General features: G+C 39.7%; 7 protein-coding genes, 1 long non-coding RNA gene and 1 pseudogene across 13 annotated transcripts in view; 4 read left to right on the top strand and 5 right to left on the bottom strand.

The window, feature by feature from the left end:
* LOC113681574 (SCO-spondin) overlaps window positions 1–2,656 on the top strand; it is a 13,659-nt gene extending 11,003 nt beyond the window's left edge. For 2 of the 4 annotated variants that reach the window (XM_089203364.1, XM_089203363.1), the window contains 4 exons: window positions 110–283; window positions 1,114–1,287; window positions 1,977–2,174; window positions 2,369–2,656. In XM_089203364.1, coding sequence (XP_089059490.1) covers window positions 110–283; window positions 1,114–1,287; window positions 1,977–2,174; window positions 2,369–2,373 — 551 coding nt within the window. In that variant the 3' untranslated portion in view covers window positions 2,374–2,656. The remainder of the gene's footprint in view (window positions 1–109; window positions 284–1,113; window positions 1,288–1,976; window positions 2,175–2,368) is intronic. The other 2 variants (XM_089203366.1, XM_089203365.1) reach the window with 1 other exon arrangement.
* An 88-nt stretch (window positions 2,657–2,744) lies between these two features.
* Window positions 2,745–5,588, top strand: LOC113681579 (spondin-1). Its single transcript, XM_027198678.2, has 3 exons — window positions 2,745–3,928; window positions 4,910–5,092; window positions 5,193–5,588. Exons 1-3 carry the CDS (start codon window positions 3,562–3,564, stop codon window positions 5,474–5,476), a joined length of 834 nt encoding a protein of 277 aa, XP_027054479.2. The 5' UTR covers window positions 2,745–3,561; the 3' UTR covers window positions 5,477–5,588.
* Window positions 4,034–5,053, bottom strand: LOC149046593 (uncharacterized). The gene is made up of 2 exons (XR_016185733.1): window positions 4,915–5,053; window positions 4,034–4,470 (listed from the first exon to the last, which is right to left on the bottom strand). It is a non-coding gene; the product is annotated as an uncharacterized LOC149046593 (long non-coding RNA).
* Window positions 5,589–6,626: 1,038 nt separating the features above from the next.
* Window positions 6,627–28,444, bottom strand: LOC113681577 (chloride channel protein C). 2 transcript variants are annotated; one of them, XM_089203368.1, is made up of 25 exons: window positions 28,120–28,442; window positions 26,730–26,851; window positions 25,632–25,665; window positions 25,316–25,396; window positions 24,852–25,027; window positions 23,858–23,950; window positions 23,185–23,344; window positions 22,837–22,920; window positions 21,801–21,905; window positions 21,159–21,248; window positions 20,521–20,606; window positions 20,284–20,411; window positions 19,270–19,351; window positions 18,802–18,891; window positions 18,227–18,297; window positions 17,690–17,790; window positions 17,337–17,506; window positions 16,425–16,476; window positions 15,806–15,930; window positions 9,708–9,813; window positions 9,041–9,136; window positions 8,493–8,581; window positions 8,244–8,273; window positions 7,639–7,802; window positions 7,040–7,178 (listed from the first exon to the last, which is right to left on the bottom strand). In XM_089203368.1, the coding sequence occupies exons 1-24, from the start codon at window positions 28,330–28,332 to the stop codon at window positions 7,658–7,660; spliced, it is 2,529 nt and encodes an 842-aa protein (XP_089059494.1). In that variant the 5' UTR covers window positions 28,333–28,442; the 3' UTR covers window positions 7,040–7,178; window positions 7,639–7,657. The 2 variants fall into 2 exon arrangements, with proteins under 2 accessions (XP_089059493.1, XP_089059494.1); XM_089203367.1 differs by having other exon boundaries at window positions 6,627–7,802; window positions 28,120–28,444.
* LOC113681578 (lysosome membrane protein 2-like) lies at window positions 11,152–14,242 on the bottom strand. The gene has a single exon (XM_027198676.2). The coding sequence runs from the start codon at window positions 12,926–12,928 to the stop codon at window positions 11,384–11,386; it is 1,545 nt and encodes a 514-aa protein (XP_027054477.2). The 5' UTR covers window positions 12,929–14,242; the 3' UTR covers window positions 11,152–11,383.
* Window positions 28,445–40,432: 11,988 nt separating the features above from the next.
* On the top strand, window positions 40,433–43,723 carry LOC149046592 (tetratricopeptide repeat protein 28-like). The gene has a single exon (XM_089202434.1). The coding sequence runs from the start codon at window positions 40,650–40,652 to the stop codon at window positions 42,615–42,617; it is 1,968 nt and encodes a 655-aa protein (XP_089058560.1). The 5' UTR covers window positions 40,433–40,649; the 3' UTR covers window positions 42,618–43,723.
* A 1,205-nt stretch (window positions 43,724–44,928) lies between these two features.
* LOC149046591 (inactive tyrosine-protein kinase RYK-like) lies at window positions 44,929–50,331 on the bottom strand (annotated as a pseudogene). Its single transcript, XR_016185509.1, has 9 exons — window positions 50,259–50,331; window positions 50,057–50,131; window positions 49,770–49,894; window positions 49,394–49,486; window positions 48,679–48,878; window positions 48,386–48,495; window positions 47,873–48,035; window positions 47,142–47,278; window positions 44,929–46,960 (listed from the first exon to the last, which is right to left on the bottom strand). The product of XR_016185509.1 is annotated as an inactive tyrosine-protein kinase RYK-like (transcript).
* Window positions 50,332–50,437: 106 nt separating this feature from the next.
* LOC149046590 (uncharacterized) lies at window positions 50,438–60,223 on the bottom strand. The gene is made up of 7 exons (XM_089202603.1): window positions 60,139–60,223; window positions 58,672–58,886; window positions 52,904–52,991; window positions 51,589–51,622; window positions 51,271–51,351; window positions 51,062–51,132; window positions 50,438–50,565 (listed from the first exon to the last, which is right to left on the bottom strand). The coding sequence occupies exons 1-4, from the start codon at window positions 60,221–60,223 to the stop codon at window positions 51,618–51,620; spliced, it is 393 nt and encodes a 130-aa protein (XP_089058729.1). The 3' UTR covers window positions 50,438–50,565; window positions 51,062–51,132; window positions 51,271–51,351; window positions 51,589–51,617.
* Window positions 60,224–65,712: 5,489 nt separating this feature from the next.
* On the top strand, window positions 65,713–68,928 carry LOC149046589 (tetratricopeptide repeat protein 28-like). Its single transcript, XM_089203362.1, has one exon. It carries the CDS (start codon window positions 65,951–65,953, stop codon window positions 67,916–67,918), a length of 1,968 nt encoding a protein of 655 aa, XP_089059488.1. The 5' UTR covers window positions 65,713–65,950; the 3' UTR covers window positions 67,919–68,928.
* The last annotated feature ends 1,239 nt before the right edge of the window (window positions 68,929–70,167 follow it).

Raw genomic sequence — 70,167 nt, 5'->3', positions numbered from 1 at the left:
AATTGTGCTCGGATTGGATAAAAGTATCATTTTCCAAAACTCAGTCTTTCCTTAAGCGATGTACATTTTAAATTGAGAGTAATAACAATTCCACCTCTCCCAATTATAGTTGACGGCGGCTGGGGAGACTGGAGCGCTTGGAGCGCATGCAGTGTAACTTGTGGGCCCGGCACTAGCATTAGAAACAGGAAGTGTGATAACCCAGCCCCAAGCAATGGCGGCCAGCCATGTGCAGGACTTCCCTTTGCGAACAAGCCTTGCAACGAAGGATCGTGTCCAAGCAGTACGTAACAAACTAACTCGCTTGTTTGTATTTGAACAGCCTTTTTTAAAAAATCCAAGCTTCATTCTCATCCCAAAAAGTGTCACTTATTGCCGCCGAATGCATAAAATATTTTTAAAACGAGGGAAGCAAGAGGTAAAAAGTTGGTTTGCTGCAGTTAAACTGTGTGAAAAACGTATTCCCTTTGGTCCAGAAGGAAACTCACAGTTACTCGATATTGAGTCGTCTCCTTGTTCAAAGGAGTTTTTTCTTTTTTACAACCCTTGGGATGAAGAGAAACTACGGTGTTTGCTTATAGCAATTAGAAATGATGGGCAGTGTGACAAATATGAAATCATAGATCATTGATGGAACCAGTGCGGCCGAGTGGTTAGGACGCTTGTCTTGTAATCTGATGGTGCCAGGTTCAGGCTCTCCACCCCGCTACTTAATGGTTTTGTTCTCGATTGTCCTGTGTTTAATTCCTTGGCTGCCCTTTTTTATAGAGCAAACAAATGAATGCCTTGCCAGTTGAGCTTTCAAAAACTAAAAATAATAAAAAAACCAAACCAATGAGGTAGTATAGAATGGTTTTGAATTTATTTTGACGAGCAGTACTTCCTTGCTTGGATTTGGGAACGGACTGCATGTCGTTTTCAGAGTGTCATGGTCAATGGTGAAGCAATTTTCTTTCAAGCCAGGAGCACATATCTCTCCTTGCTATGACTGGAATCAAAGGAAAATGATTGCTCGGATTGGATAAAAGCATCATTTTCTAAATCTCAGTCTTTTCTTGAGCGAAGTACGTTTTAAATTGAGAAAGATAACAACTTCTCTTCTCTCAATTGCAGTTGACGGTGGCTGGGGAGACTGGAGCGCTTGGAGCGCATGCAGTGTAACTTGTGGGCCTGGCACTAGTATTAGAAGCAGGAAATGTGATAACCCAGCCCCAAGCCCCGGCGGCCAGCCATGTGTAGGACTTCCCTTTGCGAACAGGCCTTGTAACGAAGGATCATGTCCAAACAGTACGTAACGAACTAACGATCGCTTGCTTATTTAAGAACAGTCTTTTTTCAACAATTGGCCAGGCTTGATTCTCATCACAAAAAGTGTCACTTATTTCCTTAAAAACGAGGGAAGCAAGAGGTAAAAGTTGGTTTGCTGCAGTTATGTTATGTGAAAAACGTATTCACTTTCGTCCAGAAGGAAACTCACAATTACTCGATATTCTGTGGTCTCCTTGTTCAAAGGAGTGTTTTTTTTCTTTTTCACAACCCTTGGGATGAAGAGAAACTACGGTGTTTGCTTATGGCGATTGGAAATTATTCTGATGATGGGCGGTGTGAAAGTATAAAATCATAGATCACTTGATGGAGGCAGTGCAGCCAAGTGGTTAAGGCACTGGTCTTATGATCTGATGGCGTCAGGTTCAAGCCCTTCACCCTGATACTCAATTGATTTGTTCTAGGTTGCCCTGTGTTCAACTCCTTGGCTGCCCTTTGTATATAGCCAACAAGTGAACCTCCTGCTAGTTAGGTTTTCAAAAGCACTTGTTTCCAATTTGTTAGTATTGACCCTGTGGAACTCCATTCGGGGGAGTTGGTGAATTAAGTATATATGCATCCAAACACACGTGTTATATGACCTCGCTAGAACTCAGTCACTGACACACTCCCCAGCACTGGTGATCGGTTACATTGGTTCTCGGTCTCAGGTGACGACTGTTGGAGCGAATGGAGTGACTGGAGCAACTGCAGTAAAGTTTGCAGCTGTGGCAAGAAATACAGGGTCCGTTATTGCAAGTGCGGGCATGGGCAGGGGAATGAAAAATGTCAAGGGAAGACTGATAACTCTCAGAGTTGTAACTGCCAACCCTGCCCTAACGGACCTCCTGCTGATGACGTAACGGAAGGTAGTGTGCATTGACTTGGTTTGGCTGGGACTGCTCGCGGTCGATTACATGAGATATGAACCCACTTTGGAGCTTCAAAACATTTCTTGATTATCTGCTAGAAAAAAAGGACTCATTATTATGTCTTCTTGAAAGAGGATTCCCGATTACTGATCTTTTCTGACATTATCGCTGACACTTTTTTTCTTTTACAGGTTAAAGACACCGAGAAGCATTGGAGACGTACATTTTAGTAGTTTGCGAATAATCAAGCTCTTTCGTGACGTGTGAAATATCTTCAAAGAAATTCGACGTTAAGATGCTCATATTATCGACATAGTCTGTTCTCTTTTTCCTTTATCGGTTAACAGCACTAAAGTTCATAAGCTTTTGGAGCTTCTATTTGCCTTTTTGATATGCGGGACGTCTTTGTGTTTGTAATGTACCAATGGAAAGGACAGCCATGGCTCAAGTTCATAACTAAATAAATGGTGTTTAAAATTTTTGTGGCAGTGTTTTAGTGAGTCTCTGTTATCCGTTAAGTTTTGCTACAAGATTTCTTTTGGTCGAAGAGGAACATTGAACGACAAGCGGTATCAAGCGAATCCTGTTTCTTTTTTTTTTAGTTGGGTACACCCATGAACGAAGGATCCAACGTAACCGCTCGCGATTACCCGCTGGATTTCCGCCAAAATATTTCGCAAGGGTTCGTAGTCTTATAAAGAGCACTTCTTTGCCCACCTTCTTCGTCGGGAGGGCAGGATATTAGCCTTATTTCTATTCATTTTCGAGCTTTTAAATTTTCTCTTTTTGCATTTTGGTGGACCAAAATATTGTCTCGATTCATGCATGAAAACGCAGAAGAGAAGCTGTCTGTAATCAACTCATCTTCAACTCGCCCCTGAGTCAAAACATTAAAACATATATATGTTGAAGGGGTGTTCAAACCTTTCACTCAGTCTCCCTCCTTTTCTTCTTGCGAGTGGGGAAAAAAACTGGAAACCAGCTTGAACAAAGGTGACTTCGAGCGTCGATAAAGACATTTTGTATGAAAAACGTCAACTTCTTTCATTTTGGCTCCTACACTTATATAAACCTCTCCACGTTTTGATTTTAAAATGCATCGTTCCAAGCATCGATTGTTTCCTTATAAAAGAGGCAAATTAATTAAATTTCAGGTAATCTTCTGTTAATTGGTCAAATTTTTTGCATATGAAATTCAACGTAAAGGACACTTCTGATATAAAACGATAAGTGTTTAATCACGACAAATATAATAACTAAACATTACGACTCGATTTGAGGAAGTAATGAAAAAAGATCAAACAAATCAATTGTTGGGATCACACGTTGTGTCTAGTACCTTTCTTATTCCCAAACCAAACCATCTGAGTTTTGAAACTGAAAAATGGTTTCCCACCTTACTTTGATTATATCACTGGTTGGTCTGTTGTATCTTTGCCACTTTCATGTCGAAGCGAATTCTCGACCATTTCAAAAGAAATCATGTTGGATGTGTGATGCACCGCGATGCGACAAGTGCGTAACAAGTCAGTGGACCACATGGAACCAGTGTTCAGCTCCGTGTGGATTAAACGGCTATCAGTCAAGAAATAGGGTTGTGCATCAGCCGTCGTCATGTGGTGCTGGATCGTGTCAGAATTTAATAGCAAAGGAGTGGCGACCATGCAACCGTTGGTGTCAAAATGGCGGGACCCCCGCTCGATGGGGCTGCCAGTGTTCGCTTAACTACATCGGTGACTGTTGCGAAACAGGTCAGCTCACTATGAAATTAATTTTAGTTGCATAAAGCAAGATTCCTTTAAAACTTAAATTCCTTTTTTTCCCCTTTACAATTTAAGTAAACTTGGATTATAATCTCTAGATGATAAGTAAGTTTTTATTCCAATGTTCGAGTTGCTACATGTTCATTATCGGTGTAAAAAATTTCCATGCAGGTGCCCGCCGTACTCTCAGTAAGCTAGTGCAGACATGTTAAGAGGTGTCAAGGATAGTAAAAGATCTATTTCAATTACATCAGTCAATTCTGATAAAACTGATTGAAGAGAAAAGCTTTATTTTAAGGGGAAGTCTACTAATCCACTTCTTTCGCACTGATTTAATGAAAAAGAATTTCTCATTTTAGTTCGAAAAATTGTGAAGAACGATTTTAATCTTATTGGATTAGCAGGATGTTTCACTAAGCTACTTGTTATTTATACAATTACCCTGAAAAACAAGCCTTGGCTGAGGATCATGATTAATATTTGGACTTAACAATGGTATGCAAAATAATACTTGTCGTGGGGAACTCTACCTAATAAAATTGAGAAAAAAAATGACATCAGAAATATAATTGTTACTGTAAGCACACATCTGCTCCTCAAGACACTGTCACAATTTCTTTTTGAACAATCCACAGTCTTGAGTAGTGAACCTAGTTTCAACGTTTCGTATTATCTATGTGTAACATAAATGGTTTGAATCCAGGTCAGGAGTAAAACTTGTTCATGCGGTCTGATCTTCTTTGAGAGAGTAGTTCCAAAAAGGATTGCTGTCGGTAGCAGTGACTGACGTTTTGACAACCTTGAGAGGAAGTCATCATTAGAGTCTAGTTTAATTAAACAAACCATCTTCCCTTTACCGGTATTGATTACAATTACTTCAATTTTGACACCAATCACATTTTGCTGGGGTAAAAATAAATTATACGCTGTGCATTATTATCATTATTTACATATATTTTTATTTTTCAGCATACCTCGGATGGAGCAAGTGGGGAGACTGGTACCCATGTAGTAAGACTTGTGGTGGTCCTGGTGTCCAAAAACGCATGCGTGTGTGTGTTGGGCTCCTGCCGATCAACTCTACAACTTGTGACAGCGTGTGCCCTGGTTCAAATATTGAAACAAGAGCATGCAATACTCATGATTGTCCAGGTTTGCGAATTGAAAATTTATAAGAAGGAAGCTAATGGAGCTAAGTCACATAAGAATTACTTATCAAGAAACTTACTGATTTGGTACAATTTCCTTTCAGTTGAGTACAATTCACTTGGCTGTTTTAAAGACGGTACTCCCCACGCCCTCCCGTTGCTACTAAAAAGCTTCCGAAACAATATTGATTGGAATGACATGACGAAAATCGTTCGGGCATGCGCAGAGATCGCCAAAGAGCGTGGCCTTCCCATATTTGGAATCCAGTTTTACGGCGAATGTTGGAGTGGACTGGACGCCGAAAACACGTACAATAAGTACGGACCTTCCGAAAACTGTTGGAATGGAGTGGGAAAGAAGGGAACCTATCACGTGTACAAAATATGAGTAAAAGTTCCAATTTTTTTCGAAAATAAAGGGTTAAATATTTGACATAATGTTCCTTAGGAGCAGGTTGTGACACGTTATAAAATAAAGTACTCCTAAATTACGAACAAAACCGCATTATCGTTTTAGATTCCCTTCAAATGAAACCCGCGGCTATGAAATTTCCCTAAAAACAGACAACTTGTTGGGCATCCTAATAATTTCACTCTCTCCATAGTCACTAGTCATAGTCTTCACGTAGTCAAAAGTCATAGACTCCCCGTAGTCACTAGTCACAGTCTCCCCGTGGTCACAAGTCATAGTCTCCCAGTAGTCACTGGTCGGAGTCTCCCAGTAGTCACTAGTCAGAGTCTCCCAGTAGTCACTAGTCATGATCTCCCCGCGGTCACAAGTCAGTCTCCCAGTAGTCACTAGTCAGAGTCTACCAGTGGTCACTAGTCAGTCTCCCAGTAGTCACTAGTCATGATCTCGTATTCACTAGTCATGGTCTCCCCGTAGTCACTAGTCACAATCTCCCCATAGTAAAAAGTCGTCTTCTCTCCGCGGTAACTAGTAATAGTTTTCCCATAGTCAAAAGTCAGTCTCTCCATAGTCACTAGTCACAGTCTCCCCGTAGATACCAGTCATATTCTTTCCATAGTCACTAGTCAAAGCCTCCCTGTAGTCATTAGTCAGTCTTCCTGTAGTCACTTGTCAGTCTCTCCATAGTCACTCAGTAGTCATAGTCTCCCCGTATTCAAAAGTCAGCCTCTCCTTAATCTTTCCATAGTCACTCCCAAACTGACTGCTAACAAGGATAATTTGGTTTCGTTAACTCAATTGATAATGTAAATTCGCCACAGTTAAGAGTTTCTAGGATGACGTTTAGAGCGTTAGCCCTTTGTCAGAGCGAAGCCGTGGGTGATATGACTGCTTACATACTCTCACGCCGGTATTAGATTGAGAACCTATCACCATTTACAAGTACATTTCAAAAACAGTCAAGGGGTAAAAGCTAACTGCACAGGAAGGAATGTTCAAATCTTTTTGAACGATCTAAGTCCACAGTTTTCCCCAGAGATTGCTAACCACACCAGAATCCCCGGAGAATCTCCCGAGAAGATTTTCCGAAAACTCTCAAAAATCCTACCATCATGTCATAAGCAACTGCTTTCTAAAACTTCCAGAAATTTATTTGCTTCATTTATAACAATCCCTAATATTTGTTCTTATATGAAGCCACATAATGGCTTTTTCCCCCGATCTAAATATACAATTGATGAATACATAAAAAAATCATTAATTCCGTTCTATCTGAAAAAGAAAAAGTATGATTTCGTTTGTGTAAAACTTACAAGATAAAATAACTCTAAACATAATTCACTTTTTCAACTATTCAATTCTTATTCTTCTTTCTTTCGTAAAACAGGTATAACAGTAAATACCTGGCGATATTATAAACTTTTCTAAATCTTAAAAAAATAATTTTGCCAGTTCTTCGCGACTAATACAACATTTTTAGACCAATCTCAGAGTAAACTAATAAAAATATCAAAATATCTATCCATTACTAGATCTCAAATTACATCAATGAGTTGGCCATAGTCATTTCAAGTTTTGTCTACAAGTTAAACAACCTTACGAATAAAGAGTACATGATACTTTCCATTGCTTTTCAAAGGAAAAACACCAAGAACAACGTCCTCTCTTAATTAAAACCCTGCAATCAGAAAACACGATATATTGATTACCTACGGGTGTGTGAACTGTCATTGGACAAGCAAACTTTGCTAAAGTAAATGTAGCATCAGCTTTCTTGATTCCTTCCTCTTGTCAGCCTAATTCCTTAGGGACAGGTTTCCAAATTTGATTCCTAAACTTTCCCTTAGTTTTCGCAGTGATAAATTTGTAAGGAGAACAAGTTTGCATCATTAGCACACTTGTCGATTGGCTGCGCAGAAAAACCGAAAACGAAGTAATCGCAACAGCCAATCAAAACGAAGGAAAATATCAATAGGCGTCAATGGAAAATCTGGTTAAAAACGACCAAACTTCGTGAGGCGCAAGAAAACGTGAGTCATAAGGTCGCGATTGGTTTTAGATTTGCTTGTGACTGATCCACTGTTAAGGTGGTTCGCAAACGCGAACCAAACGCGAAATGTCTAGTCCAATCTATCTAACTGAAAATTAACAGGAGTCGCTTCAAGCCTCTACGCTCGGCCGGTGCCCTGATGACGAGCTCGGTGACTGCATTTCTTGGGCCTGGTGCGGGTTGTGAAGACACTTGTGAATTCGTTCCTCCATCTGGAATCCCATGAGGTCTTTACGCGTAATTATTCCCCGCACCCTAAGGCAAGACAAAATATTAGAGTAACTTAGATGAACTTCAACGCGGATGCACCGTAATGGAGCTATAGAGACACAAAGATAGCCGACGATGGAAACGATCAAAGCAGATTGAAGGTAACAAACTGTTAAAATTCAACTGAATTCTTTATTACGATGCACAGGAGGCGGCTATGTCTCTTACGGAAAATATTTTGGAAGGATTATACGTTCTAACCAATTTATCTGCTGGAAAAACTAAGATAACGAGGAAACAACTAAACAATAAAGGAAAAAAACGAATACATGACGAAATTCTGATGCCTTGTTTTAGGCGAAACTTCTAAAAAACTTCGAAAAACTTCTACGTCTGACAATGCAAAATTTTTAAAAAATTGTGTCGCTGATGATAGTCATACTCGGCTAAGAAGAAAAGCAATTAGTTTTATAGTTTACGACAAACCTATTCTTTTGGTCTACAACCGTCAAATGCCTGTGAAAAAAGAGAGAAGAGAATTCATACAAAGTTAATCCAAATAAGTTTTTTGTAACGAGATATCGTAAGCGCACCAATAAGTTCTCGGGGGTAGGGGGCAGGCCCGGCGGGTAGAGGAGGAGATAGCTCATTGACTTCTAAATTTTCCAAATGGTAAAGAGATGAATAGGCTTAATCATATTTGTTGAAATATTTCAATTCTAGACTACCACATACCTCAACCCTAGTGTTCGGAATATAATATACGTTCGGTGAAGAGAGAATGTCTCCTGAACAGTTGGGGCCGAGTGGTTCACATAAGGAGACTGGAGATAATTAAAACAGAGAAAATAACACTGTTAGAGTTTGTTTAGTCTCAACAACGAAACGATCGCCAATAACGGCCAGAGCATATCCCGGTTTTCGCTACATGAAGCGAGTTAGGTTACTGAACCTTTCCCTTGGTTGGATGGTCTCCATCTCACGTAATACCCAATTCTTTGCTATGTTTCCTCGACAATTTGCCAGTACCCACTGTCACTCCTGAATGGAGAAAGGTGATGTGATAGTATAGCTAAGAGCAGGAAAAACCCATCAAATGGCTTTCTAATTCCGAAAACGTTTAACTTACAAGGGAATAAAGAGAAGCCCTGGTAACAAGTGAAGATATTTGCTATGTAACCACGTGACATCTTACTGTTGCTGAGAGTAGGAAAACACGTCAATAGCCCTCTTTTTTGTAACTCTACACGGTTGACAATAATCTTGTTCAATGCGTTACATACCAGATCAATAAACATCTCTTGGAAACGCGGCTCCCCAGCGTAACGCTCCAACTGGGCATTTAGTCCTTCAGCATCACGATGATACCCCTGGTGCATCTACAACAGCATGGAGAGAAGGAATTCAGTGGAAACACTACGCTAAAAAGAAAGTTGGCCGTGCACAAACTTATCTTACAGTATTGCAAAATGTATATTCGATGGTATCTCATCAATTGATAAACGATTAACGAAAAAAACTGTCTCTAGTTTGATCACAAATGTGGAACAACAAACAAATCCAGGTCCCCCCGCAAGGAATCGAACTCAAGATAAAAAAAACAAAACAAAACAAAACAAGATAAAAAATCACATCAGCATCTTTGCTAAGAATTAACACACACTAGACTTCCACCATTGCTAATCCTAGCCGTAGACAGAACGTTTATTAAACGTGCCTGCAGGTTATGGTCTAACTCTAACTGATTTATCTGTGGCTCTGTGGAGAAGCATCCGAACACGAAAATCAATTTAACCCTTCGTGGGGGACAAAACTATCTCCTTTTTCCCTCGATAATGAACAATCCTTATGCATAATTATCTTGTTCATGGTGAAATTATTGTTTTATCGTGTAATTAACGTGTTTAATCGTTTAACTGATGCGTTTTATTTGCATTTTCTGGTGTTCACCTGGTAGTAATCCAACCTGTTCACGTCAAGCTCTTCTTCGTGCAGAGATAAATTATTGCGGGAGGAAAAGATGTCTTCACGAGACAAAAGTACCATGATTTCGTTTCTGTAGGACAAATTAGATATTTTTAACTCAATTTACCACAAAATATTCTGCAGTAAAAAGCTACCTTCGTGCCAAAGAGGTCAAGAGCTCCCCTGTAGACTTCACAGCCGAGGTTTACATACTACCTTATCGCCGATTCACTCTTTCATACCCACGATCTGATATTTTAGAGACCATACCCTTCACCCTTTCCCTCCCATGAGTGATTAAGAGAGAATTTCTCCTTACAATATCAATAAAATATCAAGCATAGAAAAGATGAGAATAAAGTAAAATATAAATTAGGGGATTATTAGTTGATCCAATGCCAAATTCTCCAAATTGACATCATAAGAACTTTGTCAGACAGTAAAGAGAATTACTCTTGAGATCTTGGGAGTTAAAGGGTTGGGTAGATATCTTTCTGCTTTCTCGTAACCTTTCTTCCTGACTGTAATAAGAAATCCCAGGAGACTTTACATGCCAATCACTTTCGGACATCCCAGGACTAGCTCCCAACTCCTCAAAAATGGGCAAAGCAACAATATTGACTCTTACAATATCAGCACCTAATTCATTTCAATTGTACATCCAAAGCTCCACCATGGTGTTTTTGTTCTTAGTGTTGTTGTAGGTGGGGTTGTTTTGTTTCGCCGTTGTGAGAGAAAACAGTAGCTAATTATTCGTAGCACAATAGGTTTAATAAATTCTACAATATTTTTTTTATTTTATTCCTAGAAATATTCATAGTCATTTCTGTATAAGAAATTTTACTAGACCCTTCGGATGTAATTAGAACCACTGTCAGTGGCTTTACAAAATCTTTCAAGCTTTCACTGCGCACATGCCGCCCCTGATTTTCAGATATGCAAAACAAATGACAATTGTGAAGAACAACTGGCAAGTGCGAGTTGCATATTCTTGGCTCGGTTTCAAGTTTCCACGCTGTCAATTCATACGCTTTATGATCGGTGAATCAGTCAACCTTATGAATCAATCAAACATTTACCCAACCAACCGCATAACCGGGCCATTTTTTTAAAGGAGCAATCTATTAGTCTCTATGGGATGTCAACGGTTTATGGGGAAGCGCTACGTGACATCGACAAGAGAGGCTACGAAGGAGACTGGCAACCGATCGGTCAAGCGCTTAATCGATAAATAGGGCAGTTAGCCAATCAATTCGGTGCGTTAGTCATCATCCCGCCCTTCCCCCCCACCCCCTTCCCTCCGGTAATGTAACATTGAAGAAATACAAAGAGCTGAAGTCTGAACAAGAAACTGTTACAGAAAATTTGGAGGGGGAGGGGAATTGAAACAAGAGGTAGCAAACGGAAGGGAAATACATCAAGACCAACATTTGGGAGTCATTTGATTTTTAATCGTCTAACAACAGAGGAGGAAGAAGGAAATCAAAGTGCAAACGAAGAAGACTAGGGTACGACCGTGAAGGAAGTTCTCTCCCCATGCACGCCCCACCCCTTTCCCCTTAAGGGTAGTTAGAAAGGTTGAAAACACGCGATTGTCGTATAGTCATACGGAGATGCGTAAAATATTAGTTACGAAAATATTCGGTATTATCCATTGAGCTTTATCTCCTTGAAGTAACAAGTGGCTCTGTTTCGCTGTTTAAGCTTGACAATCCGCGTATTGCATGTTTATTGTATTTCCATTTCTTGGATACAATGCAACAAATGGCAACAACAACTTCAATACTTCCGATGCAAATCAACGCTACAGAGACAAAAGGGACAGCTCTCATGGCAATCAATACACTCTTCATTTTGTTCGCAGACGATGCATCCACTTTCACGGTGTTGTTAAAATACATTATGGGCAAGATCACCTCCTTGACACCGGCCATTTGCACCAAGAATTTTACATGTTCAATATTCAAGTTGAGTTGAAGCCGTAAACTCAGGTGAAGAGGAAGGCCAAAATTTGGTTCAATGTCAAAGAAGGTACCATGTTCTTCTTTGACTGGGTTCAGGCCTTCAACATTTTTTACAAGAGATGGGTCGCCTTGATAAAAATGCGGTTGAGACGCCACAATGGCTGGTACGGAACCGACAGAGGGGCCTTTGCAAACACTTGCATCGAGAATGCCGCTTGGAAAACATCCATTGGGACAGAAGCCTTTGTTGGCCGGGTTCACGCTCGCGTTCTGCCACAGTTCCTCTGGGTTCGTAAATCTCAATGTCTTCACACTGTCAATATTTGTGTGAGAGTCAAAAACAAAGCTCATGGACCTGCAGAGTTGTACGTAAAACGCATAGAGAATGTCTCCTGTACTGGTTTGAGGTGGAAATTGCATGCCATCGCTTCCATTGAACATGTTTGCCCAACGAGATTTCCACAAACCTACATCAAATCTTCCCTTCCATCGAGTCCAAACTGCAGCACGGCTGATATCTGATGCTCCAGTGTAAGTGGTTGTAACGCCATCGTAAGTATTATTCTCCATCATTCGGAATATAGGATCAATATCCGGAAGGAAAGACAAACGAAATTTTCGCTTGAGGTTAGCAAAAAACTCAAACACGGGATCTTTGTATCCCCAGAGTAATTCTTCAACTGTGTTAACCCTGAAGAACTCTTCCTTAAAACGAGCAAAAATCATGCTGAATATCAAAGATGCACCGGGATATTTTTTGGAAACTTGGGAAAGAATAACAAGCGGTATGTTTGGGAGCGTGACATTATCAGTGTGAGGATTACAAGACGAACACGAGCTATCGACATCGAAGACATACTTGGTAAATTTATTATAGGATACAGTGCTATTTTTGTTCCATGTAATGTTTTCCTTCGTCTGGTATACTCTGTAACTATACGGTCCTTTCTGACTAACACAAGGACGGTTGCCCTGTTTCATTTCCATCGGATTCTCTACATTGAACACATAGAACTGCATTAGAACAGGGACAGTTGGTGATCTCCATTGCTGGTAAATAGGAGAGCTCGGTTTAATCACAAGCTTCGAGTCGATTATGGAATGTATCCATGCAACAGCTTTGCAGAGACTCACAGTGCCAAGGACGATTAATAACACACCGGATATTAAAAGGAAAATGACTTTTTTCTTCGTTTTAAAACAGCTTCCATCAGTTTTTGTCGTCGTTGTCGTGTGGAACATGCCTTGAGCCGAGTTTACTCCAACGATTAAAACAAACAAATTGGCTTTTTTTTTCTTGGCTGTCTAGACATCAAAGAACCTTTCGCGACAGAGTCAATTATTGCATATTAAACTCGGTTGAATTATTCCGCACAAAATCGATGCACTCCTTCAAATTCTCTCCAGCTTTCACACAAGGCGATAATTATTGCTCTTCTTTCCAAGTAGATCGTTTGGAATGCATAGTAAAGTGAAACCAGCGGTGATAGAGACGGATTGGGGGCGGCTGTCTCCGTGCATGCACGCCTGAACTTGTTGTCACTTGCTAAACATTGCGCCAGGCAATCCAAAGTCAGTAACTGTACGTAGTTAACAATTCAATACTTCAGACAAGACCAAGGTATGTCCCCAGAGAAACCAACAGCAACTTAAGATGGTGCAATCTTCGAGACACTAAGCACGGCATAAAATCTAAAACCCAGACCATGTAAAAATAATACCGCGACGATTTTAGAAACAATAGACAGTGTGTCAAAAGGGCGACCCCACATGCATCAAATCAGTTTGAACTGTTACACACGGCATGCAAACGACATGCTAGGTTTCCTCGCGTATTTGGTTTCACTGGTCGTGGCAAGATTGCCCTCGGTCTACGCGTATGAAATTATTTTTAAGATGAATGGTGAAATACAAGCTAAAGTGAGACCACCAAGTCACTCCAATAACCCTTTAGTTTGATAAGTATGAAGTCGAAAGATCCGAAACAACGTTTTTGCATAGGAATCGTTTTTCAAGGTCAGTAAAACGTCGGCTTGCGATTTGACCTCCAAAAAGGATCCTACACTAAGCATATTGACATTTAGAGGAGAGTAAACTTCATATCAAGTATCTTGGTTATTAATGTAAAATTCCCTTCATTTGGATTACGTAATTGTGCCTCTAAACTGTCGCAAGTTATTGGATTTTCAACTCGATGGATCTTTGTCAAAAATCCCTTACCCATAATTTGTCACTGTAGGTTTCCTTAATTAAAAGTTTACAGTGTGTGGGTCACACAGTGCGCGATTGTACGAAAGATAAGAGCTGATTAGTCGGACCTGAGGACCGCTTTTCCCTCTCACAATTAAATCAAATGAATGGCATGTTGATCTACAATGATAAAAAAACTACGTATCATATAATGATCCTCGCAGATCCTCGAGCCTCTAAACTGACCCAAGTTAGTGGATTTTCAATTCCAAGCAGCTTTGCCACAAATCCCTTACCATCGTGTTACATTCTATATTTCCCAGTTTTACAGTTTAAGGGTCATACTGTCTTACTGTGCGCGATTGAACAAAATATCTTATCTTTTAAATAAAAAGATGTTTCGGAACTGAGTATCGGTTTTCTCTTTTTTTATAAACAAAATAAATAGCATTTTCACGTGCGAATGATTAAGAAGTAACGTAATGATCCTCGCAGGTGAGTTTTAAATAAAGCAATTTCAGAGAAGTCTGGAAAAATTCAGGCTTCGACAGGATTCAAACCCGACCTACTGAGCCACAAGGCCACAACTTGGGAACGCACCAAACTGAATCCGTTCTACGTCTCTCTCTTACGGTCTTACTAAAGAACGTAGAGGGATAGCGAAGTACACACCCATACACCCCGTCTCATCACAAGCAGACTCTGTGCGTGCTAGCAGTGTAGAGGGAACATCTCTTCTTTTGGAGATGTGGATAAATCGGATAGCACATCTTTCATTGCTCGAGGAGCATCCACTGCGCGTACGTAAGACCGTGTGATTGCGAAAGTGGAGAGAACAAACGCGTCAAAGGTCAATACACGCCCCATCTCGTCCCAATCTCTTCCCGTCAAATTTTTTTTGTATTAAGGGACCGGTCATTATTTGACAGCGAGGGGCGGGGGGCGGGAGGCGTCAGGGATTTTAGCTGTCACAAGAAAATTTACCTGATCCCCCCCTATACTCTGTTAGTGACGACTGAGCCCCACTCCCTTCCCCCCTCCTCCTACCCTTCCCCGGTGATAAACAATGGTTAGTCTATACGAGTCTGATGGAAGGGAGAAATCTTTTTTTCCAGAAAAATCTCTGCCAAACTTTGGGAACGCTCTACACTGTAAACTCAGTGTAGCCTCCCCATTCCACGAATTTTACTTCACTGTAAAGAACTTGTGAACAGAGGCAATTGATGTTATACAGTTCAAAAATGAAGTCGCGAAAGTCTTCTGGGTTAAGTGAAAATGTTCAATAACTATCATATAGCACGCATAGCAGGCTCAGTAGATTTTCCAGTAGCACAAAAATAAATCCGTTTTTAGCTGTTCTCTCTTCTCTCCGCGCCCATCTCAAGATATTTCCCTTACAGAGGCTGTGCGTGTCAGGCGTGGGTTCTCACGCAGCGCCGGGATACTGCCTTTTTTAATTCGCCAATCACATTACACTGGAAAAGAGGGTCTACATGAATTCTTAATACTAATTATCCAGCGCTTTCGAGTGGTATACCACCAAAGGTCCTTCAACCACTTGTATTTTCTCGGAACAAGGAGCCTTTCTGCTCTTCCTTACCGTGAAACGGACACTCCCGCGATATCCCATATGCGTATATGTGGTAAAAAAAGCATACTTTCCGACCCCTTTTCGTCGATGTGTTTAGGTATCAAATAAGGTAAGTTTTGTTTTACCCGCAGAGTGGGGGGTAGAATGGAGCTTGATAAAAAATTTTTGCGCCGTCGCAATTCTTTCAGGTCGCAAAATAGCGAAGGGAAATCTCTTACTTTGATCTGACATAGGGCAAGGTTTTGATTAAAGAAAAATCTCACATCCCCTACTGAATTTTACATGAGTATCCCCCCTCCCCCCACGTCTAAGAAGTAAAAAAACCTGGTGATATTTACCTGGATATCAGTCCAGAGAATACCTCATAGTCTGCGTCTGTCTTAGTGACCACAGGATACCCACCATGAGGTGTGTCCAACAACAAATGAGTGAGGCGAGACACAGATTCCACTTTGTGCACAACCTTGTATACACGAGAGAAAAAAGGCGTCAGGATATGGAAGGACCGTCCGCTCAGGTTCAAGAAGATAACTGCCACGGTCCCTAAGATTAAGACCTGACAAACAAGCCGCACTCTACCCAAATTAATCATAACCATTACAATTTCCTCAAATGTGATTGGTGCTGTAGTAATTGCTTAGGGTTAGGGTGCTTTATTTTTCACTAATCATTCTGTAGAGTTGTAATCGGACAGTGTAATCGGACAGTTGGCTGTAATCGGACACCTGTATGAAGGAAAAGCGCGGAATATTTGCCTCGCTTCCAAAACGAGTCGGTCCTCGTTGCAAAGTTTTTAGAAACACCCAAAAGATGTCTGAGAGGCACCGGTTCGAACCTCACCAAAGCCTATTTATTTTTTTTATATTCTACTTTCTGTCAAAACTTTGATTACAATTAACCTGTAAAGATCACTTCGTCTTTTGCGACATTCCAAACGGTATACATCAATCTACTTACTATTGCAGGAGAGGACATGGCTTCGCCAGCTCGAAACAACTCTAAGTTAATCCTAAAAACAAGAAGCAAATGTTGATAAGGTGTATTTTATAAATAAATAAGATTGTGAACAATCTAGGAATGTCCTGGCGTGGCTCCAATACACTCTGTGATTGGCCTAGAAAACGTGCCAACAGACTCAAAACTAATCGTGCCTTGGCCAATCGCATTTTCCCGCATTTCAAGCCGGTTACATGACTTTATTTGCTAAGGCGTAATATGCTCGTTGTCATATATACCTCTGCATACGCCTACAGGATCAACCGCTTACCATAAAGTGTAAATGCATACGCAGACGTTGTACAAGAGGTCTGAACTGAGTGTTAAACAAGAACAAACTTTAAAGACACCAAAAGTAATCACGCATTGCATTGGTTTTACGTCAGTTTTCTCTCTGATTGGTCTAGAAAACTCGCACCTCTCTTTCGACCAATCAGATGCAAAGACCAAAATTAATCACGACCTTTTCTCTCACATTTTCCCGCGCTTCGGATAGTTTGCACGCTCCTAATTTGAATTTACTATGACCTCCGAGTGATATTTCCTTTGTTCGAAACACGATGCAGAGTGCTCCTCACTTGAGTGTCGTTAAACCAAAACACTCTGATCACAGCTCCAAAAGGAACAAGAGAAAGTTTCACACGAAGCCAAAGAGAAGAAGAAATAAAACAGGTAAAAGGCCGTTACTTTGGGCCTTTCCCGCGCTTTCTCGCTACTTGCCAAAGCGCGGAAACGCGCTGGTGACATTTAATTGGTTGAAAGAGTGGTAAGCGTTTTTTTGAACCAATCACAGAGCATGTTATCGCAAGACCAATGCTTTTCGGGATTACTTTCGATGCAACTGAAAATTGCGTTTAAATATTTGCCACTCACGCTTTGGATCCCTCGTGAAGAATAACAGGCTCAGAGTCAAGAAAGGGAATACACTTCAACTCCAGCAGAGCATGGTACAACGGATGAGTAGCAAAATCTCCTACCCACTTGGCTACCATGATGGCGACCATGATAGGTAACAAAAACTGAATGTCATTTGTGATCTCCATCTGGGAAAGAAGGAAAAGTAGGGAGTAAATAAGTATCACACAAATTACATATGACTACAAGGGATATGCGATATTTCACGAAACTCAACCCTAGAGAGATCTGTAATATAAACCGGTATTAACCCAGATTGATGGCTCCCCGTACGCTAGATATACTTCCTGCGACTAATATCACACACTCACCATAATCACTGTTAAGGACATGGTCAGTCTTGATACACCACCGAAAAATGACGCCGCTCCAATGAGAGCAAAAGCTCCTGGGTCCATCCAAGCCCAGTAACCTAAAATGAAATTTCCCCAAAAGTTTAAAAAATACGAACAGTGTAGCCACGAAAAGGGGCTGTGGACGCAAGCAGATGCCCTCCTTTGATAAACAGGCTTCAATAAAAAATTTTGAGAAGATATTTTTCCTTCAGTAAGTGTCAAAATACTGAAGCATTGAAGGAAGATTTAATACATTTTCTCACGAGTTTGAGTCGAAGGAAAATCCGAATCGCCAGAGAGGAATAGAATCTCAGACGTTTGTATTTGTCCGTCTGGGATTGTCTACCTCAAAAAAAAAAACAGAGAACTAGTGGGTAAGTTGAACTTTGCACTAGGCTCGTATGAACTATAGTAACCAGAGATAAATGAACACCCAAGAGGTAAGAAAAAAGCACGGACAGTTGTGCGATTCAAGATGCTAAAAGACGACTTAGGTTTCTCCTACTGACCCACCTGTAGAGTGGAAACCGAATAAATCCACCATAGCTCTTCCAATAATACGGCCGTATGTTCCACCTATGAACCTGACGGACAAGACATTCGATTTCATTTTTCTCTCTTTATTTACATTCTTTCTCTATGACTCTTTTCTGTAAATTAACATACAAGAGGGACCCACAGGGAAACTGGAGAAAAAAAATCCCAGGGAAGAGACCCTGTGCGTCTTCTAGCCCCATGTTGTCCTTTAGCGCCAAGTTTTCGTCTCCACTTTGCTGACAAAATAGTCTGGAAAACAGTACTGTTCTAGGAGCAGTTAGTTTTCTTTAATTTAAGTGATTCGAGTTTTGGTCTTGAAAAAAAGTCCAACACCCTCTCAGCCAATCAAATTAAAACCTAAGACCACGACTAAGTATCTGGCATTTTCCCGCTCTTCAGTCAATTACCTTGTTCTTTTTATTGAGCTCTCGTTGGTTTCTCAAGATATTTTCTGTTGTTTCAATTGGCCAGTATGGTCACTTTGGTTTTAGTATAACCGCACTCAATCCACATACGCTGTAGTCTCAAGTATTAATGATATGTATACTTACAACATTGGCACCACTAAACCACTTGAAATGGCACTACCAGCCGACCAACACGCCAGCAAAAAATAAATAACCAACACAGAGCAGAGAGATCTGAGGAGAGAAAAAAAAAGACAGTCGTCTCTTCGCTCTTCCAAATATCTCCCTCTTTTTTCAATGATGATTAACATTTTGCAACTAGAAGTTTCAATAAACAGAGCTTTTTGGGTCTTTTTAAACAAAGTGTTATTAAAATCCTTACTTAGAGAGGGGTATTTCTAACAGAATAAGGAATTATTAAGTATCTTGTAACTGTTTTCTGATCATATCATTCTGACAGGGTTTAGAAGGAGTGGTAAAAACGCTTTCCACCTTGATTTCAACGGTTTATCTTCCTTCTATTTCACAGGAATAAAGTGGTCTTCATTTTGATTCCCACAGTTTTCGTTAAGGGGCAGAAGGATAGGAAATCATTTATATGAAGATACGTACGCATATCCAAGTTCGTAAGCTGTGTCTCTGGAAAACAAATGATGAATGGCTTTTTCTCCCGTCACAAATAACAGCGTAGCCACTAAATTACAAAAACCAATATAGTAAGTAAAAGGGATGAAGAGAAATATTCACAGATCAACTGTTTATAGCAAACCTAGAAATGGAAGCAAATCAAACCTAATGGTGCAATTTTCAATAGTGTCGAAATTAATCCGATATTGCATTGGTTTTATATTTTACTTCGCTCTGTGATTGGAATAGAAAAAGCGCGCCACTCTCTTAACCAATCAGATACAAAACTACAACCAATCACGACTTGCTCGCGCGCGTTTTCCCGCGCTTTAGGCAGTTAGGTTGTTTTACTTTGAGCTCTCATTGGCTCTTAAAGGTTATATGTAGATTTAGCCAAGCCTAAAAGCGGAGCTCGTATTTTTTCTCCCGCACTTCTCAAGGGCACAAAGCCTTGCCCCGGCCAGGACTAGAACACGGGTCGTCCGACTCGGAGCCCGGTGCACTGACCACTGGACTACTGGACAAAGCCGTGGCGTTGGCGCGCCCGCGACACAGTTAATCACGCATGTTAAAAGTAGCACCTTGTACGGACGCCCGTACGGTCATGAGTCCAATTTTTTTTCGGCTTGATGGGTTACTACTACCATTTTGTATCATTATGGGGCTACGTTCTGCGAGCCCCGCTATTATCCTTTCTTCTAAATGGCTGTAGTGATTAATTTGGTTTTGGTTTTACGACACACTTTCGAAAAGCGCTCTCAAACCAACCGTCGTCACAAAAATAAGTTATTTTGGGAGCGAAATTCGCTTGAAAGCTTGAAGGCACCCAAGGAGCTTGTTAATACAAGATCTTTCTATGCGACAAATTTTTCACACGAATGCAGGTTTCGCCCTGTGTTCGAGCGTTGTGCAACTTTTGTGGCGACGTAAAAGCTACATCGTAAAGTCATCTGACTGAAGCGCAAAATACAAACCTCAGCTTTATCCAACGATTCTTACCTTCATTATAAGAAGAGTTGGTGAACTGAGTTCCATTAATCGTTACTGACATACCAGCAGGACATGTGTAGTTTCTTACATCTCTTTCTGTGTGTAGAGGGTGCTGGGTGTCTGTCAAACACTTTCGACTGAAGAAAATAAATAAAATGAAAACAATGGCTCTTTTATTTTGGACTGACTTTTTCTACACAAAGCTAACTGAGAGATACTACGAAGAACATAAATTGAGTGTTATACCTATATCCTTTTGATGTAAAGGAACAATGAAACGGCGTACAAGGAAATGCCGCAGGAAGAAAAACTGACGCTGTACCAGTGATTATCTGTGAAACAAAAGATCCCGGTTAGTTTTGTCAAGGAAAGTAGTTCAATAGAGAAAGACGACCCTCCTTAACCTGAATTTGGCAGGTCATGTTCCTGTTCAGGAATGACTTTTTACACTTGAAATGAGATCTATTCTCGAACAGTCTGTACAAGTTGGTTCTAAATTTAAAGCCGATTTTACAAATCTGGGAAACATACCCTGTGCGTGATCACCAAACTGTGAAACAAGTTTAAGTAATAATAAAATTATTTACCTTAATTAAGTTAATGAGAAAAAAAAAAAAAGTTGTCAGACTGCTCATCCAAAAACAACTCTGACACGTGCCGAAATATAAAGGACGGCTTTGACTGTCAGTCAGAACTGTCTGGTCTAATGATTTTGAGAATTCCATTAGTTATCAGATCCGTTTATGATGAACATCAGTTTTTAGAACTTTGGCCAGTGATGAAGTTTACAGAAACTAGGAATTAAAGATCTTACCAAATTTTGAAGTCATCTGTGATCTATTACAGAACAAACGCACAGCAACATGAACCTTATTTGAACATACCATGATTAACACTGGCTCTGACACTTTGGCAATGTTTTTCCATTGTTTAGAATTAATCTTTGCAATCCATGATCTTCTAAAGCGTGCAATCTAGAGGGAAATAAATTTACAAGAAATCATCTATTAAATGGAAGCTAAGAAATGAGACAACAAGAAATCCATTATCTCCGATTATTATACATTCAACTCACTACATTGTTTTGTGATTGGCCGAAAGCGTACAGTGGATTTTTTGAATCAGCGCCAGAGGCGTCATCTAGCTGCATATTATACAATAATCATGTGAAGGTCACTCAAGGTGACGGGTAATCATGTTATGTAGGACTGCAGTGCATGATTTCAAGGGGTAATCATGTCAAGTTCGCGCGCTTTGAGTGGCATGCTGATTTGTATATTTTTACACGTTTATAAATAAAATAATTATCAGTTCCACTTACTGTCATGACCATTTCTCTTTCCTTCAATGTACAGTAAAACAGTTATTAGATTCAGTTTTTGTGATATATAGAATAATCAAAGTCTCAGTAAGGGTTATCAGCCTCAGCCTTGGGCTTATAACCCCTTCCTCAACCTTGATTGTTCTGGATATCGCAAAAACCTCACACAATAATTGTTTATAGGCAAAACTTTAAGATGCAGTACCTTTAAATTGAGGAAAGTGAACACAGCTCCTAATAAACCCCCCATTATCCCAAGAATGACAGTTGGTATGAAAGCCAAGATGTTTAATCCAATTCCATGACTAATCTGCCAGAAATGATAGAAACAAACAAACAAGATTGATGAAACGTTCACACCAGAAACCATATACTTTGTTATCCTCATCAATTTGTGTAGGAAAATAAAATCATCTCTTGCTGAAGTGTGAGATTCTGTTAACTGAAGCAAAGTATGATACATGATGCTAAACTTCATCCTGCTTTCCATATGGCAAAGAAACTAGGGGCACTCCTTATGTCCAGGGATCCCTGTCACTTCACCAGTACCCATTAAATACTACTGGGTGGAATGGGGCAATGTACGTGTTAAGAGTCTTGCAAATGAACACACTAGTTGTTGGGTCTTGGGCCCAGACCTCTCCACCACAACTCAAATGTGCTCACAGTCAGACCACTGTATCATCCACGTGGCTGAGATTTATATTTCTAGACTATAATTCTAATCTCCTTTTCAAAATTGATGCAGGTTTACTAAATCATGTCCAGCTAAACAGATATAAGATATCACAGTCGCTTGGGAACAGTTTCAAATGTTTCAAAGTTTTAGCACAGCCCCAGAATGACCTAAGAAGGGACACATTAGGGAGGTGGCTTGGCCAAGTGGTTAGGTAGCTGGACTTGTAATCTGGTGGGCCCAGGTTCAAGTCCTCCACCCTGCCATTAACTGGATTTTTTCTCAGTTCCCTCAAGTTCAACTCCTCAGCTGTGCTATGTAAATAGGCAACTGGTCTGCCTCCTGCCACTTAGGATTTTTCAAGCATGTTATGTTTGTTTCAGTCATTGTAAAGTGCTATTGGATAGCAACAGAAATAGCACTATATAAATAAATTATTATTATCATTATTATTATTATTATTGTTATTGGGCCAAGCATTGTCCTTATGACTGGCTTATAGCTGGCTTGAGAGGGACTGGGCAAAAAGAAGCATCCTTACAGAATGACTCTGGTCTATACTCACTTGAAACAAAATGTTCTTTTCTGCTTTAAACAAGCCAAAATCTCCTTGATACTTGAAGCCTTCAAATGCTGAATTAAACAAGTCCTACAAACAGCAAGAATTCATGATTACATTATATCAATCAAGAACTAAAAAACACATTCTGAAATAAGTTGGTAATTGTATTAGCACATTGGCAATTAGATTTCCTGCACTGTAAGAGATTTGCTGAGTAAACAAAATAAAATCAGATTCGCATGTTTTATCACCTGTGCAGTTTGTGTCTTGGTGACTTAAAAAATCTCACTGGCGAGGAGGGGATCATGACATCAATTCTACAGTACACAGGTACATTAGATTATTACTCACAGTGGTGAATGTTGATACCATGCAAGCAAAGAAAGTCTGCCATGACAATTTCATGTTCCAAAAAGACGACACTTCTTCCATGGAGAACAGCAGGCCACCAACTGGAGCCCCAAAAGCTGAGGCCACACCTGCAGCAGCACCAGCTGAGATGAAGTTACGCCTGTTCAAGATAATATCAACCATCGTATTCTGTTCATGAATAAATGATTGTAAATAAACCATATTTTGATACAGGAATAATACCAATACACCCGCAGAAGGAGATTTAAGAAATTACACATAGATTGAGCCTGTAAAAAGCAGACTCCCAAGAAAAAAAAACAACCGCAGAAGTGCAGGGAACCTGACTGTGCAATTGACTGGTTTCTGGGGGAGTGAGAAGATTTCTAGATCCTTGATGCTATTACAGCTGCAATGGATGATGTTCTCTAATTAACTAAATTTGGGAAATCAACTGCAATAGGGGGAAAGTGAAGGAGGGGAACCCCCCACACAATTAACTGGTATCCCTGAGGGAGTGAGAAGATTTTTAGATGCTTGATGTGATTAATATTAGGATAGTTAGGCCTTCTGGTTGACTAACTTTGACTGAACTGATAAATAAAATCATTTATATGCCTGAAATTCCCATGGTTCCTTGGGATAAAATAAATTGACAGAAATAACTGCTTACCTATCTTCTGTGTTTCGAAACCTCTCAAAGAATGGCAGTTTAAACTTAAGAGTCTGTGATTTAAACTGACTCAGACCAGCTCCAACCAAACTCCTGTAATAAAATTGGAACCTTCTCTCAATTTCTGATCACTGGCACTTTAATTTGTCACTGCCACTTTGTTAACCCCTTAACTCTGAGAAGTGATTAACAAGTAACTTCTTCCTATAACATCCATACATTATCCAGCAAGCAGGTAATAAGAATATTCAAATTTATCAGGTTAAGTTGTTATCTTGATGTAACACCAAATTCTCATGGCCCAATTCCCAAGAAAACGAGTACCAGCTAGAGGGGAGGATCAACAATCAGATCTTGGGAGTTAAGCCTTTAAACCCTTAGAGTGACTAGCATATAATTTCTCTTCTCAGTAATACTGCTGAATCATGCACCACGGTATTAAGAATAAAGGATGAAAGAAAGGATGATCAGGTTTAAATCGTTAAGGGCCCAAAACAGAAAACAGTTGGTAGGTCTGGAGCCACCTTAATTACAAACTTGATACAGCTGCTGTTTTGGCTGCAATGGTGAGAGGTATTTAGCAGCCGTGTAGCCTGCTGTATTTTCTTTATCATCTACTAACTGTTTATGGTCTAAAGTTACAGTGAGATAAACATTTGCACACACCAAATGTTGGAAATGCTTCATTAGTATTAACATTGAACAAAGAGTGCTTTTCCATTTTTTCCTTTACTTTTTTTTCCTTTTTCGTTTTGGGCAACCACTTTATGACCTAGGAACCCTATATTATTAACTAATAGATAATTTAATATTGCCAAGTGGATGTAAAAAATATGAATCTTTTAAGCTGATTACTGTAAGAAAGAAAATATAATACAATTTACAAAACTTACAACATTACTTTCAAGTGTCCCAAGACTTTTTTCAATAATTTCAGTTACTACTTATTCTGATCCATATTGAGACATAGACAAACATCTGATGAAAACCATACCCAAGGTGGATCATTGGACCTTCTGGACCAATAGGAAGTCCTGCACCAACTGCACAAACACAGGAGAAAAACTTGACAACCATGGTCTTGAGGTTAAAGATGTGTCGCACTACTGTGCCATTTAGGAAACCGATCAGTTCAGGAATGCCAGAACCTCCAGCAGAAGGACGATAATACTGTTAGAACCAAAAATCAAACAAGTTTTATTGTTTAGAAGAAGACAAATCTTTGCTGACTTTATTTTCTCATTTTATTTCATTAGGAATCCCCATATCACTCCCATAAAGAACCAAAAAGGAATTTCTTCTCCAAAAATGAAAACAGACTTAAGCAGAAAGGTGATGAAATTTTCAAAGCTAAAATTATGGAAAAAGTACAGCAGACAGTACTGTAGAGAATTGATATCTATATCTTGGGAATAAAAGAGTCAAAGAGAAAAATTAATTTTTAAGTTGTATACCCACCACAACTGGAACAGAACTTGCTACGACAAAAAGTACACTATAACCAATGACCCATATCCAAGCTAAGCCAAACTCACGATCCTAAAGAGAAAGAACTGATTTGTTTACATGTAATTTTCACAGAAAGGAAAGGAATCACTAATTAATGAGTAATATTTCTAGGGTTTTTCAATGTTTTTGGTATTATGTTAAATCAAATAATGTGGTTTGTTTTTTAAATACGTTGCCTTTAGTTAACAATTTTGAGTTTTCTTTCGAGTGAACATTAAATGAAAGGAAACAGGAAACATAACCACAGTAACTTTTACTCACATACCTTTATAAACTCAGAGGCTTTGTCCCATTTCACTCTATTGAAAATGGAAGAAAAATACCAAATACATACATACTGTGTAAACTATATGTATTTTACACTATTCAACAATTCTTATATCAGTAATGAGATTCTTACTATTACAGGTCATAGCTCTGAAGTGTTCATTGCAGGTCACTTGCAAACCTTTACCTTGTGACTTTACCAGTGATAGACCAACATGCTTAATATCAAAATAATTATCTCTACCATAATTAAAAACAACAAAAGGAAAGGCAGTTATTGTATGGTAAACCTTTTCCATGTTCTCCCAGAAGCCATTGCCAGTTATTACATTGTTCAATAGATAAAGAGTGCAAAGACTTGCTTTAACAAAAATCAAAAAACAAAAAACAAAAAAACAGACAGCCAATGTGTACATTTAAGCTTTCAAATTAATAAATTATTATAATAATAATTATTTAGCAAATTTTAAGAAGACCTCTTCTGAAAATCCCATGCCTATCCTTGGATTAAATAAGTCTTAAAAGGCTTTCTGGCCAACATTTCTAAATAATGTAAAATGTTACCAGCAAATAAGGATGGAAAGCAGCTTAAGTTATAATTTGCATGTCAATAAAATAATAATTAGTGTTGAATCCTATCATTTATGAAAGAGCTGTATAATGAACCCTTAACTGCCAACCCCACTGAAAAGTCCTATGCAAACAGAAATCGACTGATTATTTCTCACAATTTTAACTTGATTTGATTGTTAGATGCCGGGTTATTTTGCATCTTCAGTGCCAGCGATTTGACTGTAACTCTCTTGTGATGCATGATGTACATGGTACTTCATGCAGGCAGTGAAGGGCATGTTAAGTTTGATTCATCATCAGCGACACACACAGCTACAACAGTTTACCTGCATTTGCAATCTATGCACTCAAAAGCTGTGCACACAATCTAAGAATTGTATATGCCCAGATATACATCAAACATCAAATTGAACATTTGTGTTCATCAAGTTATATTGCACACAACAAGGATAAATAAGATTTTTTTTTTTAGATAAAAAACATGACTGTATAATATTTGTAATACAACATCAGCAAGACATACTCTGATATGACATCAATAAGTTGATGCATAAGAAATCCAATAAATCCAACTGAGAATCCAATCATTCCCATCATCACCCACCGGTCCCAATCAAGACGTGATGGCTGCTGCTTTAGCCAGTTCTAGAATTAACAAATAAATCATTCAAATCAACAAACAACCTCATTCCCAGGCTCTCTCTTCCTCCCTTCCTCTCTCTTGCTTCAAAGGAAGGGATTAAGAATAGAGACCCAGGAACAGGGTTGATAAATAAAATAAAACATGACCATCCCCTCAAATCTTTTTTTTTTTTATTTCCCATCTCCTGTTCCCCTCATTAGAGTAGGTCACTTGGTCTTCCTTGTGTTTTTCCTTGTGAGTGGTTTACTATCAAACGATTTCTAATTTCATAAATCAAATGTGATTTTTGTTAAAATAAAATTTAAGTCTTGGCCACATGTATTTTACAAAATAGAGAAAGTAAAGGTGTTCATAAATTTAAATTTTGCTTGAAAGACAGTGTATGTGGAATTTTTTTCCTTATTTTCCAAAATTATGAGTTAATTGAGCTGTTGGATGTGAAACATTCTAAAATGGCCATATAAAAATTAACAGGTCGTGGGTGTGTAAATATTTTCACACATCCCATCATGACACATGAACTTACATTTGGCATTTGTGACAAAAAATTAAAAAAGGAATGATATTTGGGTCTAGTCTTAAGGTACAACCTCAGTGGAGTGGGGGTGAGGGAGGGAGACACTTACAAAGAGTTTGTGAGGGAAGTGCACAAGCCAATGAGGCCTTTTAAACCATGGACCCATTCAAAACAATGTTCATTAAGTGAGATACATAACCAAACTGAGTTATGGAGTGTATGACCCTAAAAGCAGGTAAACGTTAGGTTCAAGTGTCATTACACACGTCAAGCTTAACCCCTTCAACCTCCAGAAGTGATTAACATGCAACTTCTTCCTACAATATCCATATGTTATCCAGCAAACAGGTAATGAGAACACTCAAAACTTGTCAGCTAGAAGTTTTCATCTTGATCTAACACCAAATTCTCGTACCTTCCTTAAAAAGAAATGTGTAGAAGCTTAAGGGAGAATTAACAATCAGATCTTGAGTTGAGCCATAACATGCACCTACAAGGAAAAGATTTTGAATTCGACACCCTAGATTTAAGTAAGTCAAGCACCTCATTTCCGTAACATATGTCCACCTAAAACGGTAAATCACTCTCTTAGCAAATTTCTTGTTGGAGTGCTAACTTTGAGATCGAGAAACGTGCAAGAGCTTTGCCTTGACCTTCCCGGAAGCAACCTACGATGTACACACCCTCACCCTACCCTTGACCGCGTTTAATTGTGGCGTTCGCTGTTTACTTCTTTCAGAGTCGCTCACTGACCTTGTACACAGCACTGTGAGGAGGTAGATAGTCTACACTTTCAAATGTAGCAAGCTTCTCCTTTTCCTCTTCTGTGTAATGGTGATTTACATAGCGACTTTCGAATTCACGTCCCTTTTGGAAGAAACTGGTCTGATTTGCTGTTGGTAGAGCGTCTTCATCCACGTGAGAAGATGACACACCGTACTTGCTTGGTTTTCTTCTTATTGACATTTATTACAAAAGGGAAACAGGCCTCTCAGGATAGCACAATAACCAAGTATTTGCATGCAAATCCAGCTAAATCTGTCACAAGGTTCTGAGCGCCATTGATGCCGCTTGCCGAGGAATTCACCAAAAACTGTTCACCAGTACTCTCTCGGCTCTAGAATCGTAGGTTCCTTCGTTGGTCCTCGATGTTAAAATTCTTTCTCAGTATCGCCAGTATCGCACAAACAGACCCACTTCTTGCTAGGCCGAGTAAGAGATGAACTGACTTGTGAGTACAAAGGAAAATTCATTCGTTAAGCAATTCGTTTACGGGTTTATATCAAGCCTACATATAAGTCTGGTTAAGAACATCTAGAAGACCGCCTAAAAAAAACCGAAGAGGAAAATGTCTTTGAAGGTTTGAGTGAAATCAAGTGTGTCCAATATAAAATTCGCTTTGATTCCGAAGCAACACCGATCTTCCACATTCCACCCCCAGCAGGTCCCCAGCTGCCCTTGTAAGCTCTCTTAGCCCTCTAACTCCCAAGATCCAATCATTAATTCTCCTTACTAACTGCCATACACATCCTTGTTTCTTATGCAAGAGAATTGATTCCAAATCACGATAACACAATCTAACTGATAGTAACATATTAGCCGACCGCAGGGAGGAGTTATCTGTTCATATCTTCAAAGTGCTTAAGGATATAAGAGGAATTTTCAACTTCGTAACAGACCTCGCCGCGCCTCACCACCGTGGAGTCTCTGTAGCTCAGTGGTAGAGCATCGGAGCGCGGAATCCGAAGGTCTGAGGTTCGATTCCTCGTGAAGACTCAGAATTTTTTCGTTGTCCCACGCTCGTGTCAAGACGAAAAAAACATCATTCTTGATATAAGAGGACTTTCAAGAAGCAGGCCCTCACCATTAGCAATGCGGGATACGCATTTCTTCGCCCGCGGGAAGATTTTAGACACTCGGGGCAGTGCCGAGATTTGTCTGGCACTCATGCTATCAGTGCTACGTCCCCTTACAGACCTCGCACTGGCTCTCGTCGCTCCAGGTCTCCAACATACCCGTGGGCAATGAATCGCACGTGCCAAAGCGCTTATATTGAGGGCCTTGAGCTGAGCTCTATGTAAACTTGACGTTGATGTGCGAAACCTGTCAATGAGCCTGGAAAACAGAAGAAAAACTTCCACCAAACTATTTATAGTGACTGCCTTCTTCCTCAAGCAAAACATGTTCAAGTTTTTTTTCACTGCTCTCTTATATCAAAAGTTGAATAAGACCTAAAAGAATATGGCCATGGAGTCCCTGTGCTAACTCTGATGGAAGTTATGGAATTTTTTGTTGTTTATGTCCAGAGGAGTATTATATAAAAAATAGCTTTGTTCAATGATAAGTTTTAAGAAAAGAATAAACTGGTCATCTCATTTACAGCTCTTTTAACGCATCCTGTCTAATCAGGTGTAATCATGTGAGTTTGGTGGTTTAGTTGAAAAAAAAAATTTGATGTCTGAGTTTCCACCTGCTCAGCACAAAAGGGCCACAGGCCAAAAGAAACGGTAAGCCTGGGGACAAGAATGACTGCGAAAGTGACAGAAAGAAGCATAAGATCACGTTCTATTGGCATTTTTTGTGAGTGACAGCTGGCATGTGTTAGGAAAAAACTGAACAGAGTAGCGGAGGTGGTTAACTGTATTTTTTATGGCGAGGCATTGAAGTCTACAGGTTTTGGTAAGTACTGGTTGTATTCAAAAAATGATACAGTTTAACTTTTTTGCCACTGTCAGTGCCTTTACGTAGCTTACATACATCATTTTTGTTTGGAGCGTCAGTGTTCTATCATGCTATATTCAATGTTATGACCTATGTCTTCGATAAAAACTGAGAGTTAATGTCTATCAAATAGAAAGACAATCACAAATAGCGAGGTCGAATTAAAAAATTATAAATACCATTTGGAATATTGAAATTTTTTGCGATCGACTGAATCGCATATCACCAGCGCTGGTAAATTGATTTCTGTAGCAATATATTTGGATCCGACCTCTTCAAAGTTTTTGTCACACGTCGTACTGTCGAGCTAATCTTGCACAGGAAGGAATAGAGTAGTGAGGAAGCAAAAATGAAATTTATATTTTTTTTTCGTTCTCCAGAAGATAGGGGAAGATGTTCCCTCTTTTGTTGATGTATTTCGGTTTTTTATATCTAACTTATATAACTAATGATGGATTTGAGCATGCAAAAGTGAAACAATTTATTCTGTTTTATAGCGAACGTCAGCCTTTGGTGTTCATCTATTTTGACCGCATGGATTTTCATTACAAGATTGATCAAAGTACAACTGATCCTTCTGCTTTCAAAAGGTGAGCCATCTCCGCGATTATCCACGCTTTTCGTTTTCTATTGAGTGTGATTTTCACGATCAAGATACTAAGTAAGTTCCTAAATCAAGAAAACGGATGAACTTCATCCTGCGAGTTTCTTTACGATTATCACTTCACTAAGAGATACCTTTTTAATTGTTAATCAAGATAAGACTTCGATAAAGTAACGAGTGGGTGACAGTAGAGTTAGGATCTACATAGATCGACACTCTAAAATGTACAACCATTGATAACATTCTGGGGAGGGGAGGGAGGGGGAGTGAACCTGGACCAACTTATGTAGCAGGATCCTTGAACCTAATCTCCTAAAAGTCGCATCATTCAGTCACCCCTGCTACTCTCACAATTTTATTTCTGCTTCGCTCTGACTATGAAACCAGCAATTTGAGAGCACTTAATGGGTATTCAAAAAAATGATACAGTTCAACTTAATTCCCACTGTTAGTGCCTTTACATAGCTTACACAAATCATTTTTGTTTAGAGTGTCAGTGTTCTATCATGCTATATTAAATGTACTGATCTATGAGAGGTAAAACTGACAGGTAATGTCTATCCAATAGAAAGACAATCACAAATAGCGAGGTCGAATTAAAAATTTGAAATACCATTTTTTTTTTTAGATCACACTACACGAACTACCATTTTGGATATTGAAATTTTCTGCGAACGACTGAATCGCATATCACCAGGGCTGGTAAAATTCATTTCTGTAGAGATATATTCTGATCCGACCTCGTCAAAGTTTTTGTCACACGTCGTACTGTCGAGCTAATCTTGAGAAGGACGGAATAGAGTATTAAGGACGGATAAATGAAATTCGTATATTTTTTCGTTCTCCAGAATGAAGATAGTGGATGATGTTCCCTCTTTTTTTCATGTATTTCGGTTTTTTATAACTAACTTATATAACTAATGATGGATTTGAGCGTGCAAAAGTGAAACAATTTATTCTGTTTTACAGGGAACGTCAGCCTTTAGTGTTCATTTGTTTTGACCGCTTGAATTTTCATTACAAGATTGATCAAAGTACAAGTGAACCATCAGCCCTAGAAAGGTGAGCCATCTCCGCGTTGTTCCACTGTTCAAGACTTTTTATTTTCTAGTGGGTGTGATTTGCATGATCAAGATACTGAATAATTTACTAGATAAGGAAAACGGATGAAGTTAAGCGTGCGCGCGAGTTTCTCTAAGATGATCACTTTACTAAGAGTTACCCTTTTAAGTGTTAATCTAGATAAGACTTAGATAAAGTAACGAGTAGGTGACATTAGAGTTAGGATCTACATAGATCGAAACTCTCTAAAAAATATACAACAATTGATAACATTTTGGGGAGGGGAGGGAGGGGGCATGAACCTGGACCATACTTATGAAGCGGGATCCTTGAAGCTAATCTCCTGAAAAGTCTTATCAGCCATCCCTGCTACTCTCGCATTTTTATTTCCGCTTCGCTTTGGCTATGAAAATAGCAATTTGAGAACACTACAATGCGCCATGAAAGCGATGTTGATGATAATTTGATGTCTAGAACACCTAAAAACTTGGGCCAACTTCGAACAGGATTTTCATGTCAGAAAAATGGAAGTCGAATCATGAATAAATTCATCTACTTTTTTCCTAATTCATAAGTGGAAAATACAGAAAGACGCTGAGCAATTTACTCCGAATATTAATTGTTCCCCTTAAATTACTTGTGTCTAAAAAAATTGTACTTTTTCAGTACAGGGATCATCAGCCCATAAGTGTTCATTGCTTTTAAACATTTGGATTTTCATCAAGAGATCGATCACAGTTCAATTAAATAGTGTATTTTTCAGTGTTTGGGTGTGATGATCGACTCTTTACTGGTAAACTTTTCATTTTCTAATGGGTGTGATTTGCATTATCAATAACAAAGACACTATGTAAATTGCTATATAAGCTAAACAGATGATGTTAATAGTTTGAGTTTCTACAAGACGATTATTTTACCAAATGTTACCCTTGAAAGTATTCATCTCAGTGGAAGAAAAAAAAACGTTCATCAGTTTACTGCGAACTTCAAGTGCTCCGGTTTAGGTACTTGTATTTCGGTTTTGTTAGTCTAACTTTGATAAACGTTGATGGATATGAGCATGCAAAATGAAATAATGTACTTTGTTTTACAGGAAACGTCAGCCCCTAGTGTTCATTGCGTTTTAACGGTTGGATGTTCATCACAAGATCGATCACAGCACAACTGAAGTTTCTGTCCTTAAACGGTAGGGTATTTATAAGTTATGACTGACTGAATGTTTTACAATCATAAATTGTGGGGCAGGAAATGCAACTGATTGATCCCTTGGACTCCCCCCCCCCCCCCCCCCCCAGTATTTACCGCTTGTAGTTCCAATTTGTGGTGATTTGAAGGAAAATGAAAACTGTGAACAAGAGTATGTGACAAAGGTTTTTTCATTTTTCCGGGAAAAGTTTCATTCAGGTACCCTCACTCGTATCAAAATGAACGCGGAACATATCTAGCTTCAAACAATAAGTTTAAATATTTGTGTGACATCGTAATGAGCATCTCAATGATGTGCGTGACATTGTTATGAACACCTCAGTGGAACAAACGGTAACAAGATCTTATTGCCTAAGATCACCAAGATTCCTGACGAAAAGAAATGAAAAGAGTCGAAGAAGAATCCAATTAGATCTGTAACTACACATTGAGTGATTTGATAAAATGCGACAAACACCGAAGTGGAAACTAAACAGGTTAGGATAAGGAACCCTATGTACCATATGTTATAGGCTATAAATGGAGTAACAGAAAAAAACTTGGTTTCAACCATTTAAATTCAGTTACCCCTACTTCCTTCTAGCAAAACGTTCTAACGCGAATGGCGCAATCATTAAATAAAAGTCAGATTTTTGTGAGATGAACCAGGAAGTACAATCACACTCATGCCGGTTTCAGTCTCGTAAACGCTTCATTTCAATACAGGGTAGGACCTCCGTCGGGATGAGAAATCCAAGATTCCTGAAAAACTTCGCACCCATGAACCCTTGTACAGGAACTTTGGAGTTTCATATGCCTGACCTACGTTTTTTTCCAAACTTACAGTGATCAAGGCGATATGAAAAACACAGAAGAGGAATTTACCACGTTAGCTATCAAAATAGGTGTAACTGTCGCTGTTTTCCTTCTCAACACTGGTTGGGCTAGTAAAGCCATTGAGTTGTGCCAAGAATGCTTTATTTTACTAAACAATGGTGATTTAAGCGCGGACAGTCCAGTTGCTAAATCATTTGACGAACACATTCGCACCACAGTGAAAAGGGCGTGGCTCACTCTATGGAATTCACCAGGTGTTGAAGAATATTTCAGGAAACTTTCACTTCAGCCTAAAGAAGAAAAGAAATTTTATGAATTAGTAATAAACTTGATGAAAACGGCCGGACAAGGACAAAGAGAAGTAGAGTGTTATAGAAGACTAGGAGTGCTTCTGTGGTCCTCAGGAGAATATGACAAAGGTAAAGAATATTTTGACTCAGCACTCGCTATCTATACAGAAATTGGCGACAGACATGGAGAAGCAATAAGCTATACGAACCTCGGACAAGTGTTCCAGTCACTTAGCAAATACGACAAGGCCCGAGAATACCTGGAGAAAGCTCTCACTATCCAAAAAGAAATTGGCGACAGAAATGGAGAGGCAATAAGCTACCATAGCCTCGGAAGAGTGTTCCAGTCGCTTGACAAATACGACAAGGCCCGAGAATACCTGGAGAAAGCTCTCGCTATTCAAATAGAAATTGGCGACAGACATGGAGAGGCAATAAGCTACCATAGCCTCGGAAAAGTGTTCCAGTCGCTTGACAAATACGACAAGGCCCAAGAATACCTGGAGAAAGCTCTCGCTATCCAAATAGAAATTGGCCACAGAAATGGAGAGGCAATAGGCTACCATAGCCTCGGAAAAGTGTTCCAGTCGCTTGACAAAAACGACAAGGCCCGAGAATACCTGGAGAAAGCTCTCTCTATTCAAATAGAAATTGGCGACAGAAATGGAGAGGCAATAAGCTACCATAGCCTCGGAAAACTGTTCATGTCGCTTGACAAATACGACGGGGCGCGACAATACCTGGAGAAAGCTCTCGCTATCCAAATAGAAATTGGTGACAGACATGGAGAGGTAATAAGCTACCATAGCCTCGGAAAAGTGTTCCAGTCGCTTGACAAATACGACAAGGCCCAAGAATACCTGGAGAAAGCTCTCGCTATCCAAATAGAAATTGGCCACAGAAATGGAGAGGCAATAAGCTACCATAGCCTCGGAAAAGTGTTCCAGTCGTTTGACAAATACCACAAGGCCCGAGAATACCTGGAGAAAGCTCTCTCTATTCAAATAGAAATTGGCGACAGACATGGAGAGGCAACAAGCCACAGAATCCTCGGAACACTGTTCATATCGCTTAACAAATACGACGGGGCGCGACAATACCTGGAGAAAGCTCTCGCTATCCAAATAGAAATTGGCGACAGAAATGGAGAGGCAATAAGCTACCAGAGCCTCGGAAAAGTGTTCCAGTCGCTTGACAAATACGACAAGGCCCGAGAATACTTGGAGAAAGCTCTCGCTATCCAAATAGAAACTGGCCACAGAAATGGAGAGGCAATAAGCTACCATAGCCTCGGAACAGTGTTCCAGTCGCTTGACAAATACGACAAGGCCCGAGAATACCTGGAGAAAGCTCTCGCTATTCAAATAGAAATAGGTCACAGAAATGGAGAGGCAATAAGCTACCATACCCTCGGAACAGTGTTCCAGTCGCTTGACAAATACGACAAGGCCCAAAAATACCTGGAGAAAGCTCTCGCTATTCAAATAGAAATTGGCGACAGACATGGAGAGGCAATAAGCTACTATAGCCTCGGAAAAGTGTTCCAGTCGCTTGACAAATACGACAAGGCCCAAAAATACCTGGAGAAAGCTCTCTCTATTCAAATAGAAATTGGCGACAGACATGGAGAGGCAACAAGCCACAGAATCCTCGGAACACTGTTCATATCGCTTAACAAATACGACGGGGCGCGACAATACCTGGAGAAAGCTCTCGCTATCCAAATAGAAATTGGCGACAGAAATGGAGAGGCAATAAGCTACCATAGCCTCGGAAAAGTGTTCCAGTCGCTTGACAAATACGACAAGGCCCGAGAATACTTGGAGAAAGCTCTCGCTATCCAAATAGAAACTGGCCACAGAAAAGGAGAGGCAATAAGCTACCATAGCCTCGGAACAGTGTTCCAGTCGCTTGACAAATACGACAAGGCCCGAGAATACCTGGAGAAAGCTCTCGCTATTCAAATAGAAATTGGCCACAGAAATGGAGAGGCAATAAGCTACCATACCCTCGGAACAGTGTTCCAGTCGCTTGACAAGTACGACAAGGCCCGAGAATACCTGGAGAAAGCTCTCGCTATTCAAATAGAAATTGGCGACAGACATGGAGAGGCAATAAGCTACTATAGCCTCGGAAAAGTGTTCCAGTCGCTTGACAAATACGACAAGGCCCAAGAATACCTGGAGAAAGCTCTCGCTATCCAAATAGAAATTGGCGACAGACATGGAGAGGCAATAAGCTACCATACCCTCGGAACAGTGTTCCAGTCGCTTGACAAATACGACAAGGCCCGAGAATACCTGGAGAAAGCTCTCGCTATTCAAATAGAAATTGGCGACAGACATGGAGAGGCAATAAGCTACTATAGCCTCGGAAAAGTGTTCCAGTCGCTTGACAAATACGACAAGGCCCAAGAATACCTGGAGAAAGCTCCCGCTATTCAAATAGAAATTGGCGACAGAAATGGAGAGGCAATAAGCTATGGAATCCTCGGAACACTGTTCATATTGCTTAACAAATACGGCAGGGCGCGACAATACCTGGAGAAAGCTCTCGCTATCCAAATAGAAATTGGCGACAGAAATGGAGAGGCAATAAGCTACCAGAGCCTCGGAACAGTGTTCCAGTCGCTTGACAAATACGACAAGGCCCGAGAATACTTGGAGAAAGCTCTCGCTATCCAAATAGAAACTGGCCACAGAAATGGAGAGGCAATAAGCTACCATAGCCTCGGAACAGTGTTCCAGTCGCTTGACAAATACGACAAGGCCCGAGAATACCTGGAGAAAGCTCTCGCTATTCAAATAGAAATTGGCGACAGACATGGAGAGGCAATAAGCTACTATAGCCTCGGAAAAGTGTTCCAGTCGCTTGACAAATACGACAAGGCCCAAGAATACCTGGAGAAAGCTCTCGCTATTCAAATAGAAATTGGCGACAGAAATGGAGAGGCAATAAGCTACGGAATCCTCGGAACACTGTTCATATCGCTTAACAAATACGACGGGGCGCGACAATACCTGGAGAATGCTCTCGCTATCCAAATAGAAATTGGCGACAGAAATGGAGAGGCAAGAAGCTACCATAGCCTCGGAAAAGTGTTTCAGTCGCTTGGCAATTACGACAAAGCCCGAGAATACCTGGAGAAAGCTCTTGCTATCCAAATAGAAATTGGCGACAGACATGGAGAGGCAACAAGCTACAGAATCCTCGGAACACTGTTCATATCGCTTAACAAATACGACGGGTCGCAACAATACCTGGAGAAAGCTCTCGCTATTCAAATAGAAATTGGCGACAGAAATGGAGTGGCAATAAGTTACCATAGCCTCGGAAAAGTGTTCCAGTCGCTTGACAAATACGACAAGGCCCGAGAATACCTGGAGAAAGCTCTCGCTATCCAAATAGAAATTGGCGACAGAAATGGAGAGGCAATAAGCTACCATAGCCTCGGAAAAATGTTCCAGTCGCTTCACAAATACGACAAGGCCCGAGAATACCTGGAGAAAGCTCTCCCTATTCAAATAGAAATTGGCGACAGAAATGCAGAGGCAACAAGCTACACGAACCTCGGACCTCTGTTAATATCGCTTTGTAAATACGAAAAGGCCCGAGAATATTTGGAGAAAGCTCTCGCTATTCAAATAGAAATTGGCGACAGACATGGAGAGGCAATAAGCTACTATAGCCTCGGAAAAGTGTTCCAGTCGCTTGACAAATACGACAAGGCCCAAGAATACCTGGAGAAAGCTCACGCTATTCAAATAGAAATTGGCGACAGAAATGGAGAGGCAATAAGCTACGGAATCCTCGGAACACTGTTCATATCGCTTAACAAATACGACGGGGCGCGACAATACCTGGAGAAAGCTCTCGCTATCCAAATAGAAATTGGCGACAGACATGGAGAGGCAATAAGCTACCATAGCCTCGGAAAAGTGTTCCAGTTCCTTGACAAATACGACAAGGCCCGAGAATACCTGGAGAAAGCTCTCGCTATCCAAATAGAAATTGGCCACAGAAATGGAGAGGCACTAAGCTACCATAGCCTCGGAAAAGTGTTCCAGTTCCTTGACAAATACGACAAGGCCCGAGAATACCTAGAGAAAGCTCTCGCTATCCAAATAGAAATTGGCGACAGAAATGGAGAGGCAATAAGTTACCATAGCATCGGAAAAGTGTTCCAGTCGCTTGACAAATACGACAAGGCTCCAGAATACCTGGAGAATGCTCTCGCTATCCAAATAGAAATTGGCGACAGAAATGGAGAGGCAACAAGCTACCATAGCCTCGGAAAAGTGTTCCAGTCGCTTGGCAAATACGACAAGGCCCGAGAATACCTGGAGAAAGCTCTTGCTATCCAAATAGAAATTGGCGACAGACATGGAGAGGCAACAAGCTACAGAATCCTCGGAACACTGTTCATGTCGCTTAACAAATACGACGGGTCGCAACAATACCTGGAGAAAGCTCTCGCTATTCAAATAGAAATTGGCGACAGAAATGGAGTGGCAATAAGCTACCATAGCCTCGGAAAAGTGTTCCAGTCGCTTGACAAATACGACAAGGCCCGAGAATACCTGGAGAAAGCTCTCGCTATCCAAAGAGAAATTGGCCACAGAAATGGAGAGGCAATAAGCTACCATAGCCTCGGAAAAGTGTTCCAGTCGCTTGACAAATACGACAAGGCCCGAGAATACCTGGAGAAAGCTCTCGCTATCCAAATAGAAATTGGTGACAGAAATGGAGAGGCAATAAGTTACCATAGCCTCGGAAAAGTGTTCCAGTCGCTTCACAAATACGACAAGGCCCGAGAATACCTGGAGAAAGCTCTCGCTATTCAAATAGAAATTGGCGACAGAAATGCAGAGGCAACAAGCTACACGAACCTCGGACCTCTGTTAATATCGCTTTGTAAATACGAAAAGGCCCGAGAATATTTGGAGAAAGCTCTCGCTATTCAAATAGAATTTGGCGACAGACATGGAGAGGCAATAAGCTACTATAGCCTCGGAAAAGTGTTCCATTCGCTTGACAAATATGACAAGGCCCAAGAATACCTGGAGAAAGCTCACGCTATTCAAATAGAAATTGGCGACAGAAATGGAGAGGCAATAAGCTACGGAATCCTCGGAACACTGTTCATATCGCTTAACAAATACGACGGGGCGCGACAATACCTGGAGAAAGCTCTCGCTATCCAAATAGAAATTGGCGACAGACATGGAGAGGCAATAAGCTACCATAGCCTCGGAAAAGTGTTCCAGTTCCTTGACAAATACGACAAGGCCCGAGAATACCTGGAGAAAGCTCTCGCTATCCAAATAGAAATTGGCCACAGAAATGGAGAGGCAATAAGCTACCATAGCCTCGGAAAAGTGTTCCAGTCGCTTCACAAATACGACAAGGCCCGAGAATACCTGGAGAAAGCTCTCGCTATTCAAATAGAAATTGGCGACAGAAATGCAGAGGCAACAAGCTATACGAACCTCGGACCTCTGTTAATATCGCTTTGTAAATACGAAAAGGCCCGAGAATATTTGGAGAAAGCTCTCGCTATCAAAGTAGAAATTGGCGACAGACATGGAGAGGCAACAATCTATGGCAGCCTCGGAACAGTGTTCCAGTCGCTTGGCAAATATGACAAGGCCCGAGAATACCTGGAGAAAGCTCTCTCTATCCAAATAGAAATTGGCGACAGAGATGGAGAGGCAGCAAGCTACATAAGCCTTGGAACACTGTTCATATCGCTTGGCAAATACGACAAGGCCCGAGAATACCTGGAGAAAGCTCTCGCTATTCAAATAGAAATTGGCGACAGATTTGGAGAGGCAACAAGCTACGGAATCCTCGGAACACTGTTCATATCGCTTAACAAATACGACGGGTCGCAACAATACCTGGAGAAAGCTCTCGCTATCCAAATAGAAATTGGCGACAGAAATGGAGAGGCAATAAGCTACCATAGCCTCGGAAAAGTGTTCCAGTCGCTTGAAAAATACGAGAAAGCCCGAGAAAACCTGGAGAAATCTCTCGCTATCCAAATAGAAATTGGCGACAGAAATGGAGAGGCAATAAGCTACCATAGCCTCGGAAAAGTGTTCCAGTCGCTTCACAAATACGACAAGGCCCGAGAATACCTGGAGAAAGCTCTCGCTATTCAAATAGAAATTGGCGACAGAAATGCAGAGGCAACAAGCTACGCGAACCTCGGACCTCTGTTAATATCGCTTTGTAAATACGAAAAGGCCCGAGAATACTTGGAGAAAGCTCTCGCTATCAAAGTAGAAATTGGCGACAGACATGGAGAGGCAACAATCTATGGCAGCCTCGGAACAGTGTTCCAGTCGCTTGGCAAATATGACAAGGCCCGAGAATACCTGGAGAAAGCTCTCTCTATCCAAATAGAAATTGGCGACAGAAATGGAGAGGCAGCAAGCTACATAAGCCTTGGAACACTGTTCATATCGCTTGGCAAATACGACAAGGCCCGAGAATACCTGGAGAAAGCTCCCTCTATCCAAATAGAAATTGGCGACAGACATGGAGAGGCAACAAGCTACGCAAACCTTGGACTACTATTCATGTCGCTTGGCAAATATGACAAGGTCCGAGAATATCTGGAGAAAGCTCTACGTATTTACAGGAGAATTGGCGACAGAAAAGGAGAGGCAGGCACTTTATTAAACCTTGTACATTTGTTTCTGTCCCTCGGTAAATATTCAAAGACTGACGAATTTTTGGAGAGAGCGAACGCAATTTGGAGGGAAATCGGTGACAGACAAGGACAAACAGGAAATTTCATATGCCTTGGGATAATTTCTCATAAGCGTGGTGAGTACGACAATGCTATAGGATATTTCAAGAAAGCCCTTGAAATTCACATGGATATTGGTACGGAAGAAGGTGTTGTTGTCAGTTGGGTAAATTTAGGATTGTGTTTTCAATCGCTCGGTAAATATAACATGGCCGAGGAATACTTCAAGAAGGCTCTCTTATTAAGCAGGGATATTGGACACACCTTGCTTGAGTTTAAATGCCTTCTTGGTCTAACGGTGTTGAAGGTATCACAATTTGATCTTGAAGTAGCCCTTTCGTCTCTTTTCCAAACCATTGAAATGTTTGACACTTTGCGAGGATCTCTTAAAGACAACGATCAGTTTAAAACATCACTTTTGGAGAAGCACGGCACCTTTCCCCACGAGTTACTCAGTCGTTTGCTTTCTTCCACGGCAAAGCCACAAGACGCTCTCTATGTCGAGGAGCTGAGACGGGCGAGGGGCTTAGCCGACTTGATGGCAGCTAGGTACTCTGTTGTAGAGCAGATCTCAGGCGATCCAAAATCATGGTATGGGATTCAAAATATTGTCGCAAAGGAAACTGACTGTGCATGCCTCTACATTTCTGTTGGAGAAAAGCATATGCGCTACTGGATTCTCAAAGCAACAGGGGCTATTCTCTTTTCAGATCAGGAAGTGAGCCTGGAAAAAAACGTGGTGACCGGATTAGTCCCTGACTTGGATGAGTTTTTTACGGAAAGCTTCCGTGGCCTTGGCATTTTACCCGAACAGAATTGCGAAGATCGATCTCTAGATGACACTGAATCAATGTCACTTTACCATGAAAATCACCCGCTCCTGCGAGATTGTGATGACAAAGGTGTCAAGACGAATCTTCAATTGTGTTACAAGATAATCATCTCTCCTGTGGCCGCTTTGCTGAAGGAGCCCGAAATTATCATTGTCCCTGATTCCTGTATGTACCAGGTACCATTTGCGGCCTTAACTGACGATGGAGGAAACTTTGTATCAGACACATTTAGGTTACGCATCGTTCCCTCTTTGACGACTCTCAAGCATATTCAGGACAGTCCCCCATACTATCACAGTCAAACAGGTGCACTGATAGTGGGTGACCCTCGGGTTGGAGAGGTGATTTACAAAGGAAGACGCATGAATATAACACGATTGCCATGTGCAAGAAAGGAAGCAGAGATGATTGGAAGACTTCTTGGTGTGACACCTTTGATTGGAGATCGTGCGACAAAGCAGGCTGTACTTCAAGCAATACATTCAGTGAGTCTGATCCATTTAGCTGCCCATGGTGATGCTGAAAGAGGAGAGATTGTCCTTTCCCCTGAGTGTCCCGCTGACTATGTTCCACGAGAAGAAGCCTTCCTCTTGACGATGGAGGATATTTCACGAATTAAGCTGCGAGCTAAACTGGTTGTGCTTAGCTGTTGTCACAGTGCACGTGGACAGATTAAAGCCGAGGGCATTATTGGAATCGTTCGAGCGTTCTTAGGATCTGGTGCTCGCTCAGTCTTGGCGGCACGGTGGGCCTTAGATGACACAGCCACAGAGAAGTTCATGACTTGTTTTTACGAGCACTTGTTCCGCGGTGAAAGCGCCAGTGAATCTCTTCACGAGGCTAGGAAATGGATGAGAAACAATGGCTTTGTAGAAATCTCTAAGTGGGCGTCTTTTATGCTGATTGGCGACAACGTGACGTTTGATTTTGCAAATTGGCCTGTGTCTGCTACAACCAAATAGCCATGAATCAAGTCAACCCGCTGTAACGGAATGTGCTGGACTGAGCAAAGCTAGAAACTGTGAACTACCACCGTATAGAAAGAGGAAGCCATCTGTGAGAGACGCGTGCGAGCTAAATTTCAAGTACTCAGCTATTGTCAAAGTTAAACATTCCTGTAAAGAGCGCAGCAGGGACAGAACAATTCATAAAGTAGAGATGATGAACAGTTAACAGTTACTGAACTCTCAAACGGAATAGTTAAATAATCAAGCCAAGCATATTGTAACTAATGTTTTTCGAAAGCGATTAATATATCAAGCAAAGCAAATTTTAAGTAATATTCTTTCGAAAGTGATACGTCGTGTAGCCCTAGCAAATATGGAGTAATTGTTTTTCTAAGAGGCTCTCTATCATGTCAAATGCGCAGAGTTTTTTTCAAGGTTAAAAAGTATACTCGTACATAATTGTTCTGATTTTTTCAGGAAATCATATGAAATCTCAAGCGTGATGATAAAACGTTTTCTCTAATAGGGTAAGATTTTCAGAGGTTTTCAAAATTTTTTTTCGGTTTCATTTGCTTGGTTTTTTTGCGTGGAACTGTCTCAAGTATTTTTATGAAGTGATCTTCATACCCAATATATATATCGACTTCGGGGTAACTCTAATTTTTTTGACTTCATTAAATTAATTCCTCGGGAAATTAGCATTTTCTTATTTTTACTGACGATAAAGATTTTTATAGCTGGTCACACGAGCAGTCTACAACTGTATAGTTTAGGATTCTAGATTGATATTTGATGATGGCCCTCAAGTTAAAAATACCTCTTCGAATTTAAAGGGAAGACCACATATCCCTTATTTTTGTACGAAAAAAATCGTAGATTAGGAGTTAAGAAGGTTAATCCGAGCACGGTTACTAGGAACATTTTCGTACAAAAATTTCTACCGGACTTCGTTAGACTTCAGGTATTTGTACCTATTTTTTTAAAAAAAATTTGTTGCTTAGACCATTTATTTTACTACAATCATTAAGATGATGTTAGTTATTCTTAATTATTATGACATACTGAATGAAGGGCAGTTGTTTTTTCCCTTCAACTAAATTAAATAAACACTTCAATTCTCATGGCCGGCAGTCCATCTCTGATTGTTAGATTTTATATGATGGACTTGCTTGATCGGAACTAATAAAATACAACTTCAAATTATGGCTGTCTTTGCGAGCGGGAAAGATTTGGCGAATCCTGTGGCTACCAGAGTATGCTAGTCGCCGGATCACCGACCAACGTGAATCTTCATGAGGAATTAATCTAAACTGCTGCTCACCTGCTCTATTTCATGGCAGGTGAAGGCAAGAAGCTTTAAAGTTAGGCTTAAAGACATAGAACATGAAATGAAGTTCTCTCAAAAGAGAACTGAAAGCCGAGTGATGTGAAATGATATAATTTATATGGTTTCAGGCCAAGGGACCGGTCAATCAATATTCATGCCTGGGGGGGGGGGGGGGGGGATGGGAGGCGTTAAATGACGAGTGTTTCCTCAGCGCAAGGTTTGTTTTTAAAATGATTCTATAAATAAGTTTCACGCAAAAAAGATTCAAAATATAATTTGGTAATTGCAACATTTATTATTTGTCTGAATCTGTGCCACCTTCTCTCCACCGTAAGAAGAGTGAAAAAAGCTCGTACCCTGCGTCATACATCATGCAATCGTGACTCAGTACCACTCAAAAATAACAAAATGATTTTAAAACAGTGGATCCTTCACGAAAAATGTCCGAGCTGTGAAGTATCCTAACCGTTAGTGTAACTTGCCGTCAAAAGATACCCAAAACCTTAATTGATGCAGCAAACCTGGACTGAACTTGGATAAAGACATTTTCATGCAGCTTAACACTTTAACCCACGAGGAGTGACAGGCATCTAATTTCTCTTTATAGTATCATCTATAAAATGAAATATAAAGGTCACAAGAAAAACGGAAATGATCACCAACTGACGAGGCGCTCGATGGTTACGAAACAAATTCTTTATGTCAGCGTCTTGAGACATGTATGGAGAACAGTATGGAGAATCTGCATGATGATGTTGGGGTGTACAGGGTTACGAAACACAACCTCTCCTTCGCAGCTGTCTTTTCTCTCGTCACGCAACGCGCTCTCTCCCGCATTGCGTGAAAAGACCGCATATCAGAGTAACTGTTGCATGAAATGCTTCAATATTGCAACATAACTCTAATATGAGATGTAAAATTAAAGTGACCTTCAGAGTCTCATCACCAAAGCTAAATCATTTCTGACAGAACGTATAACAATTCATGCCCAACAAGAAATGCTAAATTACATGTTTATTGCCAGGATCCACAGTTACCTTAAAATCACTATTTACATCATATATATTTTTGGCTATTACTTTTAACGTGATATGCGTTTATTTCTTTACAAAACATTTTATTAATACTGTATCTACATATCTTCATTCTAAGGTATGTTTTAAGCAAGCGGCTAAACTTTGGCTCCGAAACAACGTTTTTCCACAACACTTTACTGCATTAAAATTAACCAACCACTATTAACAACCGTGTTATGAGATTAAGTTATAAAGAGAAGCCATACATTATGCAATACGCTAAAGAAAAATGCGCTCGTTCTGTTATACTTTTGAGATGTTCTATTACTAACATCCCGTCAAAAAAAAACTAATTACACTGTACAAATCTGAACGTGAACCAAAAGAACAAATTTGAAAACTACAATTCTAGTAAGCTCCATACACAGATTAACATTTGCAGTAGCTTTCTACTGCTAATTCGTAAATATGATCCAATCCCAGCATCTCCATAAACAATGTTGCAAAACAAACTGTTTTGAAAATTTTACTGTGTTAAATGTACAAAATAGCCTGTAACAGAATTTTCTAACAATATGTCTCAGAAAATGGCTTGGAAAACATAATTTACATTTTCCAAAACCATAAACACTGAGCTTATTTGCAAAAAATTTTATGTTGCCCTTAAATTGTCCATATCTGGTAGGGGGACTTGCGCTACTCTTTTTGAAAAACATTCAACACTCACAAAGTTAAGATTGGTGAGCAAATATGATGTTTTAATAAAAGTTAATATTGAAGTTTTTTTGGAAACTTAGTAGAAAAATACTCCCTTTTTACTAAGTAAATAACAGTTTATAGTGATTTAATTTTGTAGGTTAGCTAATTAATAATATAAGCTCTTTAGGGTCTGAAGGCAATAAGTTTGATGACATGCTGTGGACAAAGTAAAAACTTGTTTTGATACTATTAACACAAATATGATTTACCAAACAACAAACACAGTTTTCTAATGAATGGCCTGATGAAGTAATATAAGGGGTAAAACTTTAAGATACATACTCAAATGTTGATTTTCAACAAACAAGATGAACAAAGCATAACTAGAATATAAAACATGTCCCTGAAAAATTGGAAATGGAACAATGGATACTGTATTTACAAAATGACTTACATGTGAACTTTGAAACCAAACAATGAATGCTACCAATCACAGTAATACTGCAACAGAAAAATGTAACTGGGGAAACTTGACAATGTTACCAGACAGCACAAGAGAAAAAAAAAAGGCATAGAATTTTATAGCAGCAAAACAATGGTAAATCACTATGAAAAATACAGCATGTTAATTTGAAGAACAGCTTCACAATCAAAAATTGTGATCTATCTCCAGAAGATTACTCTCCTGTGCACAGGGGCTTCCTTCAGAAACAAAAACTTCCCAATGAAATACGAGTTTTCATTTTACCATATGACTTAACAATTGACATGTGAAACACAACATTGGAAAAGAAAAGTGCTACAAGCAACACTGAAAAAATCCTACAAAAATACTGACCCATAACCTACAATTTTGTAAAATGGAAGTCTTCCCAGATGTCTGTGTTTTCAAAAGCAAAACTTCGCCTTCAATTTCATTAAATAGTGGCTTAATATTTTTAAAAAACTGACCCACCCAAACAGCCACTTTTAATGTAACAACCAAAAAATCTCTTAACTGCCACACTTCAAACATACCTGAAATAAGGCTACTTGAATTTTAAATGGCTATAATTTGATAAACCTATACAATGTGCAAAAATTTTTTTTTTTCTATGATACAGCCACAAGTACAAAAATTATATATTTAAGTGGTAATAATAAGCCCAGAAAAGCAAGAAATTTCCCTTCATCAACAGTCAGACTCTGGTAGATATTCAAACTTGAGTCCATTTTGCACCAGCCTTGTGGAGTAGTGTTCCAATTGCTTTAATAACAGACTAAATGTTGGTCTTGCTTTTGGACTGGATTCCCAGCAGTTTTTCATTAAGAAATATCTGCAAAAAGACACAGTGAAGGTCAAAACAATGCCATAACCCTTTAACTACCAAGATCTCATTGTTAATTTCCCCCCTTCAGCTGTTACCCATTTTGTTGTAACCTAGTTATGAGAATTTGGTGTTTGATCAAGATAACCTCGACCTGATAAGTTTACATACAACAAGAAACAAAACTTACAAGTCATACGGACAGTTATTAGGTTGTGGTAATCTATGTCCAGCTTGCAGATGCTGCTTCATTTTTGAACTGTCAATGGCTTGATACGGTGCCTTAGCAAGAGTTACAATCTCCCATAAAACAACTCCAAATGACCACTGTGAAGGAATAAATGCCACATATGAGTCATTTATACAACAATGAAGCATATCAATAAACAGGCTGACACCAAGGCCACAACCTGTAAAATCTGTTGCTGTTGTGCAAAGTCAATGTCATTGTGATAACAATTGCTCAAGTATACCTGATTCCTTTCCATGATCTACAAGCAAATTCTCTTTACTGATGGTGATATATTCCTCTGTAAGCCACTCATAAGAATTTGATCTCTAAGAGTGGTAAGCATCCAAATTCTCCTCAGTGTACAACCACTTAATCAAACATCAGGGTCATGAGAATAAAAGAAATAATCACTAACTTATGTAGTTCTTTATTGTTAAAGAAATTCTCTTATGCAGTTCTATCGGAAATGCATAGAGAACACTGTGCAGAATAAGCACACTGATTTGTTCTTAACTTGCAAGTACAATTTTCAAATTCATCTCTTCCTCAAGGGTTTAATCTTTATGCAATGTTTAAAGCTAATGATGAACTACCAGCTGAGTGCTTGCAATATAAATTAGAGTCCTAATTTTGATAAGCCAGGCAAAACCAAATTTATCTTCAAAGAATGAAAAAGAAATGAAACATACCACATCACTTTTTTCTGAAAATTGACCCTCCTCTGCTAAACCCTCAAGTGCTGTCCATTTGACAAGTAATCTGGATCGTATTCCCTTGTCATTCAAGTTTTTTGTGTTCACATCTCTGGCCAAACTGAAGTCAGTGATCTTGATACTCAAATCATCATTGACACTAGAGGAAAACACTTTCAGATAAGTCTGATTTCCTGAGATGGAGAACCCAATCCCTTCTTAATTTATAAATCATCATCTAGAAATGCAGGGAAATATATTAACCCAAATACTCAGTCAGAGCAACAGCCTCTTTACGCCAGCAGTAAACTAGGGCATGTGACTATCAATTGCAAAGTGAAAACTATTAAAATTAGATTGCCTATAAGATTGGAGGCAAATGTTTGAAAAATCTTTATTTTCCTGATCATTACAAACCTGAATCATCTACATTCTTCGCAAAAAAGAAGAAAACTAAGATAAAAGGCAACTATATGAAACACAAGGCAAACTTAGATAAGAAATACTTACATGCAGTTCTTTGCTGCAAGATTTCTGTGAACAATCTTTTTCTGAGTGATATAATCCATTCCTTTGCAGATCTCAATTCCAAACTCAATAAGCTGGCGTGAGGTTATTGTCTGGGGAAAAAAATCAATTCAAAGTTTTTATTTAAAGATCTAACACATTCTACCTTTCTTTATCTTTGTCATCTTCATTGGTCTAATGACCAGAGGTACACCAATTTCTGGCCAACAATCCCAACCATTTCTTACAGAAGACTGTCTCCACACTCCCTATTGATGCTGTTCTTGTGTTCTCACCTGTACTCTTGCAGATGTTGCTCTTGAAATCTTCAAAAAGTGTCCTAGGTCTCCATTTCATGTTAGAGGAGTTACAATGTAAGGTGGCGTTGAATGTTGAAGCACCACACCCACCAGTTCCACAACATTTGGATGCTTGAAGCCTTTTATGACCATTGCTTCCTGCATAAAAGAAGTGATGGTGTCCATGTCTGCTTCATCTGTGAAGGATAAAACTGAGTCAAAACACAACTCTACAGGACTCTGTACTGCACTTAAAATATTTCATTAAAAGAATTGAATTAGTTAAAGAAAAGAATGCAGTAGGGAACTACAAACCTCACAAAAAGTTATTCAAACACCTCAATGGCCAACCAAAACCTCACACAAGTGCACAAAAATAACTCCTTTAAAATGATGCATACTATCCCTAAACTAAGACCATGATAATGTCACAATTTTTGCATATCAAACTCCCACATTACTTGTTTCTGCACTTAACAAATCCACAAGTAAAATGGAAAAACTCCTCAAATTTACTAAATGGAGTATTAGCACTTTGTCTTTGAAAAGCCTAACAAAGGTCATTTCTGCTTCTGCACTATCCTCCTCCAGATGCCACCAGATCACTGTCCTACTCCACCAGATCACTGTCCTACTCCACTATCCTACTCCAGATGCCACCAGATCACTGTATTAGACACAAACTCCAGAAGACTTTCAGGTTTGGTCTTACCTTGAAGTGCTTTGATGGACACTTCCATTTTCTTGCGAGGTTACTCTTCACTTAGTCCTCGAACAGAACCTTTGTACAAACATCCAAATGTTCCTGCAAAATAAATGTCCAATGGTGAACAAATGAATCAACTTTCCCTGTCACAGACAATTGTTTTTAACCATTGGAACACTTGGAATAAATTGGCACATGACAACTGTAGCTTAAAACAATCTACCTCTTTGAGTAATTAAGATGTTATGATTTATGGGCCAGTCTGATCTTGAAAGCTCACTATTAATAACTTCACTTAGACCTAAGGGGCTAATTGTCAGCCAGGTTGCTCAAGTTTATGTACCAGGAAATAAAATAACATCCAAAGTTCTTTGTATCTAACCTCTAAATAAAGGATCTCCAACTGACACTTGGTCTCTTGGTAATTTAAAACATCTGCAAGTTCTGTTGCCCAAAATTTGTTTAATACTGTGAAAAGTCCTCCAGTATTCTGAGCCTCATCAGGAGCTGTGAAAAAAGTCTTTATTAGTTAGAAAAAAACTAATATATCTACATGTAATAAGGACACACAAGTGCAGTCTATAGGTTATTGACAACTAAAACCAAAGCATAATTATGTAACAACTGACTTGATTTTTCAAAACAAAAATTAACAAAAAACTCCCTTACTATTTCTTCTCCCCAAAAAAGATTCTGTTTCATGATGAGATGACAAACGTCTCTTATATCCAGATGTATTTGTATCTGCACCAAATAAAGAGAGAGAGAACTAAATGAAACCCTTCACAAAATAATGAATCAACTGACATAATTTACCATAAGGTACTGTTTCTGAACAGACACAAACATGCCCATGTGAAAACAAACAAACATACTAGACAAGCTTCCATGTTTCCACTGTCATTCATGTCGTCGATGTTTATGTTTTGCTCTGTGTCTGCCATCTCTACTGCTGTGTTTTCCTTTTAATGCCTTTTGAATACCTATATCACTACTTTCCTCAGGAATTATCAGATCAACTGTTGAGGAGTCATTGTCACTGGTATTAGCACCTCCACCTGGAGGTTGATAATTAGTCTTTGGTGGGCTGTAAAACAGTCCTGGCTTTGAAGAATCCACTGTTTCATCAACTTCTTATTGCTCTTTCTCTTCCTTCTTGTAAATTTGGATGAGCTGTTCTGTCAGTTTTAAAAGGCAGAACATTCACTTTATGACTTTTAGAACCCTATATAATTAACTAATAGATAATTTAATACTGCCAAGTGGAAATTGAAAAATCAATCTTTTGGGTTGACTGTTGCAAGAAAGAAAATAACTACTATTAGTAATAATAATTCATAAAACTTATAACATTACTTATGAGTGTCCCAAGACTTTTGTTGACAATTTCAGTTCCTGCTTATTCTGATTAGACATGAGCAAACATCCACCGAAAAACATATCCAACATGGATCATTGGACCTTCTGGGCTGATAGAAAGTCCTGCGTCAATTGCACAAACACAGGAGACTATTATGGTCCTGAGGTTAAAGATGTGTTGCACTTCTGCACCATTTAGGAAACCAATCAGTTCAGGAATACCAGAACCTTCAGCAGAACGATGATAGTACTGTTAGAACAAGAAATTGAACAATTTTTATTGTTTAGAAGTAAACTAATCTTTGCTGACTTTACCTGCTCGTTTTACTTCATTTACTTTACTTCAGAACCAAAAAGGAATTTCTCCTTCAAATATGAGAACATACCTAAGAAGAAAGGTCACAAAGGTTTTAAACCTTAAATTGTGAGAAAAGTATGGCAGACTGAGTACAGATAATTGTTATCTCTAGATCTATCTTCAGAATGAAAGAGTCCAATAAAAAAAGTTTAAGTTGTATACCCACCACAACTGGAGCAGAACTTGCTATGACAAAAAGTACGCTATAACCAATGACCCATATCCAAGTTAAGCCAAAGTCACCATCCTATAGAGAAAGAACTGATTTGTTTACATGTAATTTTCACAGAAAGGAAAGGAATCACTACTTAATGAAAAATATTTCTAGGCTTTTTCAATTTTATTTTGGGATTATGCTGAATCAAATAATGGGGTTTGTTTTTTAGTAAGTTACCTTTAGTTAACAGTTTTGAGTTTTCTTCATTAAACGAACATTAAATGAAGGAAACAGAAAACAAAACTACAGTAACTTTTATTCACATACCTTTATAAACTCAGAGGCTTTGTCCCATTTCACTCTGTTGAAAATGGAAGAAAAATACGAAACACATATAAACTATATGTATTGTACACTTTTCAATAATTCTTATATCAGTAATGAGATTCTTACTGTGATATGTAATAGCTCTGGAGCTTTCATTACAGATCATCTGTAAACCTTTTTATTGTTCAACAGATAAAGAGTGCAAACACTTGCTTTAACAGAAATTTAAAAAAAGATGGCCAGTGTGTACATTTAAGCTTTAAAATAATCAAATAATTATAGTAATTTGACTAATTTTAAGAAGACCTCTTCTGTAAATCACATGCCTATCCATTGATTAAATATTAAGGCTTAATCCTTTCATGCCCAAAATCTCAATTGTAAATCCTATTTACTGTCTGTCATACAATTCTTATGATGCTACTTCTGAGAAATTGATATTGGATCAACAAGAAAATCCTCAAACTTATATTTTTCTTTATTCTCATCACCTGTCTGATTGATATTGTATTGATATTGTATTGATATTGTATTGATATTGTATTGATATTGTATTGATATTGTATCGATATTGCATCGATATTGTATTGATATTGTATTGATATTGTATTGATATTGTATTGATATTGTATTGATATTGTATTGATATTGTAAGGTGAAATTCTGTCTTGGTCACTCATGGGACATGGGAGCTAAAGGGTTAAAAGGCTTCCTAACCAACATGTTTAAATAGAAGAATGTTACCAACAAATGAGGATGCAAAGCAGCCTAAGTTATAATTTGCATGTCAATAAAAGAGTAATTATTGGTCCTATCATTTATAAAAGAGCTGTACAATGAACCCCATAACTGCCAGCCCCACTGGAAAGTCCTGTGCAAACAGAAATTGACTGATTATTTCACATAACATTAACTTGTTTTGAATTTTAGATTCCAGGTTATTTTTCATCTCCAGTGCCAGAGATTTGACTGTTACTCTCTAACTTTGGACACACTGAGTGCCTCATGTAAGCACATAAACTGCAAATTGCATGACGGACTAATTAAGTACTTCATGCAGGCAGTGCAGGGCATATTTGTAATTCATCATTAGGAACACTTAATAGCTACAGCAATTTACCTGCATCTGCAATCTATGCACTCAAAAGCTGTGTGCACAACATTAGAATTGTATATGCCAAGATAATTATACATAAAACATCAAATTGTATGTTTGTGTTCATCAAGTTATATTGCGCACAAAAAGAATATTGAGATTTTTTTTGTTCATAAAAGACATGTATAATACTTGTAATACAACATTAGCAAGACATACTCTGATATGACATCAATAAGTTGATGCATAAGAAATCCATCATCCCCCAGTCCCAATCAAAACGTGATGGCTGCTGCTTTAGCCAGTTCTAGAATTAACAAATAAATCATTCCAATGAACAAACAGCCTCATTCCCAGGCTCTCTCTTCCTCCCCTACTCTCTCTTGCTTCAAAGGAAGGGTAGAAGAGAGAACTTAGGAACAAGGTTGATGAATGAATAAAAACATGGCCATCCTCTTCAATTGTTTTTTTTCGGTTTTGCATTACTGTTCCCCTAATCAAAGTGGGTCACTTGGTCTTCCCTGTGTTCTTCCTTGTTAGTGGTTTACCACTAATGAAATTTCTAATTTCATAAATCAATTGTAATATTTGTTAAAATAAAATTAAAGTCTTGGCCACGTGTATTTTACAAAATACAGAAAGTAAAGGTGCTCATAAGTTTAAATTTTGCTTGAAAGACAGTGTATCTGGAATTTTCCAAAATTATGGGTTGATTGAGCTGTTGGATGTGAAACATTTTAAAGGGATGGCCAAATCAAAATTAAAAGGTCATAGGTGTGTAAATATATTCATAGATCCCATCATGACACATGAACTAACATTTGGCATTTGTGACAAAAAGTTAGAAAAGGAATGATATTTGGGTCTAACCTTAAGGTACAACCTCAGTGGGGTGGGGGTGAGGGAGAGAGACACTTATAAAAAGTTTGTGGGGGACTAAGTGTGCATGCCAATGAGGCCTTTTAAACCCTGGACCCATTCAAAACAATGTCCATTAAGTGAGATACTTAAACAAACTGAGTTATGGAGTGTATGGCCCTTAAAGCAGGTAAATGTTGTACCTTCCTTAAAAAGAAATGTGTAGAAGCTTAAGGGAGAATTAACAATCAGATCTTGAGTTGAGCCACAACATGCACTAACAAGGAAAATATTTTGAATTCGACACCCTAGATTTAAGTAAGTCAAGCACCTCATTTCCGTAACGTATGTCCACCTAAAACGGTAAATCATTCTCTTAGCAAATTTCTTGTTGGATTGCTAACTTTGAGATCGAGAAACGTGCAAGAGCTTTGCCTTGACCTTCCCGGAAGCAACCTACTATGTACACACCCTCACCCTACCCTTGACCGCATTTAAGAGGCGATCTCTGTAAGAGCGGTCCAGGGCATTTCGCATCGGAAAAAAGTTTTCCCTCAAACTTTGCCCAATAAACTATCTTTGGTAGCAAGTAAATAAAACCACATTAGTTTTTGGAAATACCTCAAAATAAAATTTTTAGAGCTCTCAAAAGTCAAAGCTGCTAAAGGCCCTTTTTTGACCTCTTGCGACATCGAAAATTTCAAAAGTTGAATAGCCCGGTCCTCGTATCACCCCGCATGCAGCAAAAAATATTTTGTATTCTTAAAGTCTATGATATATAAGGTGTATAAAATGCATTTCAATTTTGATATTCGTTTATTCAGAGGCTCGTCATAATTTATTTAAAAACACTCGTTGGACAGCTTTCTGAAATTGGTTAAAAGTACTCTTTCTTTCTCGGTTGATATTGCTCAAGTCCAGACCAGACCATTAAAAACTCCGCTTGATTTCTGCTAATAAGATGTTTGGCTGCAGAAAAATATAAAAACATCTTGCACTTATTGATTTTCTTCGCCGAGGTGACTTCGAACTTTTAGCGATATTGCAAGCGTGACAGCCGATTATGCAAATTAGTTCATTGAGCAAACTCCGACCGTTTTATGTGAGTAGCTCAATAAATCTTAGATTTTAACCATTTTAAGTAGAAAACATAGTAGGACAGAGCTTTAAAACCACACCGATTAATACTTTAAGCATTTTAAAAGGCCAAAATTTGACTAATTTTATTATCTCGAAAGACGTCAACAACAACTTATCCAATATCATAATTTGATTAGCGCTCGCAAACTCTTTTTTTTAAAATTTGGCTTCTGTTATTGGCTTAAGCAATTCAAACCTGTACGAACTTTTCAAAATTAAACTACAGGATTCTGTTTAGTGTAACCAGCGATTACGGCACACACTAAATTCACCGTGACCAGTGACTCTGTCATGTAATTCCATCGTGTAATTGTCCTGAATACTTCTCACGTCTAAATAAAGCAGCGATTTCTCGGATTTCTCGCTGAAAGGGAAAAAATTATATTTGGTCGTCACATCTGTCTGCATAACAGTCTCTGTTCATAAGTTTGAAGAGTTCTTGTAAAAAAAGATATCGCATTCGCATAACGGGCGGACGTCATAATTAGATTGCATAACAACTACACTCCAAAATCATTTCCTCCATTTTTGCAAGAGGTGCTGCATTTGTATCTTGCATTTTGAATGCGAGCTCAAAATGTTCGCATATGTCTCTTAGCATGTTGACTTTGAAACTAGACAACCTTGCTTCTCTTGCCAACGAGCACACATCATAGATATCAAACATGACTGGATGTTTCAATCTATCTGATCCATTACGGTGTTCCTCACCTCTCTCAAACACCCTTCGTCTACATCAGACGCGGATGCTTCTATCAAGTGGTCGTCTGCGTCAGTGGCATCATCCGATTCTTGTTGTATTTTAGATCGCTGTTTAAGGCACAATCTCGAGAAGAAACCCTGAATCTGTATGTTGGATAACCACTCTGTTCTATAGAACATTTTCTCTCCATCTATTGTGCAAGCAGTTCGCATATCCTTTGCTACTTTCTCTGGGTTTGGTTTCTGCCAGTGTCTCATCCGATATTAAATTTCTGTTTCAAGTACTGCCTGACGTTTTGCGAAAGCCGTTCACTTGCACCTCTCTTATGAAGAGCCCATCCCATGGGAAGCTTTGATGTACTTGTCAAGGGTTCTGTGGCCACTGCAACCAGTTCAGTCGAACTTTCACCCTCTAATGACAATGACTGAAAGTAATGAACCCACTACCTCTTCACTTACATGATGAACCAGCTAGTTCATATGGAAGTCAAGGTCGGCCTGCGTCTTAGAATCTTCATCGCAACCAGGTTCAGGGCATTGATAGGAACTACCGTCGTTGCCATCATTGCTTTCTCCTGCTGATGCAGTTCGTCGAGCAGTAGTGGGGAAAAATGGAATCTCCTTCACCAGATCCGTCATTTTTTCTGTGGAAAAATTGCAATTTTAATTTTACCGAATAAACTTTCCAGACCCAACATTAAACGCTCTCCAAACGCGCAGGCCCTCCTGTGTAAGTTGCTGAAAGTGGCAATCTTGATGTCCGAGCCCTCGTAGAGATGATACTAGCTTACTGTTGTGATAGCACCTTGCTTCATCCGATCTTATAAGGGCCTTTTTTATTCCTGAATTTCGTAACTTTATGGTGACAAAGAGATTTTCTAGGACTGACAGCACTGAAAACCAGTCTTTTTTACAGCTGTTAAAAAGTTCTACGTATCAGGTTTCTTCCAGGCTTTCCTCCTGTCTTACAACAACGCTACTCACATGCCAATTGATTTCCCTCTTGGTAAACCATTCTGCTTGCTTTTCCCGGAACTTCATCGCTATGAACTTCATTGTCCAGTCAACTATTATAAGTGCTTCATCTCCCTCCAAAGTATCGACAATTTGCCGCTCGTACTGATCCTGGTTTCTGCTCTCAGGATATACCCTCTCCATTCAAAGATCTTAGCGGCAGCATTTTTTGCTTTATACAGATAGTCTTCCGCTTGAAACCTACCCAATTGTATTGTGTACTCAGAAATAGCGCCTTTTACTTCTTCAAGAACACTCTTCAGCATCTCACAATCCTCACACTTCACGTTGTGATTGTGACTGCATACTTTCTGAACTTCAGTGTCACCAGCATGGCTCGGTGCAAAGACCCTACAGTGATCGGCACATTTGCTATCGTCCTCTTCGCAGTGATTACGGTATGTAGTCTTCAAATACAACTTGCTCTCCTGAAGCCTCTTCCGAACTTCTTTGCACTAGTCCTTTTCTGCTCCCACGCTTTCCAATTCGTCTATAATTTGGAGAAAATCCTTGAAACCATCCGCTCCCTCAGCTGCAGTATCGTGTAAACCTCTATATAACGCCATACATCTTAGAAATGGCCTTTGACTTTTGCAAATTGACAGAATACCGGCTCTTTAGCCCTTTGGAATCGCTACCAGGGTGTGTCGGATACTGGCACGCTGAACTTTGGCGCCAGAACTTCCCATAAGTGTGCCTATGCTTTGCGCAGACCCACATTTTGCTATAACTGAGTCTTCTATATCGAACAGGCCAGCCCTTGCAAAGATAAGCTCTCCTTCTGTGAAACTCTCTTTTGACAAATGGATTAAGCAGATATAACTCTTTATTGAGTCAGTACTCTGAGGCAAGTTAAACAAACCGGAAACTCCTCGTGATCTTCGAGCGAAGTTTCTGAAGAACGCGACTGAAAACAGGACTTCCTTTGGTGAATACCGCTTCAAGAATTTAGTGTTATTAATCCCAAGCAAACCAGTACCGAAAGAGACATATGAATTACAGCTAATACAATTACGCATTTTACAGTATAGATATAGCTAATTGTTGGAAAAATGAGGTCACAAGTAATGTAATAATTTATTTCCTCAAAAATCGCGGGGTCCTTTTCCACAAGAACTCCCTAGAGTTCTGAATAGAAACTTTCATAAAGACAGGTGTGCAGACAAAATTTCTCTTATTCTTGCCGACCAGAATTTGGATCCAAAAGGCGATGTTATCGCTGCTTTATTAAGAAGGGAGAAGCAATTGAGGATAATTACACATGTACAATTGAATTATGTGACAGTGGTCACGGTGTATTTCAGTGTGTGCTGTTATCGACGGTTACACTAAATAGAATGCTGTAGTTTGGTTATGAAATGTTCATACAGGTTTGAATAGCGTAAGCCATCAGAACTCAAATATGAAATAACAGAAGCCAAATTTTTAAAAAGGGGTTTGCGAGCGCTAATCAAATTATGATATTCGATACGTTTTGTTGACGTCTTTCGTCACGAGATAATAAAATTTGTCAAATTTTGGCCTTTTAAAATGTTTAAGGTATTAATCGGTGTGGTCTTAAAGCTCTGTCCACTATATTTTCTACTATATTTTCTACTTCTAAGATTTATTGAGCTACTCACATAAAACGGTCGGAGTTTGCTCAATGAACTAATTTGCATAATCGGCTGTCACGCTTGCAATATCGCTAAAAGTTCGAAGTCACCTCGGCGAAGAAAATCAATAAGTGCAAGATGTTTTTATATTTTTCTGCAGCCAAACATCTTATTAGCAGAAATCAAGCGGAGTTTTTAATAGTCTGGTCTGGACTTGAGCAATATCAACCGAGAAAGAAAGAGTATTCTTAACCAATTTCAGAAAGCTGTCCAACGAGTGTTTTTAAATAAATTATGACGAGCCTCTGAATAAACGAATATCAAAATTGAAATGCATTTTATACACCATATATATCACACACTTTAAGAATACAAAATATTTTTTGCTGCATGCGGTGTGATACGAGGACCGGGCTATTCAACTTTTGAAATTTTCGATGTCGCAAGAGGTCAAAAAAGGGCCTTTAGCAGCTTTGACTTTTGAGAGCTCTAAAAATTTTATTTTGAGGTATTTCCAAAAACTAATGTGGTTTTATTTACTTGTTACCAAAGATAGTTTATTGGGCAAAGTTTGAGGGAAAACTTTTTTCCGATGCGAAATGCCCTGGACCGCTCTTACAGAGATCGCCTCTTAATTGTGGCGTTCGCTATTTACTTCTTTCAGAGTTGCTCACTGACCTTGTAGACAGCACTGTGAGGAGGTAGATAGTCTACACTTTCAAATGTAGCAAGCTTCTCCTTTTCCTCGTCTGCGTAATGGTGATTTACATAGCGACTTTCGAATACGCGTCCCTTTTGGAAGAAACTGGTCTGATTTGCTGTTGGTAGAGCGTCTTCATCCGCGTGAGAAGATGACACACCGTACTTGCTTGGTTTTCTTCTTATTGAAATTTCTTACAAAAGGGAAACAGGCCTCTCAGAGTAGCAAAATAATCAAATATTTGCATGCAAATCCAGCTAAATCTGTCACTAGGTTCTGAGCGCCATTAATGCCGCTTACCAACTTCTCATCCGAGATGTTTTTGTCCGAGAACCGGTCGTTACAGTCCGAATACATCCGATTATTCACGAAGGTCGATCGTCTAGCGAAATCGTCCGAGTGGTCGCGGTCGTGTTATCAAAGCCATCGCTAGAAAACAGTGAGCAACCGTTAACATCTACGTTAAGACTAATAAGTCATAAGGAAAAAAAAAAAAGAACGGAAAATAGAAAACAATTACCCCTGAGGTAGAGCGACCATACAATATGTCAGTCTTAAAAATCGCCAACGAGAGATGGCTGTTTGTGGTAAATACTTAATGCCTGAAGCGTAATACTTTTATTCTTAAACTGGTGTTACCAGGGTTTGCAGAGGTGTCCCGAGGAATTCACCGAAAACTGTTCACCAGTACTCTCTCGGCTCTAGAATCGTAGGTTCCTTCGTTGGTCCTCGATGTTAAAAATTCTTTCTCAGTATCGCCAGTATCGCACAAACAGACCCACTTCTTGCTAGGCCGAGTAAGAGATGAACTGACTTGTGAGTACAAAGGAAAATTCATTCGTTAAGCAATTCGTTTACGGGTTTAAATCAAGCCTACATATAAGTCTGGTTAAGAACATCTAGAAGACCGCCTAAACAACCGAAGAGGAAAATGTCTTTGAAGGTTTGAGAGAAATCAAGTGTGTCCAATATAAAATTCGCTTTGATTCCGAAGCAACACCAATCTTCTACATTCCACCCCCAGCAGGTCCCCAGCTGCCCTTGTAAGCTCTCTTAGCCCTCTAACTCCCAAGATCCAATCATTAATTCTCCTTACTAACTGCCATACACATCCTTGTTTCTTATGCAAGAGAATTGATTCCAAATCACGATAACACAATCTAACTGATAGTAACATATTAGGATCGCAGGGAGGAGTTATCTGTTCATATCTTCAAAGTGCTTAAGGATATAAGAGGAATTTTCAACTTCGTAACAGACCTCGCCGCGCCTCGCCACCGTGGAGTCTCTGTGGCTGAGTGGTAGAGCATCGGAGCGCGGAATCCGAAGGTCTGAGGTTCGACTCCTCGTGAAGACTCAGAATTTTTTCTTTGTCCCACACTCGTGACAAGACGAAAAAAACATCATTCTTGATATAAGAGGACTTTCAAGAAGCAGGCCCTCACCATTAGCAATGCGGGATACGCATTTCTTCGCCCGCGGGAAGATTTTAGACACTCGGGGCAGTGCCGAGATTTGTCTGGCACTCATGCTATCAGTACTACGTCCCCTTACAGACCTCGCACCGGCTCTCGTCGCTCCAGGCCTCCAACATACCCGTGGGCAAAGAATCGCACGTGCCAAAGCGCTTATATTGAGGGCCTTGAGCTGAACTCTATGTAAACTTGACGTTGATGTGCGAAACCTGTCAATGAGCCTGGAAAACAGAAGAAAAACTTCCACCAAACTATTTATAGTGACTGCCTTCATCCTCAAGCAAAACATGTTCAAGTTTTTTTTCACTGCTCTCTTATATCAAAAGTTGAATAAGACCTAAAAGAATATGACCAATCAGAGTTAGTGGAGTCCCTGTGCTAACTCTGATGGAAGTTATGGAATTTTTTGCTGTTTATGTCCAGAGGAGTATTATATTAAAAATAGCTTTGTTCAATTATAAGTTTTAAGAAAAGATAAACTGGTCATCTCATTTACAGCTCTTTTAACGCATCCTGTCTAATCAGGTGTAATCATGTGAGTTTGGTGGTTTAGTTGAAAAAAAAATTGATGTCTGAGTTTCCACCAGCTCAGCACAAAAGGGCCACAGGCCAAAAGAAACGGTAAGCCTGGGGACAAGAATGACTGCGAAAGTGACAGAAAGAAGCATAAGATCACGTTCTATTGGCATTTTTCGTGAGTGACAGCTGACATGTGTTAGGAAAAAACTGAACAGAGTAGCGGAGGTGGTTAACTGTATTTTTTATGGCGAGGCATTGAAGTCTACAGGTTTTGGTAAGTACTGGTTGTATTCAAAAAATGATACAGTTTAACTTTTTTGCCACTGTCAGTGCCTTTACGTAGCTTACATACATCATTTGTGTTTGGAGCGTCAGTGTTCTATCATGCTATATTCAAGGTTATGATCTATGTCTTCGATAAAAACTGAGAGTTAATGTCTATCAAATAGAAAGACAATCACAAATAGCGAGGTCGAATTAAAAAATTATAAATACCATTTGGAATATTGAAATTTTTTGCGATCGACTGAATTGCATATCACCAGCGCTGGTAAATTGATTTCTGTAGCAATATATTTGGATCCGACCTCTTCAAAGTTTTTGTCACACGTAGTACTGTCGAGCTAATCTTGAGAAGGACGGAATAGAGTATTAAGGACGGATAAATGAAATTCGTATATTTTTTCGTTCTCCAGAATGAAGATAGTGGATGATTTCCCTCTTTTTTTCATGTATTTCGGTTTTTTATAACTAACTTATATAACTAATGATGGATTTGAGCATGCAAAAGTGAAACAATTTATTCTGTTTTACAGGGAACGTCAGCCTTAAGTGTTCATTTGTTTTGACCGCTTGAATTTTCATTACAAGATTGATCAAAGAACAAGTGAACCATCAGCCTTAGAAAGGTAAACCATCTCCGCGTTGTTCCACTGTTCAAGACTTTTTATTTTCTAGTGGATGTGATTTGCATGATCAAGATACTGAATAATTTACTAGATAAGGAAAACGGATGAAGTTAAGCGTGCGCGCGAGTTTCTCTCAGATGATCACTTAACTAAGAGTTACCCTTTTAAGTGTTAATCTGGATAAGACTTAGATAAAGTAACGAGTAGGTGACATTAGAGTTAGGATCTACATAGATCGACACTCTCTAAAAAATATACAACAATTGATAACATTTTGGGGAGGGGAGGGAGGGGGCATGAACCTGGACCATACTTATGAAGCGGGATCCTTGAAGCTAATCTCCTGAAAAGTCTCATCAGTCATCCCTGCTACTCTCGCATTTTTATTTCCGCTTCGCTTTGGCTATGAAACTAGCAAATTGAGAACACCACAATGCGCCATGAAAGCGATGCTGATGATAATTTGATGTATAGAAAACCTAAAAACTTGGGCCAACTTCGAGCAGGATTTTCATGTCAGAAAAATGTAAGTCGAATCATGAATAAATTTATCTACTTTTTTCCTAATTCATAAGTGGAAAATACAGAAAGCCGCTGAGCAATTTACCCCGAATATTAATTGTTCACTTTAAATTACTTGTGTTTCGGTTTTTAATTTTATAAACAATGATGCATTTGAGCATGCAAAAAGGAAAAAAAATTTTACTTGTTCAGTACAGAGATCGTCAGCCCTTACGTGTTCATTGCTTTTAAACAGTTGGATTTTCATCACGAGATCGATCACAGTTCAGTTAAATAGGGTATTTTCCAGTGTTTGGGTGTGAGGATCGACTCTTTACTGGTGAACTTTTCATTTTCTAATGAGTGTGATTTGCATCATTAATAACAAAGATACTATATAATTTACTATATAAGCTAAACAGATGAAGTTATTAGTGTGAGTTTCTGCCAAGACGATTATTTTAGTAAATGTTACCCTCGAAAGTTTTCATCTTGGCGGAAGGAAAAGAAAAGTTCAGCAGGTTACTCTGAGCTTCAAGTGCTTCGGTTTTGGTATTTGTATTTCAGTTTTGTTATTTGAACTTAGATAAACATTGATGGATATGAGCATGCAAATGAAACAATTTACTTTGTTTTACAGGAAACGTCAGCCCCTAGTGTTCATTGCGTTTTAACGGTTGGATGCATGTTCATCACAAGATCGATCACAGCACAATTGAAGTTTCTGTCTTTAAACGGTAGGGTATATATAAGTTATGACTGACTGAATGTTTTACAATCATAAAATGTGGGGCAGGAAATGCAACTTATTTACCCCTTGAGCCCCCCCCCTCCCCTCCCCTCCCCTCCCCTCCCCTCTCCCTCCCCCTCCCCCTCCCCCTCCCCCTCCCCCTCCCCCTCCCCCTCCCCCTCTTTGTAGAAACACACACAAAAAAAACACAAAATTGGATTTATTACATAAGTACACGAGGATTCCTGACGAAAAGAAATGGAAAGAGTCGAGGAAGAGTCCAATTAGATCTGTAACTACACATCGAGTGATTTACCAAAATTTGACACATACCGAAGTGGAAACTAAACAGGTTAGGATAAGGAACCCTATGTACCAAATGTTATAGGCTATATATGGAGTAACAAAAAAAACTTGGTTTCAACCATTAAATTCAGTTACCCCTACTTCATTCCAGCAAAAAGTTCTAACACGAATGGCGCAATCATTAAAAAAAATCAGATTTTTGTGAGATGAAGCAGGAAGTGCAATCACACTCATACTGGTTCCAGTCTCGTAAACGCTTCATTTCAATACAGGGTAGGACCTCCGTCGGGATGAGAAATCCAAGATTCCTGAAAAACTTCGCACCCATGAACCCCTGTACAGGAACTTTCGAGTGTCATATACTTGAGCTACATTTTTTTTCCAAACTTACAGTGATCAAAGCCATATGAAAGACACAGAAGAGGAATTTACCACGTTAGCTATCAAAATAGGTGTAACTGTCGCCATTTTCCTTCTCAACACTGGCTTGGCCTTGAAAGCCATTGACTTGTGCCAAGAAAGCTTGATTTTACTAAACAATGGTGATTCAAGCGCAACCAGTCCAGTTGCCAAGTCATTTGACGAACGCATCCGCACCACAGTGAAAAGGGCGTGGCTCACTCTATGCAGTTCACCAGGTATTGAAGAATACCTCAGGGAACTTTTACTTCACCCTGAAGAGGAAAAGAAATTTTATGAATTAGCAATAAATGTCATGAAAATGACCAAAAATAGACAAAAAGAAGCGGAATATTATAGAAGACTAGGAGTGCTTCTGTGTTTCTTAGGAGAATATAACAAAGGGAAAGAATATTTGGAGATAGCACTCGCTATCCAAATAAAAATTGACGACAGACATGGAGAGGCAACAAGCTACACGGACATGGGAATACTGTTCATGTCGCTTGGCAAATATGACAAGGCCCGCGAATACCTGGAGAAAGCTCTCGCTATCCAAATAGAAATTGGCGACAGACATGGAGAGGCAACAAGCTACACGAATCTCGGAGCGCTGTTCATATCGCTTAGCAAATACGACAAGGCCCGAGAATACCTAGAGAAAGCTCTCGCTATCCAAATAGAAATTGGCGACAGAAATAGAGAGGCAACAAGCTACTAGAGCCTCGCAAGAGTGTTCCTGTCGCTTGGCAAATACGACAAGGCCCGAGAATACCTGGAGAAAGCTCTCGCTATCCAAATAGAAATTAGCGACAGAAATGGAGAAGCAACAAGCTGCGCAAACCTCGGAGCACTGTTCACATCGTTTGGCAAATACGACAAGGCCCAAGAATACCTGGAGAAAGCTCTCGCTATCCCAATAGAAATTGGCGACAGACATGGAGAGGCAACAATCTATGGGAACCTCGAAACAGTATTCGGGTCGCTTGGCAAATACGACAAGGCTCGAGAATACCTGGAGAAAGCTCTCGCTATTCAAATAGAAATTGGCAACAGACATGGAGAGGCAACAAGCTACGGGAACCTCGGAACAGTTTTCATATCGCTTAGCAAATATGACAAGGCCCAAGAATGCCTGGAGAAAGCTCTCGCTATCCAAATAGAAATTGGCAACAGAAATGGAGAGGCAACAAACTACCAGAACCTCGGAACAGTGTTCCAGTCGCTTGGCAAATACGACAAGGCCCTAGAATACTCGGAGAAAGCTTTTGCTATCCAAATAGAAATTGGCGACAGAAATGGAGAGGCAACAAGCGACCATATCCTCGGAACAGTGTTTCACTCACTTGGCAAATTAGACAAGGCCCGAGAATACTTGGAGAAAGCTCTCGCTATCCAAATAGAAATTGGCAACAGAAATGGAGAGGCAACAAGCTACCACTGCCTCGGAGCAGTGTTCCAGTCACTTAGCAAATTCGCCAAGGCCCGAGAATGCTTGGCGAAAGCTCTTCCTATCCAAATAGAAATTGGCGACAGATGTGGGGAGGCAACAAACTACTCCAACCTTGGACCACTGTTCATATCGCTTAGCAAATACGACAAGGCCCGAGAATACCTGGAGAAAGCTCTTGCTATCCATATAGACATTGGCGACAGATATGGAGAGGCAACAAACTACCAGAACCTCGGAACAGTGTTTCAGTCGCTTGGCAAATACGACAAGGCCCGAGAATACTTGGAGAAAGCTCTCGCTATCCAAATAGAAATTGGCGACAGAAATGGAGAGGCAATAAGCTACTCGAACCTCGGAGCACTGTTCATATCGCTTGGCAAATACGACAAGTCCCGAGAATACCTGGAGAAAGCTCTCGCTATCCATATAGAAATTGGCGACAGACATGGAGAGGCAATAAGCTACTCGAACCTCGGAGCACTGTTTATATCGCTTAGCAAATACGACAAGGCCCGAGAATACCCGGAGAAAGCTCTCGCTATCCATATAGACATTGGCGACAGAAATGGAGAGGCAACAAGCTACCAGAACCTCGGAACAGTGTTTCAGTCGCTTGGCAAATACGACAAGGCCCGAGAATACTTGGAGAAAGCTCTCGCTATCCAAATAGAAATTGGCAACAGAAATAGAGAGGCAAAAAGCTACAATAACCTCGGACCACTGTTCATATCGCTCGGCAAATACGACAAGGCCCGAGAATACCTGGAGAAAGCTCTCGCTATCCATATAGAAATTGGCGACAGACATGGAGAGGCAACAAGCTACCGGAACCTCGGAAAAGTGTTCCAGTCACTTGGCAAATACAGCAAGTCCCGAGAATACTTGGAGAAAGCTCTCGCCATCCAAATAGAAATTGGCGACAAAAAAGGAGAGGCAACAAGCTACGTGAACCTCGGATCACTATTCATGTCGCTTGGCAATTATGACAAGGCCCGAGAATACCTGGAGAAAGCTCTACGTATTTACAGGAGAATTGGCGACAAAAAAGGAGAGGCAGACACTTTTGGAAACCTTGCTTTTTTGTTTCTGTCCCTCGGTAAATATTCAAAGGCTGACGATTTTTTGGAGAGAGCGATCGCAATTTGGAGGGAAATCGGTTACAGACAAGGACAAGCCCGACATTTCAGTTGCCTTGGGATAATTTCTCATAAGCGTGGTGAGTACGACAATGCTCTAGGATATTTCAAGAAAGCCCTTGAAATTCACATGGATATTGGCATGAAAGAAGGTGTTGTTGTCAGTTACGCACAGATAGCATCGTGTTTCCAATCGCTCGGTAAATATGACATGGCCGAGGAATACCTCAGGAAGGCTCTCTTACTAAGCAGGGATATGGGACTCAGCTTGCGTGAGTTTCAATGCCTTCTTGGTCTAACGGAGTTGAAGGTATCACAATTTGATCTTGAAGAGGCCTTTTCGTTTCTTTTTCAAACCATTGAAATGTTTGACGCTTTGCGAGGATCTCTTAAAGACAACGATCACTTAAAAACATCACTTTTGGAGGAGCACGGCACCTTTCCCTACAAGTTGCTCAGTCGTTTGCTTTCTTCCACGGCAAAGCCACACGGCGCCCTCTATGCCGAGGAGCTGAGACGGGCGAGGGGCTTAGCCGACTTGATGGCAGCTAGGTACTCTGTTGAAGAGCAGATCTCAGGTGATCCAAAATCATGGTATGGGATTCAAAATATTGTCGCAAAGGAAACTGACTGTGCATGCCTCTACATTTCTGTTGGAGAAAAGGATATGCGCTACTGGATTCTCAAAGCAACAGGAGCTGTTCTCTTTTCAGATGAGGAAGTGAGCCTGGAAAAAAACGTGGTGACCGGATTAGTCCCTGACTTGGATGAGTTTTTTACGGAAAGCTTTCGTGGCCTTGGCATTTTACCCCAACAGAATTGCGAAGATCGATCTCTAGATGACACTGAATCGGTGTCACTAGACCATGAAAATCACCCGCTCTGGCGCGATTGTGATGACAAAGGTATCAAGACAAATCTTCACTTGTGCTACAAGATAATCATCGCTCCTGTGGCCGCTTCACTGAATGAGCCCGAAGTTATCATTGTCCCTGATTCCTGTATGTACCAGGTACCATTTGCGGCTTTAACTGACGATGGAGGAAACTTTGTATCAGAGACATTTAGGTTACGCATCGTTCCCTCTTTGACGACTCTCAAGCATATTCAGGACAGTCCCCCACATTATCACAGTCAAACAGGTGCACTGATAGTGGGTGACCCTCGGGTTGGAGAGGTGATTTACAAGGGAAGACGCATGAATATAACACGATTGCCATGTGCAAGAAAGGAAGCAGAGATGATTGGAAGACTTCTTGGTGTGACACCTTTGATTGGAGATCGCGCGACAAAGCAAGCTGTACTTCAAGCAATACATTCAGTGAGTCTGATCCATTTAGCTGCTCATGGTGATGCTGAAAGAGGAGAGATTGTCCTTTCCCCAGAGTGTCCCGCTGACTATGTTCCACGAGAAGAAGCCTACCTCTTGACGATGGTGGACATTTCACGAATTAAGCTGCAAGCTAAACTGGTTGTGCTTAGCTGCTGTCACAGTGCACGTGGACAGATTAAAGCCGAGGGAGTTATTGGAATCGCTCGAGCGTTCTTAGGATCCGGTGCGAGCTCAGTGTTAGCGGCACGGTGGGCTTTAGATGACACAGCTACAGAGAAGTTCATGACTTGTTTCTACGAGCACTTGTTCCGCGGTGAAAGCGCCAGTGAATCTCTTCACGAGGCCAGGAAATGGATGAGAAACAATGGCTTTGTGGAAGTCTCTAAGTGGGCTTCTTTTATGCTGATTGGCGACAACGTGACATTTGATTTTGCTAATTGGCCTGTGTCTACTACAACCAAATAGCCATGAGTCATGTAAACCCGCTGTAACGAAATGTACTGGACGGAATAAAGTTAGAAACTGTTAATTGCCACCGTATAGATAGAGAAAACCATCTGAAAAGACGTCTGCGAGTTAAATTTGAGGCACTCAAGCAAAACTTTCCTGTAAAGAACGCGGCAGGGACAGGAAAATTCATAAAGTAGAGATGATGAACTTTTAGCAGTTACTGAACAAACGCAAGAGCATCAAGCCAAGCACATTGTAGCTAATTTTTTCGAAAGCGGTTGATACATTGAGCAAAGCAAATTTTAAGTAATATACTTAAAGTGATACGTATTGTAGCTTTAGCAAGTATGGAGTAATTGTTTTTATAAGAGGCTCTGTATCATATAAAATGTGCAGAGTTTTTTTCAAGGTTAAGCAGTATACTCGAACTTAATTGTCATGATTCTGTCAGGAAATCATATGTAATCTTAAGCAGGATGATAAAACGTTAGGGTTTGATTTTCAAAGGTTTTCAAAATCTTTTCGGTTTCATTTGTTCGTTTTTTTTTTTGCGAGAAATTATAAGTCGTCATATGTGATGTACTTTTAGAAAGTGATCTCCGTACGCAATGTATATATCAACTTTGGGGTAACGCTAATTTTTTTGAAATTAGCATTTTCTTATTTTTACTGACGATAAAGATTTTAATAGCTGGTCTTACGAGCAGTCTACAGGTGTCTAGTTTAGGATTCTAGATTGATTTTGATGATGGCCCTCAAGTTAAAAATACCTCTTCGAATTTATGGGTAAGGTCAAGTTTCTCTTAATTTTGTAGGAAAAAATCGAAAAAACAAGATTAGGAGTTAACAACATTGATCTGAGCACGGTTGCCATTACCATTTTCGTACAAACATTTATACCGGACCTCGTTAGATTTCAGGTATTGTATCTTGCAAAAACTTGTTACCTAGACCATATATTTTACTACAATAATTCAGATGTTCAGATTAACACTGTTGTGAGTAAAAAGGAGTTAATTCTTCGTTATTACGACATACCGAATGAGGGGCAGTTGCTTTTTTCTTCATCCAGATATATACTTCGATTCTGACACCGGTAGTCCATCTCTGATTGTTGGATTTGATATGTTGGACTTGCTTGAACGGAAATAGTAAAATACGCCTTCAAATTATGGCTGTCAGCGAATCCTGTGTTCTGATCGGCTACCAGAGCATGCTAGTCGCCGGATCGCTGACCAACATGAATTCATCTAAACTGCTGCTCACTTATTCTATTTCATGGCAGGTGAAGGCACAAAGTTACTAAGTGAAGGTGAAAGAAATGAAACATGATATGGAAGTTCTGTTAAGAGAGAATTGAACGTAGAGTCATATAAAGTGATATAATTACTCGGGGCTTTCAAAACGAAACGCCCGAGTTGAAATTCCAGCCTTTTTTTTTGCGTTCAGATGCAAATGACAGTCAAGTCCTCAACACACATGCGCGACGTTTTGACTCTGACGCATGCACGACGTTTTGACTGATGAGCACGTGGCATAGTGTTATGGCGTATAATGAGAAGTTTTTGCGGTGCAAAAAATCAGCATAGATACTGTGTATATTGCGCTCAAAACGCATACAAAATATACACACAGAGTTCGCGGTAGACCCACACCAAAAGATCTCGAGCGTTTTCGGAACGAGTCGATCCGCGAATGTTATTGTTATAGTACTGCATGAATTAGCTTCTGTATCACGTTACTTACTGTTATGCAGTTAGACGTCGTGGTCTTTCGGTCAGCCGCCATTAAAGTTGCTGAGTTGTGTTTACGCTCGGTGTCCTTACGATTATCATAACATGGTGTCACGTAGTGGGATTTAGACCAAATTGTCGAAGATTACCTCCTAGCTTCGAAGTATCCAATTCCAACGCTTCTTCCGTGATTGATAGGCTCACTGAATTCTATAGTTTGTGTTCGAGTTTGTGTTTAGATCGTTGCACTCTGTATCAGAAGTATCGTAACTGCTGTCAGTACTACTGCGAAAATTCCTTTGCTGTTGAATCTTTCCGTCCGTTTGCATCAAGCAAGGAGAAAATTGGAAATCGTTGCGCCACGAATGGAAGTTTTACGAGCTAGCAGCTGTCATGCACAGGAAAGCACAGGAAGTTCAAGTGGCTTCGTTGCTAAATTTGATCGGCAAAGAAGGAATGGACATGCACGAGACCCTTCGATGGAAAAATTCGTCGGACGCTCTAAAAATTGGCAAGGTTTTAGAAAAGTTG

The sequence above is a fragment of the Pocillopora damicornis genome, chromosome 4 (assembly GCF_964200805.1).
Source record: "Pocillopora damicornis chromosome 4, jaPocDami1.2, whole genome shotgun sequence".
NCBI classification, from domain to species: domain Eukaryota; kingdom Metazoa; phylum Cnidaria; class Anthozoa; order Scleractinia; family Pocilloporidae; genus Pocillopora; species Pocillopora damicornis.
The sequence above is the reverse complement of the archived record's forward strand: the minus strand, read 5'-3'. Positions and strand labels throughout refer to the sequence as shown.

What these genes read in the sequence shown, in the direction of transcription:
- LOC113681579 (XM_027198678.2), top strand. Translation starts at nt 3,562, where the DNA reads ATGGTTTCCCACCTTACTTTGATTATATCACTGGTTGGTCTGTTGTAT. An exon ending in CGGTGACTGTTGCGAAACAG is followed by an intron (nt 3,929 to 4,909) that starts GTCAGCTCACTA and finishes TTTATTTTTCAG; the next exon opens with CATACCTCGGATGGAGCAAG. An exon ending in CAATACTCATGATTGTCCAG is followed by an intron (nt 5,093 to 5,192) that starts GTTTGCGAATTG and finishes ATTTCCTTTCAG; the next exon opens with TTGAGTACAATTCACTTGGC.
- LOC149046590 (XM_089202603.1), bottom strand. Translation starts at nt 60,223, where the DNA reads ATGAGTGCCAGACAAATCTCGGCACTGCCCCGAGTGTCTAAAATCTTC. An exon ending in CGTATCCCGCATTGCTAATG is followed by an intron (nt 58,887 to 60,138) that starts GTGAGGGCCTGC and finishes CCCTTTTGTAAG; the next exon opens with AAATTTCAATAAGAAGAAAA. An exon ending in CTCACAGTGCTGTCTACAAG is followed by an intron (nt 52,992 to 58,671) that starts GTCAGTGAGCAA and finishes TGTTAATTCTAG; the next exon opens with AACTGGCTAAAGCAGCAGCC.
- LOC113681578 (XM_027198676.2), bottom strand. Translation starts at nt 12,928, where the DNA reads ATGTTCCACACGACAACGACGACAAAAACTGATGGAAGCTGTTTTAAA.
- LOC113681577 (XM_089203367.1), bottom strand. Translation starts at nt 28,332, where the DNA reads ATGTCAATAAGAAGAAAACCAAGCAAGTACGGTGTGTCATCTTCTCAC. An exon ending in AAGCCTCTGAGTTTATAAAG is followed by an intron (nt 25,397 to 25,631) that starts GTATGTGAGTAA and finishes CTTTCTCTTTAG; the next exon opens with GATCGTGAGTTTGGCTTAGC. An exon ending in ACAGGTTGGATTACTACCAG is followed by an intron (nt 9,137 to 9,707) that starts GTGAACACCAGA and finishes ATGCTGTTGTAG; the next exon opens with ATGCACCAGGGGTATCATCG.
- LOC149046592 (XM_089202434.1), top strand. Translation starts at nt 40,650, where the DNA reads ATGTCGCTTGGCAAATATGACAAGGTCCGAGAATATCTGGAGAAAGCT.
- LOC149046589 (XM_089203362.1), top strand. Translation starts at nt 65,951, where the DNA reads ATGTCGCTTGGCAATTATGACAAGGCCCGAGAATACCTGGAGAAAGCT.